Source organism: Argopecten irradians, unplaced genomic scaffold, assembly GCF_041381155.1.
Source record: "Argopecten irradians isolate NY unplaced genomic scaffold, Ai_NY scaffold_0028, whole genome shotgun sequence".
NCBI classification, from domain to species: domain Eukaryota; kingdom Metazoa; phylum Mollusca; class Bivalvia; order Pectinida; family Pectinidae; genus Argopecten; species Argopecten irradians.
The window spans coordinates 47,398-116,814 of NW_027187495.1; the positions used below are offsets into that span (position 1 = coordinate 47,398).

General features: G+C 37.2%; 3 protein-coding genes and 1 pseudogene across 3 annotated transcripts; 1 reads left to right on the forward strand and 3 right to left on the reverse strand.

Annotated features, from left to right (window-relative positions):
- Window positions 1–8,869: 8,869 nt before the first annotated feature.
- On the reverse strand, window positions 8,870–17,839 carry LOC138311470 (uncharacterized). Its single transcript, XM_069252809.1, has 10 exons — window positions 17,226–17,839; window positions 16,071–16,245; window positions 15,276–15,355; window positions 14,320–14,415; window positions 13,151–13,659; window positions 12,610–12,786; window positions 12,199–12,275; window positions 11,729–11,862; window positions 10,735–10,854; window positions 8,870–10,405 (listed from the first exon to the last, which is right to left on the reverse strand). Exons 1-10 carry the CDS (start codon window positions 17,719–17,721, stop codon window positions 9,633–9,635), a joined length of 2,637 nt encoding a protein of 878 aa, XP_069108910.1. The 5' UTR covers window positions 17,722–17,839; the 3' UTR covers window positions 8,870–9,632.
- A 3,660-nt stretch (window positions 17,840–21,499) lies between these two features.
- LOC138311472 (uncharacterized) lies at window positions 21,500–34,623 on the reverse strand (annotated as a pseudogene).
- Window positions 34,624–35,302: 679 nt separating this feature from the next.
- LOC138311473 (uncharacterized) lies at window positions 35,303–43,730 on the forward strand. The gene is given in 12 exon segments (XM_069252810.1): window positions 35,303–35,409; window positions 35,772–35,868; window positions 39,084–39,224; window positions 39,559–39,667; window positions 40,238–40,469; window positions 40,827–41,353; window positions 41,751–41,942; window positions 42,437–42,577; window positions 42,580–42,693; window positions 42,907–43,078; window positions 43,288–43,436; window positions 43,630–43,730. Coding segments are annotated over 12 exon segments (2,082 nt in total).
- Window positions 43,671–45,595, reverse strand: LOC138311475 (uncharacterized). Its single transcript, XM_069252811.1, has 2 exons — window positions 45,324–45,595; window positions 43,671–43,927 (listed from the first exon to the last, which is right to left on the reverse strand). The coding sequence occupies exons 1-2, from the start codon at window positions 45,563–45,565 to the stop codon at window positions 43,768–43,770; spliced, it is 402 nt and encodes a 133-aa protein (XP_069108912.1). The 5' UTR covers window positions 45,566–45,595; the 3' UTR covers window positions 43,671–43,767.
- Window positions 45,596–69,417: the final 23,822 nt, after the last annotated feature.

The following is a 69,417-nucleotide window of genomic DNA, read 5'->3' on the forward strand; positions in this document are numbered from 1 at the left end:
GTGCTATATCACTGAAGCATGCCGCCGAAGACACCAAGCAACACACCCCACCCGGTCACATTATACTGACAACGGGCAAACCAGTCGTCCCACTCCCTGTTTGCTAAGCGCTAAGCAGGAGCAGAAACTACCACTTTTATAGACTTTGGTGTGTCTCGGCCAGGGGACAGAACCCAGAGCCTTCCTCACATGGGCGAACGCTTAACTCAAGGCCAAAAGTGAGGCGGTGCCAAGGGAGGCATTAGGAAACAAAGTCAATTAGGAAGAAAGATAAGATCCTAAATTTAGTTGCCTTTTACGATCATGCAATAGGGGCAGCAGGTACAATTCTAACGCCCTACCTGCAGAGCCAAGAAAATAGAAGTTAATCCTATAAATCGCTACCTGTCCTAGAGGTCTGCATGGATTGTGTCAAATGGTTTTTGTTTGTTTACTCCAGATGACTACCAAGATTTCTGAACTCATAGCGTCTGCTACAGAGAAAAGTGCGCCGTACATTGATAACCTTGGTCACACTGCAACCTTTTCAGACAGTACTTCAGCTTGGCTGATGACACTGGTGCCATTTTGGCATCACTTAACTGTGATACATTTGCAATATTCATTGTGCAGGGCAAGTCTCGGATGATAAGAAATTTCATTCTGAAAAGCAGGAAGATTATCCTCACTAAAAACAGCAGGAACACCTATAGAGGTGTCTCCAGAGATTGACAGGAAGGCTGTGGAGTTGACATGTCCTCCGTTACCAACAAAGTCCTTGAGGGAGGTCAAGGACATGCCAACATCAAAACTAGTTACTGTCACAGGACAGGTAACTAAGGTAAATAATGTTTCTGATGCTTAGGTTGGAAAGTAATCTTTTCCCTTTATACCCAGCTGGAGGTTTTGTTTTAACAGTATAAGTGGTTTGGCTGTTTCATTGCTATGAAGTATAAATTATAAATGTTCAATTATAATTAAATGAAAACAAATTATATTTATAAAGGGGTAAATTAATAATACAATATATATTTGTTTGTTTGTTTGTTTGTTTGAGTTTTACGGCCCATCGACAACTAAGGTCATTTAGGGCCAAACTACAAGTCATGCATTAATATCAGGATAAAAGTTCAGGGTAAGAAAAATCAAGTAAGGACTAAAACACAGATTGTAAACGTTAATTTGATAAAAAAAGGTTTGCATGGGATAAAATAAATTTGGCTAAAACACATGAGAAAACTCATGCACAATGTTGATGAAACGATGAAATGTTGAGTTGATACGATGTATGATGAGAAAACGTTCATATTTTGCTTAAAATACCGATCTCTTTGAGATAATTAAAAATACGATTATGTCTCACGGCATGAAACAAAGTGTACATGTCGGAGACATCGTAGTATTTATCTCGTATGTGTTTAAAATCAATACAATGCAATAAAATATGCTCCACTGTGAGCGGAGAATCACATGCATAGCATGTAGGAGGATCCTCCCCTCTCAATAGATAGGAATGTGTAAAATATGTGTGTCCAGTTCGGAGCCGAGAGAGTACAACTTCCTCTCTGCGGTCTCTCCGACTGGACAGTTTAGGATTAAGTGTAGGTTGAATTTTAAACAGTTTATTGTTTGTTTCGGTAGACCACCTTTGTTGCCAATGGTGTTTGATGGCTGACTGAATTGAAGGTTTGATGTCGGTGTATGGTAGTTTCAAATGTGTTTGTGCTAGGCGAAGAGCAGTCTTAGCTGCTTTATCAGCCTGTTCATTCCCTTTTATACCCACATGACTGGGAATCCAGAGATATAAGAAATTTTGAGTTTTTAGAAGATAATCGAAATGTTCGGATTAGAAGATTTTGGACAATCCCTTGCTAGAGTTCACGCTATACTAGTGAGCTCATATCCCGTATTACAGCATCTCTACCAAGGGAGATAATTGATTAATTTAGGTATGCTAAATTCTAGCAACATATCACTTATTTATCATAAATTATTATAGTAAAATTGTATTATCAGTAGTAAATGTAGTAGAAACGTATAGTAATAGGCCTAGTTCTAAATAGCTTATTTAGAACTTTATAATATTTGAAGGTTAGAGTTTTAATATAAAGTAATTTATATATTTTTCTCAACTACACTATTTGTATATTATTATTTATAATAATAGCGGCACATTATTGTCTCCCACCACCCTGACTTCTGACAGTATGAGAGTGAAACGATAGTTGATGAGTGGCAGTACCTTTTGTAAAATACAAATGATGACGAATGTTAATAAAAACTCCATTTGAACTTGTGTTTACGATGTTTGTCAACTATCTATATGAAGACCATATTGATGACCAACGAGGATTGCAGGCCCTGCTACAGTACATATTACAATATTTATTTTTTCAGCACTGCAGTCCCGCTATATAACCTTATCAGGCGCAGTTTGCATGCATATAGTATATAAATTGTGGCGTCATTATCATTGTGAAGTCACAATTGTCGTACCAGCGATCACGTAAAATGGCTGTTCTATCCTTGACGATAACGAAAGATTTATTAATTATAGATACAAAATCCTTTGGGATTTCATCATAAAATTGAAATCAAATGTTAATATAAGCATTGAAAGTCTTTCAGTTGACATTTATAGCCCATATGAATGCCAACTGAACAGATGCAAATTCAACATTGAGTTTTATTACCAAACATTTTTTTTAAAATAATCGTTCATTGTAATTCTAACTTGAAATTCTAAATGGAATTATTTACATGATTATAAGACGGACTCAATTGTATCTAGATGATCTGGCTCCGATTTCTCGAAACGAAAGTGCAGCTTTTATAAAAGTCTTTTCACTAAAGTTTTTCTCCTTATTTAACGTATATGAAAATGTATGACTTAGCCAAGTTTTTCGAGAAATCGGGGGACAGATTCTATATGCATGACTGAAAAGATTTTTTTACAATGAATGAAAGATTATCTTCGCTAACTATAAATATAGATTACCGCATTTATAATTCAATATTTAATCTATGACAGTGTTGTTCTATTAATTGGCCTTTTCATCACCATAAAATAGACTGATTCTCCCGGAAATATTTATATAGATAATATCACAGTTTTAATGTCAAGCTTGTATTGATATTGTTAAATGAAAATGATACCACTAACCGAGGACAGTTATGTTAATGTACATTTTTATGGTCACCTAAACTCCTAAAATCCCCTACTAGTTAACGATACGACTATGGTAAACGTTTTCACATGCATCTTCACATATTAAGCAGGATTCATAAATCAAATTCTTACAAGGTAAAATAAATACTTCTTCCTGTTTTCAAACTAAACCACAACATGTCAACATGAAAAAGAGACATGCTCCGCTTTAACGAGAAAGTTATATCAGTATAAATGTCTGTTTCAGGAAGTTTTAGACATCAGCAATAGATCGCCCAAGTTGACCAATAAAATCGTTACCGTATTTGAGTTAATACGTGCCCAATGCACCTTAAAAAGAAAAAAAAATGTGGGAACACTTAATGATATAAAACTTAGAATTACCTCTAACATTTTAATTCCAAAGCAATAAAATAAACTTTTGATATTCATTTTAGTCTATTCTTAAGTGAGTTCAAGTTCATTCATGCCCGTGAATTGGGCGAGGGAGATAGGGTTATATATATAGGGACGTGGATATTTTTGGTCGAATACGGTACCATAAAGTCGCTGCTACTTTTTTTGCTACTTTTTTCTCTCTAGATTTTACATATTTTTAACAGTTTATTCGATAAGAAGTTGCCAAAGATACCATTATTATAAGGCAACCAAAACAAGAAAAGATTAATCATATTAATAGAATACTTTGATATTGTACTCACAATGTCAATCATCCAATGACGGCACCGTATACTTTACACCTCGGTTAAAAAACATTAAATCCGGTAATTGTAATACCGTGCCACAGCCCTGATTGCTCTGAGATATAGCTTATTTGAAGAAGTAGAACAATTGTGAAACTGATACGAAAACGACTAGACAATGGCACCATGTATAATTTCAATCATCAATTTCTTTTCGTTTTGGCCTAGATTTCCATTGATGCTATTGTTCGCACGCGCCAATACCTATCACATGTCTTACGTGGCGCCAAAGACGAGGGAGTATATACAGTTAAATATATATTGAAGTCTTACCTGAGTTGGAAGGAAATTTGCACTCTTGACGTATCAGATGTAGTATGCTTCTCCTGTGAACTCAATAACCCGATGCACTTCTCATTCCAATCATACATATCTATGTAAGATAGCCTTGATAACTATCATAATAGCAATTTCAGAAATAGCAAAACATAAAAATAATTCGTTACAATAATCAACAGATGTGTTACAATGATTAAATTTACACACTGATAATAACGAATTATGATATTGTTTTGTATCTTAATTCGATGATAGTTCATTGCAACTTTATTGTCAAAGGAATGATTCATCAATTGTTTTAAATACTTAATTTCATTTAATCTTAGACATATACGTCGTTTGTATTTTAAGATTTGTAAGTTTGTCATTCTAATCATATTATAATCATGTTTCTAACTCTTGTGTTACGGTGATACATTAAGGACATGCACATTTTTATTTTCTATATTTGAATTATCTAGAGCGCTCCAAATAACATCTCGAGAACTCGACATAACGTGGTACACGTATTATCTCGACTTTTTATGTTAAGCACCTCGACATAATCGACACGAGTGCTCGAAATAATCCAAATAGAAAATAATAGTTTGCATGTCATAGATTTATCATCGTAATGTTCAGATAATATGACAAGATATAATATGTTTTTTTATTAATTATAGTAACAACTTGAATATAAACACCTGTCCAATTAGCAAATGAAGATGACGTCACGTCAATTAAAATATGGATGGTGTTCTTTGAGTCTTCGTGATGAACCTGTCAATCTTGGTTTGACGAGTAGAAAACCATCAAAAAACTGAAATAGATTGTCTGTTATGGACAAGTTCATACTCTCACAGACAAATTAACAACATATGATTTATTTCTCAGTGATATTGGCGTAATTTACGGACCGCCTCCTACATAAATCACGATAATTGGCATGTGTAGGAGCTTTATCACCAGGCTTGCGTCCATTTATATAACACACTACCTTGAAATCTTCAGATATGTAGATTTACTGTTTAGATAGTGTAGTTCAATATTCATGTATCATATTCATTTAGGATTTATCATAAAGATTTATGTAAGTCTTTATAAAATCACAAGGAAGTTGATATATATTATCAGTTTGATAACGTAATATATTGAAATACCTATATCGAGAACATTCAACTCGTTCATACCATAAAAATAAGATGATATTATTTGGAGCCTGTATTTTTGTTTTGCATACGTTTTATCAGCTTTGTTACATATAATTATCAGAAAATTATTATTCCATTATAAAATGAACGAAGGAAGTGTTCAAAAATATTTCATGTACAATATCCTAAAATCTGAAGTGATAACGAATTCTGAATTATTAAAAAAAGAAAAGTATGCAGATAAATTAAATGGATATTTATACAGTGCACCTGCATCTATAAATAGAGGAATTGATCTCAACGCACCAGATCAAACTTATCTACGGAGATACAAATACACCTAGACCACATAGAATACTAATGTTTTCTTTACAATTCATATCACGATCAATTCTAAAAAAACCTGATTGATATCTGTTTGTTTAAGGTGGACGAATAAATTAAGCCAAAAAAGCAATGACGTAATTGAATTCTTACCTCTATGATGTTCTATTGGCTTGTACGATTCGCCCAAACAGGGTGTTTGTGGACATGAACTCCGTCTTTGCATAATATCCTGCATAGTAATCTGCTCTTGCGGACATGTAGTGGTTGTTATATCGTCAGAAATGTATGTTGGAAACATACGTCATATCTCTGAAATATATGTGACGTTACGCTCACAAAAAGATATCGTCATAATAATTTCTCTGAAAAAGATAATGAGGTTACCCTCACAACAATATAACGTCACACAACCATATCTGTGGAATATATGACGTTACAATCACAACAATATAACGTCACAATCATATCTGTGGAATATATGACGTTACGCTCACAACAATATAACGTCACAATCATATCTGTGGCCATATGAAAAGGTATCATTAACATATTCAACACCATTAAATGAAAATTTTAACCACTCATGGGATTTTCCTCAAATTTGGCACACAGATTATGTGAGTTAGTTTAAGCAAAATTATCAAATAAAATTCAGTTCAGCGGTACTATTTTTCCCGCCATTTGCTTAAATATGGTTTCCATAGAAACACAACAGAAAATAGGTGTATGTGGACATTTATTGACATGCAAGGAATAGTTTTTCACAAAGAATTTACTTGAACAGTAACGTAATCATCAATATTGTTCTAATTTTTAAATCTATTGAAAAATTTCATTAGTAACCATTCATAATTGGCCTTGACAACAGGAAATATCCCTAGCAACCACAAAAATACACATAAAACTGATAATTATTAGTAAATAAAAACAAACTAATAATTGTTTTTTTGTTAAAAAGTAATTAAAATGTTGATATCAGCTAGACAGATAAAGCAAACATTGAAAAATGTGGGTTATCTTTCACATTTATCCTTAGCAACAAACTTTATCCTTAGCAACCCCCCTAAAATACACACCAAATGCTACATCTTGCTTTATAACATCCTTTCTATGCTCACACATTGGATAAAAAGTCAGTTTTATTGACAACATCAACATATTTTTTAGGAAAATAGCAAAAAAGGGTAATTTGCCTTATACATGTATCTTAGCAACACGTACATGTTATCCTTACCGACAAAAAAATATCCATCATTATTACCACATGAAACTTCTATTTTGTTTATAATTTTGATCAAAAGTTATTCATACTGATTGCATTTGAAAGTCGATACCGAAAATGGAGAGAAAAAAGGTAATTACCGTGTATATGTACCTTGGCAACACATTTTATCCTTAGCAACCACATAAAAACAGTCATTAAAGTATCATTGTCACCAAATTAAACATTAGCTAAGCTTACAATATTTTTATCAAAAGGCATTTAGATTGTTAAAATTTAAAATTAGAAGTTAGCTTTCATATACATGTGAAGTTAGTAGCATACATTTTCCTTAGCAACCAGAAAAAATAAACAACAAAAAGTTGTATTTATTGCCATACAAAAGCACAATCATGCTCATATTTTGATCCAAAATCAATGACACAGACAACCCAAAGAAAATGATAATGGAAATAGTAAAATATGTTTTAACCATAAACATGTGTTTTAGCAACAAAAATTATCCTTAGCAACCACAAAAAAGTTCTTTTTTTGCCATATAATATAAGTCTTAGCTGTGCTAAGCTAACAATTATGATTAAATTTTAACCATTGACAGAGTAAGGAAATCAGAGTTAGAATAAAACGTTAGTAACACATTTGATCCTTATTAAACTAAAAATATACAATTGACATAATTTCCATAGTAAATTTCTTATATATATTGTTCATATTCCTCATTACACTACATGTACATTACTCATATTCCTCATTACACTACATGTACATTACTCATATTCCTCATTACACTATGTGTACATTACCCATATTCCTCATTACACTACATGTACATTACTCATATTCCTCATTACACTATGTGTACATTACCCATATTCCTCATTACACTACATGTACATTACTCATATTCCTAATTACACTATGTGTACATTACTCATATTCCTAATTACACTATGTGTACATTACCCATATTCTTCATTACACTATGTGTACAATACTCATATTCCTCATTACACTATGTGTACAATACCCATATTCCTCATTACACTATGTGTACATTACCCATATTCCTCATTACACTATGTGTACAATACCCATATTCCTCGTTACACTATGTGTACAATACTCATATTCCTCATTACACTATGTGTACAATACTCATATTCCTCATTACACTACATGTACATTACTCATATTCCTAATTACACTATGTGTACAATACTCATATTCCTCATTACACTATGTGTACAATACTCATATTCCTCATTACACTACATGTACATTACTCATATTCCTAATTACACTATGTGTACATTACCCATATTCCTCATTACACTATGTGTACAATACTCATATTCCTCATTACACTATGTGTACATTACTCATATTCCTCATTACACTATGTGTACATACTCATATTCCTCTATTACACTATGTGTACAATACTCATATTCCTCATTACACTATGTGTACAATACTCATATTCCTCATTACACTATGTGTACATTACCATATCCTATTACACTATGTGTACATACTCATATTCCTTTACACTATGTGTACATTACCATATTCTCTTACACTATGTTACAATACCATATTCCTCATTACACTATGTACAATACTCATATTCCTCATTACACTATGTGTACATACATATTCCTCATTACACTATGTGTACAATACCCATATTCCTCATTACACTATGTGTACATTACTCCATATTCCTCATTACACTATGTGTACATTACTCATATTCCTCATTACACTATGTGTACATTACCCATATTCCTCATTACACTATGTGTACATTACTCATATTCCTCATTACACTATGTGTACATTACTCATATTCCATACACTATTTACTATTCCATTACACTATGTGTACAATACCCATATTCCTATTACACTGTGTACAATACTCATATTCCTAATTACACTATGTGTACATTACCCATATTCCTCATTACACTATGTGTACAATACTCATATTCCTCATTACACTATGTGTACATACTCATATTCCTCATTACACTATGTGTACATTACCCATATTCCTCATTACACTACATGTACATTACTCATATTCCTCATTACACTATGTGTACATTACCCATATTCCTCATTACACTACATGTACATTACTCATATTCCTAATTACACTATGTGTACATTACCCATATTCCTCATTACACTATGTGTACAATACCCATATTCCTTATTACACTACGTGTACAATACTCATATTCCTCATTACACTATGTGTACAATTCTCATATTCCTCATTACACTATGTGTACATTACCCATATATTCCTCATTACACTATGTGTACATTACCCATATTCCTTATTACACTACGTGTACATTACTCATATTCCTCATTACACTATGTGTACAATACTCATATTCCTTATTACACTATGTGTACATTACCCATATTCCTCATTACACTATGTGTACATTACCCATATTCCTTATTAGATTACGTGTACACATACTCCTATTACTCATTATGTTACAAATACTATGTTGTCTAATCCTGAATCCTTTGATGCCAGATTGGTATACTGCTATTTGAAAAATTCTTGACCATTCTGTAACATCTTGGCTATTTACCACTACTTATAAGATACTTTAACTTTGAAAAGAATTTGATTTAAGCTTGACCTTTGCCTTAAATAGGCGTTATCGTTGGTAATTGCAGCTTTAGCCTGCGGTTTGGAAAATCCTTTCAAGGAGAACGACAGACACAGCACTTTACATGTGGGGATACCAATAAGTTCATTCTGTAAAATAAGCATTGACCTTGTCAACCACACTTTTTGATTTGGTAACCCGTACCTTTCCGCTTTCAGAAACCTCTGAGAATAAATCCGAAATGCCAGAGAAAGAATCCCGCTTAAAAGCCAGTTTTAAGTGGGACAATGATAGTCCACTAGCAGCTATCTTGTCCAGCATACCTGCAGAAAGTACACCAACCAGTGGTGCCAGTGTCTGCAAATTACCTGCCTTTTGATCTACAAAAGTTATCGTATCATATACATAAGATAAATAAAAACAATGTTTCTGTTTCAGCTCTGCTGATGCAGTTACTTGAGCACAAATTGCCATAAGGCTCCTGGCATCTGACAACGCATTGTGTGCATTGTAGCTACCACCAACTACTTTCTGGTAGACAAACTCCTGTTTGTAACATTCTAAACCTGGAACCATTTCCTTAAACAATGGTAGCGTGTCCATGAACACTAAAGCATCCAGGTTTACAATCTTACAAGCAGTCAATGCTCTAGCCAGAAAGCGGCCATCAAACCTTTTGCAGTTATGTGCAACAAGTAATGCATTAGCATTTACAAATTTGATAAAACTTTCTAAAGCCTGCTTTATAGGCACAGCCTCCACATACGCTCCCTTATATGACATCCTTCCATTGGCAGAAGATATTCCTGTGACTTCTGTTATCTTTTTAGTAATTCTTTGCTTTGTTGTTACGAAGGTGTCGAAGGATGATCCATCAGCTTTCACAGCTGCAATTTGTGTGATGTGTGCATTTGTTCCTGAAAAGTAATGAACAGAGTAAATTAAAGAGTCAAAAATTTTATTACCTTTAGCTATACTGGCCTTTTATATCAGTTAATCAAACAATCAGACAAATAGTTCAAATGAAAGTAATTAATTATCTAGGGCTGAGGCCCACATGATTGATCTTAGATTTTTGATATTGATAAAATAAGATAGAACTTTATCCCTAAGACATAAATGACACTGCATCCATATAAGACAACAGGAAAGGATGGGACAGAGTACATGACAAGCATGAGTAACACTGTATGACTCCCATTTCATGATGGGCAATGAAAATAGATACACGTATACATGTTCTCACCAAATCCAGTTGTTTCAAGATCAAAGAATACTTCTGTCAAGCCAGGCATTGTCTCTAGTGGGGGAGCAGTTGGTACAGGAGCTTCCGTAATAGGTGGGATCTCTGTATTATCAAGAGGTCCTGGGTAATTCAAACAAAAAAAAGAAAAAAATATATATAAAATTTAATGTCACTAATATGTACGTTCGTAGACTTAACTTTAGAATCACACAAAACATCCAAGCATTCATCCTCGATACTCCAGGGGTTACTATCACTGTCATAACATCAACCCCTTGCCTTATTATATATAAAAATCTCATTGTAAAACTGGAGGTAGTTCAGGACAAAAAACTAACCTATAGCAGGCCTGCAGAGACTTCCTTTGAGTGTTTCAGACAGAGCAATACCCAACTTCAAAGCCACACAGTCAACTAGAGTGTACTGTATGTACATCAAAGGACGAATTACTTGTATCTTCTGTTGCCTCCAGTTTCACTTTGATAGAGTCCCAGGTGTGGTGGATATAATGTCAGTGACAGTAACCCTTGGAGTATCGAGGGTGCCTAACATTGAACTTGAAACTTTTCAAATCAAATCTTATCGATCTACACATTTTGTAATTAGGAGTCTGAGATGGACATCTTTTGAGAATGTGAAGAATGTGTTTTCCTGAACATTTTTCGAGTGCTTTCTTATTCCTTTCTCTTATAACACTACAAAGAAACATTCTGGTCATGAAATAAGTTGAACACTATATCAAGCACTATCTATATAAAGAATTTTATTTTATTATTATTGCATGCTAAGTTCCTCTCTTCAAAACTAGAAGACTTAAAGCACTCCAGTTCCCTGCTTTGCAAGTGTGAGGTTTTCCTCTCATAAAACAGGATATTTACACCTGCCAAACTACAAACTTTGAACTACACCTTACACACTTCACATCAATCTACTTATTCAGCCATAAGACTAGAATAACTGTATCTATTAGATTTCACGTAAAGCAAATACATACCACTTGTTAAATCAATGCTTGTCGAGTATGTAGGTCCTTCTCGAAGCTCACATGAGGCTTCCTTTGAGGAGAAGTCTGCCTTTCGGTGAAGTCGCTTCAGTTTGGCTTCCTTAGTCAACATCTTATCATGGTTCCTTGAAAAAAAAATGTGCTTTGTTGTACAGTTTAATACACATGACAAAATCAAAAATCTAATGTCTTATAGTTTACAGATTAGATGCCAGCACAGACCACAGACATGGATAAGCCTTGTCACATAAAAACATATAAAAGTCATATCTTGACAGAATACTATTTTGTAAAACTTGAACCTAGCTGTATATGATTGCCAACATCAAAGCTGATACTTGGGTCTAGCAATAGCTCCCTCCGAGTGGACTGAAAATCTAGGTTTCATACTGAGGAAAAGTGTTCAGTCTTGTATAGTGTCCATATACCTTTAATAATATGGTTAGGATGGGTATACTTACTTTTTGGTTCTTTCATCTCTAAGTAATCCTAAAGTGATTGTGTGCTCTCCTGGGGAAATTCCAACTTTACTATGTGCCTGGAACAAAACCAACAACAGTAAAAAAAGTTGGGAAAATATCAATTTACTAAAATAAGTTTACATTGAAGCTTCATTTAATATTCAATTGTATTTAGTTCATATAATTTGTCCCTAATGTTTATGATGGAGTGGAGTGAGGGAGGGACTGTAAATCCTATCCGATGAGAAAAAATGGGACAAAAGATTTTTAGTTGTTATCGGATAAGTATTTTATCATTAATGAAACTTTCCATTACCTCCCCAGCAATAAAACATTCACCATGGTATAATTAGTTTTTACAATTTTTAGAAATATTTTTCATGCATACATGTACATTCATCAAAAACTTACATCAGCAACATATGTGTGTCCAACATTCTTCTGCGCGACTGCAGATCCCACACGAAAATTCAAACTGTCCGATCCAGCATAGAATCTTGATTTTGGTGCTTTTGCCGCAACAGAATGGTTCAGGCTCTCATTAGCTTGAGTACTTCCTAGTCTAGCTAGTTTCTGTGTGGCTTGACCCTGTGTGAGAGTAAATTAGATTCACTGAAAAGACTATTTTATAAATCTATATTTCAGCTGGCCAGTCCGATTTAGGGGGTATCAGAAGATTTTTCCATACCTAAAAAGTTAACACAAACTTCTATGTAGCTTTTCCAGAAATATGAATACTGCCTACAAATTGTTAATATGTGAAACAGCAGGACTGGGTAAATGCCATAAAAACATCTTCATGTTACCTCATATTGTTACATATACAGTATTTAAAACAAGCAACTGGGTTATGGAAAATATGTATATAAATAAATCAAAATGCCAAAATAGACCATTTTGATGTAACAAATTGTGTTTCTTTTTATAGGAAAAATTCAGTTTTAGAAATTACCTGAAATTTAAGGAAAATCTCATGTAATGTCTTCTGCAGGGCTGGATCACTCAGTGGTTTGCCATAGGGGAGGGAGTTATAACGGAGTGTAGTATTATCCTTGTGGCGACACCATGAACTGCACTCACTGTGGTCTCCAAATGGATGTTTTGAAAGGGCATTCAATCCCTGCTGTAAACCACTGATATTTTCTTTATTTTGTTGACACATATAATTAAAACAACGAAGAATATATTTAATAGTTTTGACCGAAAGCTGCTTATGTTTTTTTTGGGCCGAATATAAATTGTTACTGATAATTTTTTTAATGTGGTTGCTGTCCGAAAGTTTGGTAATAGCGGAATTAACTTCTGAATGTAATCGTGAAATAGTTGAGGTGTCTTCATCTCCAACAATAGCTTCAATTTCCACACTAGAGCTTTTCACCATCTCCACCACCATATCAGGCTCCATAGCCTTCGCGCTCCCATTCCAATTTCTGCGGCACAGATGTTTCCTTGTGACAGTTCCTATAAATATTTTTTTAAAAGAATTATTGCTATCTTCATGCATTTTTTTCAAATTTGGGTATAATATTGTTTTAGTATAAAACCTTTTTAACCCCTGCAATTTAGAATGAATGTCAGGAAATGAACAATCAGCATCTTTCTTTCTTTTAAACAAACGTGTTAGCCCTTCATCTTAAGATACAAACTCTATATGAAATATCACATGACATCTTACTATATAGTTAGCCTATTTGACCTCATTGAATTTGAATTAAGGTCAAAGTCATTAGTTTGAACAAACTTGGCAGCCCTTTATCATAGATTTAGAGTCCTTTGTCTTTTAGTTGATGAGAAGAAGTTGTTTTAATGAAAAATTTGACACAATTTATACACAATGATGAGTTTAGAATCCCTTAAGTACAATTTACCGTTGATTATAGTCCCATCTTCCGGTGATTATGATGTCACCTTTTGACATGATTTTTGTGACATCATAATCAATGGAATGTGGGACTATAAACAACAGTAAATCATACTTGATACATTGGGATATCAAAACTGCCGTATGATCAAATACTATCTCCATTTCAATGATTTTCTTACTTCTGACTTTTCTCCGCCTCCTAAATATGCATAAAAGACCATTAAACCAAACAAACCAAATCATTTACTTTTACCCACCTTTAGTTTTACTTCGGTCACATATTCTGCAACTTTTGGACCTGACAGCGTAAGAAACCACTTTTCCTGTTTTACAGCCTACCATTGTACAATGACCTGTGAATTATAGAAATGTCGCGGTGTTTAAATTCACCATATATATACTATGTATTATATATGGTGTTTTAACTACATGCGCTCTGTATTGTCTGAATTTACATGTCCCTGTGTCTGTCTGAATTTACATGTCCCTGTGTCATGTAATGTCCTGTACATGTAAATCTGTGTGTGTAAGTTGTTATGATGACGTATGAGAGGCGAGTAAATGGATTGGTTGAGTGTGTCACATTGACCCTGCATGACCCTGTCCTTGCACGTGCACGCCCACCCTTGAGGAAGCGTGTCCGCACATTACGTGGAAAATAGGCACTGGACATACACGACTTATAGCTAGAAGCCTGTACATGTGTGCTTTACGGCCACAGTACTGAAAGGGTTATCTGTCTCGGTTTGTGTGTAATAAATATTGTCAACTGTTAATAGCTGTTGGATTCTATTTATGTACTCGTGAACCAATACCCATATTATAATCACTCTCGTGACAGAAACATACATGTATATGTTATGTATAAAGTACTAATTAGGCAGATTTTAATGGATTTATGTATAATCATGCACTGAATAGAATTCAGACCAAAGGCCCATTATATTTAGATATAGATCAAATTGCAGCAAAAAAGTATCCATTGGACATAAAATTTTACGATTGTTAATTTACAATTTTCTAATAATTAGAAACTAACTTACTGGGCTACTTAACATTAATGTTACTTAATCATAAAATGAACCGCAAATTAATTATAAACACATTTGATTCTTTTTTTATTATCTCAGTATTTCTGATATGATAAAGCTTATGCTGATTTGCTTTTCAAAAACAAATATTTAAGCACAAACCAATGAAATTTGATACTAACCTGATAAACTGTTGTATCCTTTACCACTCCCTCTTGTTTGCCAGGCGCCATCAACACTTGCAGTGATTTTATTGGTTCCACTGTTAAAAAAGAAATTAATAATTAGTAATTTAAGAAATGGTTTGAATATCATATTTTTACATGTATTAATTTTGTCATTAGTGTGTAAAATACACATTTGATAGTATGTGGTTTGGTTTTAGTTTAGTTTTATTAGTTTAACGTCCTATTCACAGCCAGGGTCATGTAAGAACATGCCAGGTTTGTTGGGGGAGGAAAGCCAAAGTACCCGGAGAAAAACCACCAACCAGCAGTCAATACCTAACAACGGTCCCACTTGGGATTTGAACACGCATCCCAGAGGTGGAGGACTTGTGGTAATAAGTCGGGACATCCTAACCACTCGGCCAACGCGGCCCCTACATGTGCATGTTGATTTGACATATTCTTATAAATCTAAACATTTATTAAAATGTCAGAATAAATTCAGAAAACAACAGAAAATCTAAGTTGTTTCCTGTGATACAGTTATGCGAAAAGCATAACATATTGATTCCCATACAGAAATATGCATATGGTATACAATATGGCCAGTATAATTTTAAGACACTTTTACTGTTGAAATATAAGTACATACTTTTACTTGAAAAGTATCCCTGTGGACCATGAATACTTATAGAATAAATTCATTTATCTCGAGGATATAAAAATGATAATATATGACACTACTTTTTGTTATTGATTACTTTGGTACTGAATTTGCATTTTTGGAGACTTTGATTTCCATACATGTACCTGAATTCCTTCTCTCTTAACATTGCATCTTCTGTTGAACTTTTGGCAACTTTTTCAATCTGCTCCCCAACCTCTCTTTCTCTTTTCTTAAGGGTTGTCGCACTGACCGGGGGGATGTTTAAACAGCCAAGAAAACTGTTGACGTGTTCTGCTCCAAGTCCAGAATGAATCATGGCTGTTAAAAACAAAGAAAATTTATTATACTTGTTTTGAAAACTTACCATTATTTATAAAAGACACAATGTAGAAAAATACTTAATGTTACAATTTATATATAAGCGCTAGAGAATGCAGATTTTTTTTTTATATTTTTTTTTCATAATTATTTTGTTCCGTCACAAGGACATACATGTACATCATTTATTTATTCTATATAGCTGGATTTGACTGCAGGGTCAGTTATCAATGACCAGGTACAATGTACATATGTGCAATTGTACATTGTAGCTGAATTAAAGGTCTCGGCTGCTACATTTTCTCCTCTTTTGTTAAATATAGACTTATACATATACAGTATACATGTAGTTGATATGGGATCAATCAGGAACATTGTACTGTAACAGGAGAGGAGAAAATGTAGCGACCAGACCGGGATTCAAACCTGGGACCTCTAAACACTAGCCAAATTCTCTACCGTTGAGCTACCTGCTTACCGATGATTGACCCATTTCAATCGTGCTATAGTACATTACCGGGTATTAGGAGATCTACACGACGTGGGCTATGTACAATTTTCCCTTGGTTATGATGATGTTATAATCACCAGAATGGGCGCGAGACTGATCAACGGTAAATTATTTTTAACTCATATTGATTTAGTACTTATCTCAAAATCCCCGTATTGCAACAATTATTACTAGTAAATGAGCAAATATTATAAAACAAGTATGTAATTTATATGCTCCGGTATATATTTATACAACTGATCAACATAGGTTTGATACCCTTTTTCATTACAACTGTTACCAACTAACCCACTGCAGACTGTATTTTAACAAGGTTAAAGTGATAATAACAATGCATATGTGTGTGCATCAATTAAACATTGGTTGGAAGAAGAACTTTTCATATAAGGAGTGGGCGAATATTGGCAGTAGGCCTACAGTAGGCCTACAGCTAGTACATACTAGGCCTAATGCTGAATCATACACGTACCTGTTCCCAACTTCGTGTTGACGTCCCATGTCTTGTTGTTAAAGCCATGTCTTTTCCCAGTCGGAATCTGTGTAATATGTCTGCACAATATGTTGTCACATCGGATATAAAGGATGGAACCTAACCCCTGCCGGGTCTCATTTACACAAGAAGATAGACGAAGTGGTTGTTTACAGTGTTGACACTGATCTAACATTGTCGCCAACACTTGTAACTCAACCACTCGCCTGCCCTGTTTCCACGAGTCATTTACCTCAGAACCGGTATCGTCCTCGCAAGTTTCAGTTCGCACGACATTGTTTAAATTAGGCCGGTCTCGTGGTAAACAGTAATCATGATCTAGGCCTATTGGCTGAGCCATTACGGACACCATTACCGTGTTGTCGTCTGGTCGTCGATGTAAACATACCCGAAACCGTAGTGTCGTAAAAAAAATCAAATGAAAAAAAAACACGCACAAAAACACACATTTGAACATGCTTTGGAAGTATTTCATTTTTTATTTTCCAACCAACTTCGAATAATGCGAAAAAATAGCACAATATATGATTTTATAGATGTCGTGATATGAATACCCCCTGAATACGAAACGATGGCATGAGGCTGTCTTTACTTGACTGAACAAACCAACTCAAAAACAGTAACATGGTTAAAGGAAAACACATATCATGTTATTCAATGTTTGCTATACTATGTAAACTTGGAAAAAAACCACTCGGAGTTTGCATTATAACATTCTTAAAGGCTTTGGGGTTGTGATATAAATGTATATTTTGAAAGAAAGGTGCAATGATATATATAGATTTGGTTCCATGATTTGTTTGTTTGTTTTGTTTGATTAATTAACGTCCTATTAACAGCTATGGTCATGTAAGGACGGCCTCCCATGCATGCGGTGTGTTGCGTGTATGTTGTGGAGGTGCGTGTTTTTGGGAGACTGCGGTATATTTATGTTGTCTTCTTGTATAGTGGAACTGTTGCCCTTTTTATAGTGCTATATCACTGAAGCATGCCGCCGAAGACACCAAGCAACACACTCCACCCGGTCACATTATACTGACAACGGGCGAACCAGTCGTCCCACTCCCTGTGTGCTGAGCGCAAATCAGGAGCAGAAACTACCACTTTTATAGACTTTGGTGTGTCTCGGTCAGGGGACAGAACCCAGAGCTTTCCTCACAGGGGCGAACGCTCAACTCAAGGCCAAAGGTGAGCGGTGCCAAGAGAGGCATTAGGAAAGATAAAGTCAGTAAGAAAGAAAAGATAAGATCCTAAATTTAGTTGTCTTTTACGATCATGCAATAGGGGCAGCAGGTACAATTCTAACGCCCTACCTGCAGGGTTCCATGACACTAGTCTCTGGAAATATATTTTGATAAACTTGTCATTGTTAGACTGTTTTAAAGACTTCTTTTGAAAAGATATTATGAAGAAAGAACAGTTGTAACTTTAATTTTTGTGCATATGTTAGCATAAAAATTTCTCATTCTGGTGTTAATTTGAAGTGGCTGAAATTTAGAATTTAAAAGTGTATAGTCCGTCTATGAAAAACGTCTACATGCATTCATTAGCCGTCCAAATGTCATTATATATTAAAACGACAGTCAAGTTCTGCTTACGTTGTCCAGTTTGGACCAATGAAATTATGGGAAAGCCCCGCGTTAATTTTGCACAGTTTTAAAATTGATATGAAAGTGAGACTGCATGGGAATGTCAACACGGACATAGCCAGATGGGAGGACATTTCAGGATTCCTGCAATATAAATTAATGTCTTCAGATCCAGATTCATTTTTTTTTTCTATTTCCTAAGAAATTTATTTTTTAATATCTATTTACAGCATTTAAGCTTTACTCTTAACTTTAAACTTTTAAACTTGATGACAAATACAAATATAAAAAGATACCAATTGTCTTTTCAGGGTTCTTTTGGTAATTGTAACTTATAAGTCACATATAATGCACGAATTGTACTTTGCCATTGGTAAAATTGATTTTCCTCAATAAAAATTTAAAAAAGAGGACTTTTATAAAATTTTCAAAAAATTTCACAGACTAAACAAACAGTCATATCTGATAGATTTACATTGATGATTGCATATGAAATGATGACAATCAATATATTGACATTATAAACTAAGTTTAAACTGGACAACATAATAATTTAAGACACATCTTATGTAATATGCTGTGATTTCAAGATGAGAACTCTTAAATTAAAGGGACATGAACCTAATTAAACCATGTAAATTTGAAGCATTTGACATAATTACCCTTGAAATTTAGTTTTAAATATCAAATACGTTTACCACAAGATTTATTGACATATAAAGATGGGAATCAATGAAACATTACCAAACATCTATGCAGAAAAATACCGTTTTCCCAGCGTAGAAGTTGTCAAGTGTGACCCCTTTTCAAAGAGACATGGTGAAAGTTTCCTCGCCCGCCGCTATTTGAACTATATTTAGTACAAAAGTATCTCAACCAATCATCTATTACGATAACCAAAATAACCAGAAAACTCCCTTCTATCAGCCAATCACAAGAGGAGTTACAGAGGATTAAAAAGAGATCCGTAAAATGATGTAAAATCATCACTTGCATAGTAACCGATGTCGTAGGAAATAATGCCCCTCTCCCATATTCACTACTATTTGAGGCGTTAGGCATATTCTTTTTTATCCTGATAATTATCATGCTTTAAATAATAAGTTGAATATGATGTAGTTTAAAATGTTTCCAATCCAATCGTCATTTAGTGTTTGAAACGGGAATATGAAATTGATGCAAGCTCTCCAAATATTAGGGAAATAACGTTATTTTCCTTTACATCATGTTCCTTATTCGCCATGAAAATTTTTGTAAAACAATTTCCATACCAGCATAGGAGACTTCATATCTATTTAGGCCTACATTTAATATTCATTATTTTTGACATGCCAATCTGTCTGTTGTAGTTTATGTCCTAATTTTAAACTGCCCCTTGAAGTTCGTCCCCCGAAATCGCTTTCATGTTTATAACTGTTGGTGTGTTTAACACCGTGTATTCTATAACAAGACATGTTTGTGTGTGTGGTTCATGGGTAGGCCACATGGGTTTTATTACAAACGATATACAGGAAAGAGATATGGGAACAGCACATGTGTATGTTCCATGTGCTACCCATAACTCATCTATAAATCGTATCATTTGTAACGAACCCCTGTGGGTACTGGTAGGCCTATAGCTAGTTGGTGGGGGTGGAGGGGGAGTAGCGGGGGTTGTTATCACTGACATGCTGGTACCAATGGTCATTTACTAGTACCTGTTCATTTTCTAGAAGATTCGAGCCATTCTCTAATTAAGATTTATAAAGGCATTCTTATCATTAAAAGACTTGTCATTCAAATGACTTCATTTTCATTTCAATTTAAATAAAGATTGTGTGAAACATGTAGGCCCTAGGCCTAATAACTAACTATAGAAATGAGGGTACTAATCTGTATGAACACCGGCAGTCAAATCGACTCTGAGAAGATAATACTTACATATTAGTATGGATGAAGATACAAGGTAACAAGTAAAATAAAATTCACATGTATGGATGTTCTTACCATCGTAGGAAGTCAACACATAGAAGTCACACAACCACCGCCAATTTTGCCTATAATTGCCCGAGGACGTCGCTTGGGTTCCGCTCCTGTCTGGCTGCAGCATGGAGTCACCGCCATTTTTGTATAAAATACCGCGCGCGCGCCAGAAGACAGTATCAATATTCTGTGATATGATATGACGGTCTATTTTTATCACATTTGAGGTAGGTATTCCCCCCGTTTTCCTGTCGTTTTAGATAACCAATCATTGTAATAAAATATCCAATAAACATCTGAAAACCATGTCTAAGCATACCGAACAACTTATTTAAGGTTCATGTCCCTTTAAAGAACCAACTGTTGCAGTCTTGACACACACCAAGTGTACTTTTTCTCAAGAGACTGCAGTTCATGAAGATGCAGTTGCAGTTCCATCATGGTTGCTTCTGGAATGACTACCCCAATTCCGCAACACAACACATTCGCTATCATCTACCAACTTAACATCCCTCCCAGATAAAGTTTGTAGTTTGACCTCTACATCATCCATGGTGTAAAAAGGGCAACAGTTCCACTATACAAGAAGACACAACACGAACATACCGCAGTCTCCCAGTACACTCATCTCGCACAGCATACACGCAACACACCGCATACATGAGAGGCCGTCCTTACATGACCATAGCTGTTAATAGGACGTTAATAAATCAAACAAACATCCATGGTGAAAGGATCCCCCAGTTCTTTGACAGCAGTGTGTCCGTCTGTGTCGCTAATCATGCCATCCATCCATATCTGTTCTGGTGACCGATTTCCTTCTGTCCTCAACTGATGCCGATTCCAGGCCTGACGGAATTCATTTAACTGCTGATTAATGTCTGACACAAACACTAGTTGAATGGCACAAATGTGGTAGTCTTGGGATGGGTCCAGAATACCTCTATCCTCCATTCTGTAAAACCTGTGGTAGAACTGCTCAGCCACATTAGTCTGCACATCCCTCCACAGCCTCTCAATCCGTCCGGTAATGTGACTGTTGCGTCCAGCATCACGCACCAAGTTCATGAACAATGTCACCTGAATGTTTTCACCGCCATAAGATCTAACACGAGATGGCAAACCATACTCAAGGACTGCACCTAAAAACAAGTCCAATACAGTTGCAGATCTGTTGTTTGGCCCACATTTCAGGTATGTGATCAGGCGTGAGAATCCATCGATGCAACCATGGGTCACAATACCCCACCTGAAACACAAATAAAAAGGGATAAAACAAACATTATGACAAGAAAGTTAAAGCTGCATTTGATATGATGCTAGCAGTATGCCAACGATAACGACAAAAGACAACTACTTTAAAGTAATCATACAAGTCAATGGCAAACTAATAGCTTCTTCCCCAAATTTGTTATACACTAATTAAGAAAAGATATGCTCACAATGATTCATACAAATTTTGTTCATGTTCAGTATAACCTAATGCCATGGATAGTTTTGAAAACGTGATATATATTAATATATATGAATGCCTATTATAAGGGTCAAAGAAGTAATATCAACCGGATTTTCCAGATGACACAGGATCCAATCAAACGGAAGTCTGTAGGAATAACTTCAAACGGTAAATATGGGACACATAAGTAATTCCAACAGTGTGGACAAAAATAATTGTCAATTTTTTTAGGTGATCTGCTCCTTTGTCAAGACGCAAACAAATACAATTACATAATATGATACAATCAGTAATATTAATACGGGAAAATGAAAGTAGACAGAGAAAATTGTGCTTCCAGTTTTCATTTTGGGTCAGCAAAAATAATCGTGTGGTCGCTTAAAATATGTTTTTGCCAAGCACTGATAACTAGTATTTACCTGATCAGTCGCATATGTCCATCCATATGCCATATTAGCTGTTGGGAACTGGCACCCTGTATGTCCTACGGGAGATAGTGCTGCTCAATCGTTGGGCTGTCCAATGTGGATCCACAAGCATCAAAGAAGATCTTACTCTACTCCTCTCCACTTTAATCCCTCTACTTCTTAAATAGCCATTCATCATCTAAAAATAATAATTGAAAATGGAAATAGCTGCTTTAAAACTATAATTATTAAACCTATATAAATTTTATAAGACTGCTTGTGTTTGATTGAGCAGTAAAGCAATTCTGTTTTCCCCTCTGGCTTTAACATGTACTGCCTTCTAGAAATGTACACTCATCATGGAATTATTTTCACTAAAAAGTAACGATAAAGCCACAGGAAGATAACATAAAAAGACAATTTTTTATCAGTATTAATTATAATAAACATACATGTTGTTAAAGGGACAATTCAGTGAGGCTAATTCGTTACATAACCATGAAGCAAAATATAACATAAATGTATTGTTCTACATTCCTTATGAAAAATATGTCAAGAAATAGTGACAAATTCCACAACATTGTTAGTATTTTGATTAATACCATTGAAATTCCAAATTGTTGATCAATACGATTAAGCAGGTACAACATGTATGTTGTACCCTCACCTGAGTCAAAGTCACGCACGTTAAACAAATGCAATACATATAACCACTGATGAATTGGTGAAATTATTTTTAGACAAGAACATGCATCTAATAATATTAACACAACTGTAAGAGCGTTTTGAGTAGTTCTAGACAAAAAATTCTTTACTACACAGGCAAGGGTCAGGGTTCGGCATACAAGGCTATGTGTAATCTGGCGATTGAACATTTCACATACATTTGCCTAATGTGGGCTTTTCTGACATATCACAGTTAAACCAACTATCCTAATTTCCATTAGAACTGGTTTGTTTCCGAAATAAGTGCAAGTTTCAATGTACTCTTAGATCGAATTGTCCCATTAATGCCTTAACTATAACAGAGTTGTGAATGAATGAGTTAAAATGAGCTGAATTCTTACCACATAGCCAGCATTAGGGTGATCAGTGTGGATTTGCTGGACTGTCCTGTCTAACTCTTCATCATCAATGATTGAAAACTTAGCACTTCCAACATTGAGTCCTCCATCTCTAAGTGTCTTGTAGATAAGACTTAAGGAGCAATTCAGCTGTTCAGCAATCTTTTTGGCTGTGTATCCACGGTTCTCTTGATCAAAATTTTGATTGATCATTCGCAATTGGAAATTACTGGTCTTAAATTATGACGATTCATGATTGGCAACAAAGGTCTAATTTCATTGATGAAGATGCCTGTATTTCAATCCTATTCTACCCTTATATAATTATTCTTTTTAATATATAATATATAAGTTGTTATTGCAAAAAAAAAATACTAGGCTTTACATTGAATTTATATTCAGCAGTTTAACATTTCTCACAATTATATATAATGAATTAATGTACTTAATTTTCATTTCAACTTAAGTACTAATTTTGTAAAATATCTGTTACAGTATTAATCAAAATGTAACTAATCTGAGAGAAAAAAAACATTAAATTAAAATTTGATTGATTTATATTTACAGTTTATTTGCTATTATTCATTTTATCATCATTTAGTCTAAAATCTACTTCAAAATTCCCCCCTTCTCATGTACATGGCCTTAGACACGCTGAGTATATAATATTAACAAATATTTCATGGGTTACTTTGCTGAATATGCTCTAGTTCATAAAATTAAACCCAGGGTTCCCACCCTTTTTTTCAATCAAAATTCAAGGCTTTTTCAAAGGTTTTCCATGTCAACAAAGTCAAATTCAAGGTCCTTTGCTATTGTGAGTTTCAGCAAGAATTTTTTTTTCTAAAACATATTTACACAGATGTAATCCTTGTAGGATGTAAAGACTTATCCATAACTTATCTGCTTATGTATTATACATAATAATAATGAGAAAAACAGGATCAATAGTGAACATTTTTTTTTATTTATAAAGATGAAAAACTCTTGAACAGTCCAACAAAGGTAATTAAAATTTCAAGAAAATAGAAATATCAGTCTCTTCTTTGACTAGAGAGTATTGGAATGTAATTTTGACTACAGAGTATTGGAATGTAATTTGTAGAATATACATCAAATTAAAAAAATACTTCAATTGACACTTTAACAAATAAACTAATAATATTAAAGTGATCAAACAATATTTACATATGTAGTAACATACATTTATCAATGAAATAATGAAAAATGCGAAACTCATCGGTAGAATCTAAAATAATTCCATCAATGATCATTAGAATCAAAGAAAATCAGTGTGAATAATTATCTTTCTTTAAAAAAATAGAAGTATATTTGAACATTTTATATATTGTATTATTAATTTACCCCTTTATAAATAAAATTTGTTTTCATTTAATTATAATTGAACATTTATAATTTATACTTCATAGCAATGAAACAGCCAAACCACTTATACTGTTAAAACAAAACCTCCAGCTGGGTATAAAGGGAAAAGATTACTTTCCAACCTAAGCATCAGAAACATTATTTACCTTAGTTACCTGTCCTGTGACAGTAATTAGTTTTGATGTTGGCATGTCCTTGACCTCCCTCAAGGACTTTGTTGGTAACGGAGGACATGTCAACTCCACAGCCTTCCTGTCAATCTCTGGAGACACCTCTATAGGTGTTCCTGCTGTTTTTAGTGAGGATAATCTTCCTGCTTTTCAGAATGAAATTTCTTATCATCCGAGACTTGCCCTGCACATTGAATATTGCAAATGTATCACAGTTAAGTGATGCCAAAATGGCACCAGTGTCATCAGCCAAGCTGAAGTACTGTCTGAAAAGGTTGCAGTGTGACCAAGGTTATCAATGTACGGCGCACTTTTCTCTGTAGCAGACGCTATGAGTTCAGAAATCTTGGTAGTCATCTGGAGTAAACAAACAAAAACCATTTGACATAATCCATGCAGACCTCTAGGACAGGTAGCGATTTATAGGATTAACTTCTATTTTCTTGGCCCTGCAGGTAGGGCGTTAGAATTGTACCTGCTGCCCCTATTGCATGATCGTAAAAGGCAACTAAATTTAGGATCTTATCTTTTCTCTTCTTCCTAATTGACTTTGTTTCCTAATGCCTCCCTTGGCACCGCCTCACTTTTGGCCTTGAGTTAAGCGTTCGCCCATGTGAGGAAGGCTCTGGGTTCTGTCCCCTGGCCGAGACACACCAAAGTCTATAAAAGTGGTAGTTTCTGCTCCTGCTTAGCGCTTAGCAAACAGGGAGTGGGACGACTGGTTTGCCCGTTGTCAGTATAATGTGACCGGGTGGGGTGTGTTGCTTGGTGTCTTCGGCGGCATGCTTCAGTGATATAGCACTATAAAAAGGACAATAGTTCCACTATACAAGAAGACAACAAGAATATGCCGCAGTCTCCCAAAACATGCACCTGGCACAACATACACGCAACACACCGCATACATGGGAGGCCGTCCTTACATGACCATAGCTGTTAATAGGACGTAAATTAATCAAACAAACGAAATGTTATAGGGTTAAAGCCGAAACCTCTAAATTTTCTTGCATAAAACTTAATTAATTTATTGCCTATCAAACATATTTTCACGTGTAGTTCATAATATGAAACAGAATGAAATACAATCTGATTAAAATACAGATCCTTATAACCACTCCGTTCAACGTAGGATCTGACAATACCCAATATGGGGTCACGTTCGGATGACCTTTTACCACGTGTATTCCAGATCAAATATATTCTCTACACATTTCTACGTGAATTGTTAACGCCATTTCGTCCCAGTAAGCATATACATTTAGAATTGTTGTGCATTTTGGGCGAGATGACTACGTACACGAAAATTAGTCGGACAGTTTTTTCAAACTTTCGTTTCAAACTAGTGGCCATTTCGTCCCACGTGACCCCAAGATGTTCTCAGATCCTCATATCAAACGTAGTGATAATAAGGATCTGTATTTTAATCAGATTGAATGAAATAAGTAATCAAAGGAATTGGCTGATTAATTTATACAGTAATTTTATGTAAATGTAGAGTTGTCAATGATTATCTTGTTACTCAGCCACAAGTCTGCTAACTGGTTACAAAATTCCATAACTAGAATTTGGATTGCATATCTAACATTTTATAGATATACATTTTATGTGTCTGTTGGTGTAAGTATAGTCTAACGGAATTCTCCATGTTAACATATAGAACTTGTCTCGGACAAGTAGCGATTTATAAGATTTACCTCATTTCCCCTGTTGGGCCCCGCCCCTCCGGCCCCCAGGGGTCAGAGCCAAAATTTATACAAGTTTTGTTCCCCTTCCCCCAAGGATGTTTCTGTCCAAATTTGGTTACAATCCATGCAGAACTTTATAGGATTTACCTCTATTTCCCCTATTGGGCCTGACCCTTCCTGCCCCTGGGAGCCACAATTTATACAAGTTCTGTTTCCCTTCCCCCAAGGATGTAAGTGGCCAAATTTGGTTACAATCCATGCAGAACTCTATGATGAGTAGCGATTTACAGGAAATGTTGACGGACGGACGAAGGACTCCGCGCCATGACATAAGCTCACTGGCCCTTCGGGCAAGGTGAGCTAATAAAACTGGCATTACAAGTGACTAAAATATTTTCAGTTTAAAATCAACAGGAAGAGATACATTCATTAGTTTCTTAAAAATAGCAAACACAGAATTAATTGTTTGTTCACTATTAATGTTAAAAAATATACCTAGATATGTAGACCCTTCTTATCAAAATAATTCTATATCCCATAACGTAAACTGGTGTTGTTGGGCCAATTTACATTTTGAGAATATTACAACTTTTATCTTTCTGATATCAGGTTATAATTTCCATGTAATGCAATATTGTTCAAATCCATTTAACATTTGTTGTAGACAGTGTCATCGGCATATAAAATGATAAAAAGTTTGGGGTACATTTCAATATTATCTATAAATAATTTGTCAATAGTTGTCACACAATTAACATTCTTTTTCCGCCAGATAAGATTCCAAGTCATCAAGGTAGATTGAAAATAGGAAAGGAGATATAAACAAGGTACCATACTGTGCATGTATATGTTCAAGGTAAATTAACAATGTAAGCTGATTTTATCTTTCCTAATGCCTCCCTTGGCACCGCCTCACTTTTGGCCTTGAGTTGAGCGTTCGCCCCTGTGAGGAAGGCTCTGGGTTCTGTCCCCTGGCCGAGACACACCAAAGTCTATAAAAGTGGTAGTTTCTGCTCCTGCTTAGCGCTCAGCATACAGGGAGTGGGACGACTGGTTGGCCCGTTGTCAGTATAATGTGACCGGGTGGGGTGTGTTGCTTGGTGTCTTCGGCGGCATGCTTCAGTGATATAGCACTATAAAAAAGGGCAACAGTTCCACTATATACAAGAAGACACAACACGAATATACCGCAGTCTCCCAAAACGCGCACCTCGCACAACATACACGCAACACTACGCATACATGGGAGGCCGTCCTTACATGACCATAGCTGTTAATAGGACGTTAATAAATCAAACAAACAAACAAAATGTAAGCTGATCTTGCAGAATTGCCTTACAGCGTTATAATAAATGCAGTCTCATTGCATTGGATGTAATTGATTTAAGGTCAGTTCATGTGGTGACCGAAAAAAGGTAAAATCACCACGTCAGTGATCAGAGAAGATTGATAGTCAAGGAGGGAAAACATAAGACGACCTGTGTTATGCAAATTAATATTTAATTTATTTTGAATATACTGTTCCGAAGATAATGATTAGTGTATTATTAACGATAATCTAAATTGGGCCTCTTGTTTTTTAGAAAGCATATTTAGATTTCATAGGGGTATAACAAGAGGCCCAGAAGGCCTGTATCGCTCACCTGGTTTGTAATGCCAAGTAATATTCTGGATACAGGTTCATTGTTTATTTTCTGAAGAAATTTAAAGTCAAAATTTATACAAGCTCTGTTCCCCTTCCCCCAAGGATGTTTGTGGCCAAATTTGGTTATAATCCATGCAGAACTCTAGGACAAGTAGCGATTTATAGGATTTACCTTTATTTCCCCTATTGAGCCCCGCCCCTCCTGCCCCCGGGGGGTCAGAGCCAAAATTTATACAAGTTCTGTTCCCCTTCCCCCAAGGATGTTTGTGGCCAAATTTGGTCACAATCCATGCAGAACTCTAGGACAAGTAGCGATTTATAGGATTTACCTTTATTTCCCCTATTGGGCCCCGCCCCTCCTGCCCCCGGGGGGTCAGAGCCAAAATTTATACAAGTTCTGTTCCCCTTCCCCAAAGAATGTTTGGGGCCAAATTTGGTTACAATCCATGCAGAACTCTATGACTAGTAGCGATTTATAGGATTTACCTTTATTTCCCCTATTGGGCCCCGCCCCTCCTGCCCCCGGGGGTCAGAGCCAAAAGGACTAGATACGGTAATGGCTCTTTTTGGCCCCTAAATCTACCAAAATTCAATTTAAGTATTTAGAAATTAAGTTGCTGCGTTTGAAATATTGAATACGCCCCTGATAAAAACTTAATGATATTTTTATTGACAGGAAGTACGTTTTTGCTCTATAACCATGGTAACTTTGCATAAATTATGCAAATTTGAAAATTTGTTCAATTTTGGCATATTTTTTTATAGTTTTTCTTTTAAAAGCAATAGAGCGCAACCTAGAACAAACTTTATATTTTACAGGAATTAGCAGACACGAAGAATACATCATTTTGAGAAATATAAAGTTTGTTCTAGAATGCGCTCTATGTTTACTAGATGAAAAACTGCATTAAAAAGGTCAATTTTGATGAAATTTTCACATTTTGCATAATTTATGTGTAATAAAAATGGTTGCCATGGCAACTAGAACTGCTATAATACCTAATAACACTATCAAATATGTCGTGTATGTAGTTAAGATTTGAAATGCAATATTTACATCTTAAAATAACAGACTTTAAAAAATAGCGGATTTGGGGGCCACAAAAGACCCTTACCATACCTAGTCCTTTATATAAGTTCTGTTCCCCTTCTCCAAAGGATGTTTGTGGCCAAATTTGGTCACAATCCATGCAGAACTCTAGGACAAGTAGCGATTTATAGGATTTACCTTTATTTCCCATATTGGGCCCGCCCCTCCTGCCCCCGGGGGGTCAGAGTCAAAATTTATACAGGTTCTGTTCCCCTTCCCCAAAGAATGTTTGTGGTCAAATTTGGTTACTATCCATTCAGAACTCTATGACTAGTAGCGATTTATAGGATTTACCTTTATTTCCCCTATTGGGCCCCGCCCCTCCTGCCCCCGGGGGGTCAGAGCCAAAATTTATACAAGTTCTGTTCACCTTCTCCTAAGGATGTTTGTGGCCAAATTTGGTCACACAATCCATGCAGAACTCTAGGACAAGTAGTGATTTATAGGATTTACCTTTATTTCCCCTATTGGGCCCCGCCCCTCCTGCCCCCGGGGGCTCAGAGCCAAAATTTATACAAGTTCTGTTCCCCTTCCCCCAGGGATGCTTGTGGCCAAATTTGGTTACAATCCATGCAGAACTCTATGACTAGTAGCGATTTATAGGATTTACCTTTATTTCCCCTATTGGGCCCCGCCCCTCCTGCCCCCAGGGGCTCAGAGCCAAAATTTATACAACTTCTGTTCCCCTTCCCCCAAGGATGTTTGTGGCCAAATTTGGTCACAATCCATGCAGAACTCTATGACTAGTAGCGATTTAAAGGAAATGTTGACGGACAGACGGACGGACGACGGACGCCGCCGCGCCATGGCATAAGCTCACCGGCCCTTCGGGCCAGGTGAGCTAAAAATCAAATTAAAAAGGAAAAGGTTAAAGACATCAAAAGAAATATTAGAATGGGTTCCCAAGAGTTTAGTATGCGTTTCTTATTTCACACCTTGGTGTCCAAGGAATCTTCAAAAGTAAAAACTGGAAGGAACACTGACAATTTATTTCTTATTGTCCAAAAGTAGTGTTGACCTTAGAAATATATTCCTCCAATCATCGAGACCGAGCCATTTAGTACTTTCAGTACTTTGATTTTGCGAAGGAAAATTATACGGCAAGTCTACAAATTATGAATTTGAAGTCTTATTGGTGGTAAAGTAGATATTAAGAATGGTCTTTATGTTTCTTTTTGACAAAAATATTATATAAATGCATGCATATGCTTAAAATAATTGGAAACCTACAACAAAGTATAGAAAATTGTGCCCGAGTGATTTTCTGAGGCAGTGCTCCAATACGACATATAGGGACTATTTCGTACCCGGCCCAAAGGTGTAGTAGGCCGGGTACGTATATTCGTTCTAGGGGGGGGGATAGCTAGAATTGGGTCGACTGAGTAATCTAGTGAAGGACCCAGAGTAAAATCCGGGGGATAACTTGATTAGTAGTTGGAAAGGGTCTTTGTTTTGGCATTCCAAAATCAACATTATCAACATGAATGAAAAAATAACGAACAAATTAAACTGAAATTTCTCTCTGGAGAAGTTGGGCCGCAAAGGAAAGAGAGTAGAAATGCTAAATTTTCTGAGGTTGAACAAGCTCTACTTGCTTGGTTTAGTAATGCTCGCGCACAGAATGTTACCATTTCTGGCGAGATTTTACGAGAGAAAGAACGATTCATTGCTGAAAGATTCAGACGAGTTTGATTGCTCTACAAGCTGGTTACAACACTTTAAAAGTAGACATAGCATAACTTTTAAACGTGTCTGTGGAGAGTCCATTGATATCCAGTCATCGTCAAAGGACATTAGTGAATGGAAAATAAAATTGGCTTCCATTCTCAAAGATTATAATGCTGACGGTATTTATAATGCTGATGAAACGGACATATTTTTTTTAGATTTTTCTACTATGACAGGTTTGGGGAGATACACTAATAATGATAATAGTTCATAATGTAATGTTAAATGTTTTAATATTTTGTTGATAATTGTACTATACCGGATTTGTTTGGAGATGGTTAATATAGGCTTTGCATATTATTTGCAATAGGATTTGTTGGAATGAAAATGAAACGGACATATTCTACAGACTCTGGCAGCCATGGTCTGCTCCAACATTTTAGTGATAGGAAAGTCTCAAAATCCTTGCTTTTTTAAGAACGGAAAAACTTTGCCGACATTGTACAGTGTAGGGCAAATAAGAAAGCGTGGATGACATCAGAACTCTTCATGGAATGGATGAGAAGGAAGAAGAAGTCAGTTGTCATGATAATCGATAACTGCCCGGCCCACCCCACTGTTCAGAACTTGAAGTCTGTGAAACTGTTTTTTCTCCCTCCGAACACTAAAAGTGTTACATAACCAATGGACCATGGGGTTAATTTACAATCTCAAGGTGCATTATAGGAAACTGTTCATTCAGCGTAAGATCAACAAGTCTGGTGAAGTGTTCATCACTGTCCTTGATGCTATACGCATGTTGCACCAAGCCTTATAGAATATCTAACCCCCTTTGGGGTGAGACAGGAGAATCTCAACCCGAGGGGCAACATTAAGTTGTCAAACACAGGGCTGTACCGAGTGTTTGGCAGCTTAAGAATCTTATCCCGATGGTGGAGATCTCCTGTTACCTATGCAAGCGAGGATGTGTTCCAAAACCTGAACCAACCCTGGAAAGTGCCCTATCTGCGTGCGATATTCTACGTGCTCAGTGACATCAGAAACAGTTCTGTTATCGCTAGCCAGTCTGACCACTTTCATTGTGAATATTCATCTGTCAAAGGTACGCAACTGTCAGACCAGCATCACAAACTTTTTTACTAGATCTGAATGCAACATTTCGGACAGGAACGGATTACTCTGAACTTGTAAAGTGTTTTGCTTGGACATTAATAATATCGAACTGAAACTAGTGCTTAGTATATGTTCATGGATTTAATGCATCTGTAAAACGTATTATATATGTTTTAGTGCTTGAATAATGGACAGTGCCCGATTGTTATGTATGTATGTGTGTATTTTCGTATTTATAAAGTACTAGAAGATCCTGTTGATAGTGCAAAATAATTTAACTACCCACAATGTTAGATGTTTAACTAGTCGTTGCATATGTACATTGTACCAGTATCTTAGTCAAACAGTTTTGGTATAGAAATATACTTTCGTTTCATTTACCGCAAACTACGTTCCGTAAATTATATTAACCAGTACTATTGTTTATTTTGCTATGTTATTATTTTGATATACACCATTAAAATCTGAAATAAGAAAGATGCTTGTTTTTGTTTGTTCAACTACTACATTCCGTATAAGTTTGTTGTATGAACCACAGAGGTCAGTATACCACAAACGGGAAATCAGGGTGCATGACTTTATCGTGACGATTGTATTATTGTAATTCAAGTTTTTTATGTATTTATTAAAAATATACAAAAACATCTGAAAACATAACCGAAATGATTTAATACAAACCTTATTAGTTGGAAAATCACGACAATACGCTGATCACGGTAATAAACATGTACCCGGCTGTAATAGTCATAAGATACGGACCGTTAAAAACCACGTTCTTATCAAAGATATTGACAATACGTTTGAGTCGAATTATGTTCGTTAGTCTTTTGAATTTCGACTGTATTCTTCAAATACAAAGATCAAGCATTAACAGTTAAGAAAAATACAAAAATGAATTATCCACCTTGAGTTATGTTGTCCTTCTAAATGTAATATAATAATACACCTCCTTACAAATCAGTAAAGTCAAAATATGATCACGTTTAGGGTTGAATCCATATATATTCTGTCCGTCTCCTTCGTTTAGTCACTTTTTATGTGGATTTCCATAGAAAGGTGGGGTTGCAAAATCCGCCCACGTGCCGATTTATTTTCAAATTTTACAGTGTAGATACACAACTACTTTTTATGTACTGTTTATTTATTTTGTATGTTTTAAAAAGGCATAATGGGCCTGAAATGATGTTTTCTAAAATTACTCTGGGTATGTGGCAAGGGGACCGACCCCTTGTGTCCATATTTTGAACATTATTTTTTTTAATAAAAAATACTTCATTCTTTCTTTCATATCCATTTATAATGATATTTACGAATTATTTTTGAAGCAAAAAACCTCAGGATAAACATTGAGGATATTGGGTTTGCTCGAAATATTTGGTATGTTATCATTTTTGTCCACACTTTTAAACCATTTTAAAAACATGCTATATGTATAATCTTACAAGAGCAACGGGCAAACCAGTCGTCCCACTCCCGTTATGCTGAGCGCTAAGCAGGAGCAGAAACTACCACTTTTATCGACTTTGTGTGTCTCGGCCAGGGGACAGAAACCCAGAGCCTTCCTCACAGGGGCGAGCGCTCAACCATAGGCCAAAAGTGAGGTGGTGTCAAGGGAGACTCTAGGAAGAACAAAGTAATTTAGGGAGAAAGAAAAGGTACAATTCTTATTTATATTCATGCATCTTCCCTAACAGTACAAAAAGCATAACAATTAGATAATTATGCTCTTGGGTGATTTCATATCAGTAGGGCGTTAGAATTGTACCTGCTGCCCCTATTGCATGATCGTAAAAGGCGACTAAATTTAGGATCTTATCTTTTCTCTTCTTTCTAACTGCCTTTGTTTTTAATAAATAGTTTGTTTCCTAATGCCTCCCTTGGCACCGCCTCACTTGCCCCAGAGACGTTGTTAAGCACTTCCAGAGTGAGTAATTTTCCCTCAGCTGTGATAAGAAGAGTTTGGCCATACTTGTCAGGTATTTTGCAACAGAGGCTCACACCAGATTTCTCGCCATAACCATCTGTAATATAAGGACATGAGAAAACATTTTCAACCACCTCAACCAGGTCTTCATCGATAATGACATACCATGGAAGAAACAACTCTGTTATTAGCCGGATCAGAGTGGTACAGCCCGACATTTTCGACCTGAGCTGCATATGCCACCTTGCCAACTTGTATACTGTTGCTGCAGTGAAGACCCTTCTACTTCCTATTGAGGATCTACTGATAGATGTCTATTATCACTTTCATCACAGTGCCAAGAAGGAGGAACATTATAAAGAATTCATGGACTTCCTGGACATTGATCTTTCGAAGATTCTCAAGCATTGTGCTACAAGATGGCCAAGTCTGCATAGAACAGTTGATCGACCTTTGAATCACTGGCCTGCATTGAAGTCTTACTTCCTGTCCCATGAAGATGTTTAGAAGCCTGGTAGAGTGAATAGATCTGCCAAACCTTTTGTCAAATCCGGAGATGGAGATTACTTTCATTCTCTGCGTTTTGTTATGCAATCCCTGATGGAGTTCAACACCATGATCCAAGCTGATCAATCTGTTGCCCTACCTCGGAAAGGAAATTCGACGATTACTGAGAAAACATTTTGGAAAGTTTGTCAAGTCCAAAGTCATCAAAGACACCAATGATATCACCAGAATGCCTTTCAGAGACGAAGACGTCCACCTGGATGACACATACCTGGCCATTTGACTCTCCACTCGGGCATACATCAGTCAGCACGAGGATTATATTGACCCAGGTACAGCTTCTCGTGTCGAAACAGTGTCAGGAAGTTTTACATCGCTGCAGTCGACAAGATGGTGAAGAAATTCCCCTTCAACGACCCTGTTGTGAATGGACTTGACTTTACGATTCCAACAAGGAGAGATGACATCGCCCCCTCATCATTAGTCATGATGGGCCAGTGATTCCCTGGGATCATTCATCTCATCCGACCAGAAGGAGAATTCAGGGAGTTTCAACTGAATAGTGATGATGAACTGCTAAAGTTGGAAAATGTAAAGACCAGCATTGACACCTTCTGGGGAAGCGTCAGAAAACTCCACAAAGCTGTGACCCAAAGTGCCAGATTACCAAAACTTTGCAAGCTGGCATCAACACTGTGCAGCTTACCAAACAGCAACGCAGACTGCGAGTGTTTGTGTTACTACGAAAGATACAGACAGATCTGCGATCACTCCTGGACCAGTCCACAACTATTAACAGAAGTGATGAAAACGGCCAAATCTTCCTGTATGTCATAAAATAGAGAACTTTCCTTGACAGTCCTCTCATCACCATCAGCCAACAGGGATTGAACATTGATGTGACTAAATATCAGTACAAAATGATATTCAATCTTACTCTGAAGGAGCAAAATAGTGTCAGACTTTACTAGTCTTTGCAGTTGTGTTACAATGCAGTGTATTTATAGTTTACTTCAAGTTACTTAGTTTGTTTGAATATTTTTAACATCCTATTAACAGCCAGGGTCGTGTAGAGACGGCTTCCCATGTATGCAGTGTGTAGCGTGTGTGAAGTGCGAGGTGGGTGTTTTGGACGACTACGGTATGTTCGTGTTGTGTCTTCTTGTATAGTGGAACTGTTGCCTATTTATAGTGCTATATCACTGAAGCATGCCGCCGAAGACACCAAGCAACACACAACCCGTTCACATTATACTGGCAACGGGCAAACCACTCGTCTCACTCCCTGTTTGCTGAGCGCTAAGCAGGATTTGTTTGTTTGTTTGATTAAATAACGTCCTATTAACAGCAAAGGTCATGTAAGGGCGGCCTCTCATGCATGCAACGTGTAGCGTGTGTGAAGTGTGAGGTGCGTGTTTTGGGAGACTGGTATGTTCGTGTTGTCTTCTTGTATAGTTGAACTGTTGCCCTTTTTATAGTGCTATATCACTGAAGCATGCCGCCGAAGACACCAAACAACACCCCACCGGGCACATTATACTGACAACAGGCGAACCAGTCGTCCCACTCCCTGTATGCTGAGCACCAAGCAGGGGCAAAACTACAAATATTATAGACTTTGTTGTGTCTCGGCCTGGGGAACATAACCCAGAGCCTTCCCCACAGATTCTTATGTGATGAGTATATGTGAAAGAGTTTAATCATTGTGATTTAACAGAGTACATGTATATGTGATAGAGTTTAGTTGAGTCTGGTGAAGGTTGATAGAGTTTATTTCTTTTATAAGAGAATATATTTAAAGGAAATAGTTTATTATGTGATTCTAGATTATATTCATATATGATAGAGTTTATCTAAGTTTGACAAGAGTTTATTTAGTTGATAACTGGGTATATTTATGTAAAAGAGTTTGTCAGTGAAATTGTGGAGTTTTGTATTCTGCCCTTCTGACGAATAGTCAACGACTGTATTTTGGTCCCAAGCATTTATTTTCTATGCTACAACATACAAAGTATTACAAAATGTTACACTCAAGCTTATAGTATAACTGCTTTAACTTTAAAATTGGACATTGAAATTAATTTAATATTATTCTATATTTCTCCATCATTATGTGAATCTACCAATTCAGTGCCAATTCGGTACAAAGCTCATTAATATTTTCTGATAGTCTACCAATCGGAAAGTTCAACTAACCTACTCTCGGCATATTAAATTATGATATAAACTTAAGTGTTACAACGCATTCAATATTTCGAACGATATTGAAATAAACATACACATTGCTGGCTGGCAGACTACAAGCAGAACGCAAGGGCATAGAAGCTACTTAAGTCGACTGCATAGACCTGGGAAATAACATAACATTGTTAACTTCCATAATTAACAAGAGCTACCAGAGGGATCTTGGCGCCCACTAAAGAATGATCTGTATCTGACAAAGGAAAGAGGGATCTTTTCTCTAATTTTTAAACTTTTTCAAACCTACTACATATAAAATTTGAGACAGATCGCCTCAGTACCTTTTGAGAAATAGCGGTAACAAACTTCAAATATCAAAATCCAAGATGACTCATGAGTCAATGAGTGACGTCACAAGTTTAACGGGATTAGATCAGCCATATTGGATTACATGGAAAAAGTGATTGAAAACATGCTGTGATGTAGGGCCTAGGTGTCGTTTATCGCTGGGACGTAAGTGTTGCGTCGTTGTTTTTAACCACATTTTTATATTTGCAAAGGACATATTCTACAAATAAGTAAACAGACTTTTATCGTACACTGAAGTGCTGCAAAATGAGTCGAGGAGGTAAACAATGTGTTCTGTATGGCTGTTCGAACACGCATGCAGATGGGGTCTCGCTGCATGCGTTTCCAATGAACCGGCCGGATATCTGTAAAAAGTGGACTCAATTTGTTCAGAAGAAAAGAGACAAATGGAAATGGCCAACTAAGTTTTCCTATCTGTGTTCGAAACACTTCGATGAAAACGCATATCCAGCCAAATACAGCATCATGATAAAACTAGGTCAGGACTCCTCCGAAGAAGAGGAAACTTAATGATGATGCTGTTCCGACAATCCAGTGCAATACCTACGGTGAACTGCATTTAGGTCCCGATTCTTTTGCGCCCCTACACCAGTCGACACCCAAGGTCAAGAAACTCAGAAAAGCATTCATTAAACGAGAACGAATTAGAGTAAGTACATTTATCCACAGGTACATATCTGTGTGTAATTCGGCCCATTATATAATATTATTGCATAATAATTAATTCCTAACCCCAGGCACCTGTGTATGAACTATTGGATTCTATTATCTCACTTTGTTATAAAGTGACAATTTAGGTGCTCTAGACTAACTACAGTGTATAGCTAGAAACACATATGTATATGTTTCTGGTACTGTATAGCTATCAGGGAAATTTAGTGCAAATGTCATGGTTGATTGAATTTTACCTGTGTTCTATTTTTAGCCCCATAGTAAGCTATTGAGATGAATTTGTTTGTAACTTTTACAAACATTTAGATAATAAAATGTGTTTCCATTTGAGTAATAATGTGGAAAGTTGTATTAGTGATGATGCCATGTAAAAATTATGACTCCCTTTTTTGATAACAATGTTTAAAACAACTTTATCAATTTTCATTACACAGAATCCTGCATTTGTGTAACAAAATTATCCCTCATAAACGCTTTTAAAAGTCATGTACAGACTACTGGGTATAACAGTACTGTTGCTAGTTAGATATATCGTATAAACAAGGCCCAAGTAAAGCATAGAAACTCGTGAACGTTTCTGGAATTGAGTTAATCAAGAAGACATATCGATGCCCTAGATATATATTTTTAAAACAATACCAATTAGTTTACTATGAGTACCACCATGCTGATACCAGCGATTTATATGAAAATTATAAAATGTTATTCATTTATTCATAACAGTTTTGAGTTTAACAAACTGGCAAAAAATACATTTATCTAAATGTATATAATTTATATCAAACATTTTCAGAGTTAGGGTATCTTTTTTTAATTTTTTAATTTTGGTCCATATAGTATTGTCGGACCAAGGATTTAGAAATAAATTAACATGTTGTGTGGCCCGATACATGTATCAGCTTTCACATTGCACATTTGATCTTTATAACATGGATTTTAATTTCAACAGGTTGCTCTGAAGTACCAAAACAGCGGTATGTTTAACGAAACTGCCACAGATCCAATGCAAGAGTCAACACTGACTGAGGCCGAGGGAATACATATGGACATTGACGAAGATGAAGCACTCACAATTAGTACTTTTGCACAGGTAAATTTCAAAAGTATATTATTCTCAATTTGGAGGAAAAAAACTCCAGTTGGCAGTATCTATACACAGAAACCATACCTTTCAGTAGTTATAAATTTAGTTATCTTTATTTCTGCATCAAATGAAAAAAATTCAAAAGTAATCCAACTAATTGCCTTTGTAGCTCACTTCACAAATAGTAGTTCTAAAACAATATTAATTATTCTAACAATTGTTTTGAATATAATTTTATGTGTCGAGTCTCTTGACACCCTGTACTAATATGTTCCATATGTGTCTTTTCCTCTGTCATATGATACTTTACTTTAATAAAAAAAAAATTGAATTTATTTAGACTACACCAGAGACGCCAACATCAAGGACATGTTTGACACAGATGTCATTTAAACGGCCAAAGTCAAGGACTGTCCGCATTCAAGTGAAACCCCATGTGATGGAAAAAGGTATTGAGATAACTTCTCCATATTTGACTTACCGGTACAAACGTGTAGACAAATTATACAGTTGATAATTATAGAACTGTTATTTTATTTTAAAATTGTTAAAAATTGAATATAAAAATTATACATGTTAGTCATGCATTAAATTATTTAGCAAGGTGGAAATATTTCAAAAGAAATTTAAGAAACAGTTGTTTGTCATAAGGATCTGCATTAGATTTAATAGAAATGACATATTACTGCACCTATACTTGCATTTATAACCTAATGCTAGTGCCATTTTGTAACGAGTTCTGTATTCAAATACATTGAATCAGGCTTTATACAGTTACCTTACTAGTAGCATTAACTTCAGTGAAACCTGTCTAATCTGACACAAAAGGGAAACGACTCTTTTGGTAAGATTATACATGGTGTCAAAAAAGTCAGGTATTGTAACTACACTTGGAATATGGGAATATGACACAGTGTCAGATTTGACAGGGTGTCGGAAAAGTAAGGTGTCGGATTAGGACAGGTTTCACACTAATTGTTTTTGTGTGGTTGTTTATTATTTGAATGTTGTTTTGTTAGGATGTCAGACTATGCCAGAAAAACCAAAAATGAAAAGTGTAGAAGTCCAGTGCAACATCCTGAGACCGAGTGCTCCTCAGTCAACTGATGTGCAGTCAACCCCACCCGAGGACCTTGACCTGTCATGGACATCATCACACATACAGCAGCATGAGGATCCAAATGATCAGTCGTACATCCCTTCAGAGTCGGATCACAATGCAGAACACTGTGATATCGATGACGAGGATGTGTAAGTTTATAACATAACACCAAATGATACAAAATATTTCTTGTGGCTTTTATGATTAGCATTTCATTATATTGTGTAATATACAAATATTTTCGTTTGTCCATAATTTTCATGTAACAGTAGCTGTGTAACAGTTACCTTAGATATTGTTCATTGAATTGTAACGGAACATTTTGCAAAATTTTGTTCAATATTGGAAAATTCTTTTATTAAACTGTTTCTATAGTCTAATAAATATGATAGAAAAAAAAATATATAATGTTTTATTAAACATCATAGAAGTAATCAAAGATATGTTCACTAAAGTTTTGTGAACATCTAGTGTCTAATTTTTAGTTTTCATTTGATGTTTTACAGATCATCGCCAAACAACAGACTTTTATTAGTGTCTGAATGTCGTCTCATGCAGTTGTTCAACAAATGCTTCCATTGTTCCTCTCCTGCTTTGGGTGATGTGACACAAGTGTGTGGTACTATGGTCAAAGTGGAACAGAATTGTGGAGTATGTGGTTACACCTGGCAGTGGAACAGCCAACCGCTGATTGGGTCCATCCCCTCAGGAAATCTAATGATGTCTTGCGGAATCCTCTTTTCAGGATCTCTCCCATCTAAAGCATTGAGGATCTTTCAGATAATGTATGTTGCTTGCATTGCTGCCGACATATTCCTGAACCACCAGAGGCATTACCTTCAGCCAGCCATTCTTGATGTTTGGAAAAGGAATCAAATGGAACATCTCCAAGAAATTAAGCTGGAAGGAAGGAGAATATGTGTTGGCGGAGATGGACGCTGTGACACTCCAGGTCATTCAGCCAAATACGGTAGCTATTCCATCATGGACTTGGAGGACGGACGGATTCTAGACCTGCAACTAGTTCAGGTAAGTTGAAAATGATCAGGCTATGCGTCAAATATAATTTCAAACAAATTACATCTTTTTCTGTGTAGTTGTGGGACCTTCATAGCCAAGCTGTTTACAGCATTGGTCTTGAAGTTTCAGAAAAATCCTAGGAGTATGAAGTCTTGATTGCATGAAACTTATGTGTTAGTGAGATAGCCACCAGCTACTACTTATAAAGATATTGTCTCTAAATGAACTTAGTTTTCAAGCAGTGATAAACCTGAAAAACAACAGGTGTAGTCTATAGCTCCTGTATAATGTGCCAGTAAAGTAAGTAGTGTGACAAATGGTGAAATATCATTTTGTTAAGATTGATTTTTGAAAGGGAGATATATCTTGTAATGACCTTGTTGTAATATTCACAATCTTATCTGTTGCAGTGAGTAATGAAGTAAAATCCAGTTGTCATATGGAGAAAGAGGGACTTGCCAGGAGTATTGCCTTTCTGCAGGATCATCACCACTTAGAGATTGACACTATTGTGACTGACCGACACGTCCAGATAAGGAAGTGGGTAAGGGAAAACATGGTCAACACTAAACACTGTGTGGATGTTTGGCATGTTGCGAAAGGTTTGTTTTAGTTTCCGGTATTTTTTTGTGATACATCACATCAAGAATATTAATTACGTTTTAAGTAAATAACAGCCGTGACATCATAAAAAGAAACCTGGCCCAGATTTCTCGAAACAAAAGTGTAGACTTAAGTTAAAACTTAAGTTTTTCTCCTTATGTAACCTTTATTGCAGTTAATGACTGAAGTCAGTTTTTGACTTAAGTTTGTTTCGAGAAATCGGGGCCAGGAAAGATAAAATGTACATTCAACACAACTTATTTTTCATGAGTAAGACGTCATTAATATTGTTGACATCATGTATCCCAGCAACAAATAAATAATGGAAGAAAATGTATTCATCCTGTATAACATACTTGAAGCCTTTTTAGGTGACATTTTTTCCATACCCTGGTAGATTAGAAAATTTTATTTGATATAAGTTAGTCCATATATCTTCAACATGAAAAGTATGTTGTTCACATTATAAATATGGAATGGTTTGATTTTGCAGGTCTAAAAAAGAAACTGCTAGCCCTGTCAAAAGAGAAAGATTGCAAAGAACTTAATGATTGGATCAAAAACATTTCCAACCACCTTTACTGGGTAGCTGCTTCCACTCCCGATGCAGATGCAGAAGTAATGTGGCAGAAATGGCCTCTTTGGAGAACCATGTTCAAGACATCCATGAAGGACATGGCAGCCGTTTTCCTCGATGCCTACATCCAGACCTTGGTGGACAAGAAAGACGAAGGAAATGGCTAAAATCAGGTAAATTTGCTTGAGAATTCTGTAATAGTTTGCTTATTTCTTAGTTTCTCAGAAAGAAAAGATAGGTTTTAGGATATAGCCTAATGCATATGTTATTGTTCTGAACGTAAACTCAATCAAAAATATTCATCTTGTTGCTGTTTTTAATAAATATCTAATCATATTAATATTATATTATTACTTAAGCTTAACAATGTAATTATCTTTTATCAGGAAGCAAAAGCATGGTTAAGTTGGAGGCACTTATTGGCTCGAGACAGATGAAACTGGACATCCCGATGTTGTCCACAGGCCACCAGACTTCCGAACTGGAGGGATACCACTCTGTGGTCAACCACTTCGCCCCAAAGATGCATGGGTTCTCATTTAATGGGATGCTTTGCAGGTAACTCGGCTTACTGCTAAATATGGCACCAGTCAAACGAAAATGGCAACAGGCTTGAAATTTAAAACAAAAATAACAAACATCTCCTTGTTTGAAAAATATATTCTTATATGCTCATTGGTAATGTCTTGTATTTATAATAACAGCTGCTGGAGAAAAATGATAAAAAGAATAAGTATATAATTTTTATTTTATCATTTTGTTTTCAGGCTTGTTCTAGCCGCTTTGCATTTTAATGAAAATGTTGGGAGGAATCAGGCAGTGACCAGTCAAGGAGATCTTTCCTTCAAGATCACCTTTCCCAAACACAAAAAAGGTGGCTATACTTTAAGAGAGGTAAAGACACAGCCAACGTTCAGTAAGTAAATATGAACTCGTTACAGGCATCCCATTAAAATTCAAACTTTTTCTTATTTAAGCGAGATGTATATTAGAAAAAAAATGAACACAATTGGTATTGAAGTTTCTTTATTGTATTTCCATCATATCATAAAGACAAATTTCATAATTTTTATTTATGCAAGTCAAAATGGATACTGTTTATTTTACAGATTATGTCCAGGAACAGAGGATTCCACAATGGCAAAGGCAAAGCAGCACATTCTTCCAAATGCCCCTCAACCTCTCTGCAGTTCTTTTGAGAGACCTGTGAAGGAACATGCAGTGTCAATATTTCAGTCCAGATTCTGTCACGGCGAGTAGTTGAAGCCTGTATAGACATCATCATCTGCTGGAAATGTTGACCGTATCAAATTCACAGCACATGACGGAAGTGGAACTCTAACATTTTTCCCTAAAAATCCCCAACACCAACGAACCAGTTGACGATATGCTGTGTATCTGTATCGCCTGAAAAAGAAAATACAAAGAGTGATATTTTATGTTGCGACATTCTCATAATCATGACTTTCCTCAAGGCAGGAAAAGTAGCTTGTGTGTGTGTTATTGGTTTAATTAAAAGGGTGGTTTTTTTTAGCCCACCATCATCAGATGGTGGGCTATTCAAATCGCTTTTTGTCCGTGGTCCGTCCGTCCTTCCGTCCGTCCTTCCGTCCGTCCGTCCGTTAACAATTCTTGTTATCGCTATTTCTCAGAAAGTACTGAAGGGATCTGTCTCGTATTTCATATGTAGGTTCCCCTAGGGCCCTAGTTGTGCATATTGAATTTTGGGACCAATCGGTCAACAAGATGGCCGCCAGGCAGCCATCTTGGATTTTGATACTTAAAGTTTGTTATCGCTATTTCTCAGAAAGTACTGAAGGGATCTGTCTCAAATTTCATATGTAGGTTCCCCTAGGGCCCTAGTTGTGCATATTGCATTTTGGGACCAATCGGTCAACAAGATGGCCGCCAGGCAGCCATCTTGGATTTTGATAGTTAAAGTTTGTTATCGCTATTTCTCAGAAAGTACTGACGGGATCTGTCTCAAATTTCATATATAGGTTCCCCTAGGGTCCTAGTTGTGCATGTTGTGTTTTGGGACCGATCGGTCAACAAGATGGCCGCCAGGCAGCCATCTTGGATTTTGATAGTTAAAATTTGTTGTCGCTATTTCTCAGAAAGTACTGAAGGGATCTGTCTCAAATTTTATATATAGGTTCCCCTAGGGTCCTAGTTGTGCATGTTGCGTTTTGGGACCGATCGGTCAACAGGATGGCCGCCAGGCAGCCATCTTGGATTTTGATAGTTAAAGATTGTTATCGCTATATCTCACAAAGTACTGAAGGGATCTTTCTCAAATTTCATATGTAGGTGCCCCTAGGGCTCTATTTGTACATAATGCCTTTTTTGGATCGATCGGTCAACAAAATGGCCGCCAGGCTGCCATCTTGGATTTTGATAGTTAAGATTGTTATCGCTATTTCTCAGAAAGTATTGAATGAATCTGTCTCAAATTTCATATATAGGTTCCCCTAGGGCCCTAGTTGTGCATATTTCGATTTGGGACCGATCAATCATCAAGATGGCCGCCAAGGAGCCATCTTGGATTTTGATAGTTGAAGTTTGTTACTGCTGTTTCTCAGGAAGTACTGAAGCGATCTGTGACCTGTCTCAAATTTTATATATAGTATGTTTGCAAAAGTTTGAAAAGCAGAGGAAAAGATCCCTCTTTCCATTGTCAGACATAGATCATTCTTTGGTGGGCGCCAAGATCCCTCTGGGATCTCTTGTTTACATTTTCGGATTCATGATTCAGTTATTGCAGTTTAATTGAAACTATTTTACAGCTTGAAAATACAATTACTTTGGACTATCTGGTATATTTCCATTGTGGTACTGCTTGTAACCCTCGTACGCGGTCCGTAGTACAAACACGTCCAGACATACTGTACGGAATCCTGGGTGTTCAGTTATACAAGCGATTCCATCTATCTCGTCCCTTGTTTCTTGTACTCTCATTAACTCGTCACAACACACACATTCAGGCAGAGTGGTCATAATGTGGCATCTTCGGCATTGACACCTAAAAAAAACAGAACTTGACATTAAACTTTCAAATAATATTCAGTTTGAATGCTGTAGCGATTACTCAGTTGAATTCTGTAATGATTGAGTAACTAAAATGTTATGCATCAGCTAATTGGATGTTTACCATCATCAATAGTCCATGGTAGTCCAGCATCAGAAACAGATGTTCCTTGCTTCTGGTGACACAACATATTTAGTCTACTTTACTGTTGATTACGGGTTGTAGAGGATATCTAAACAACTACTTTTTATCATGATGTCTATAGTCAAGAGAGGGTTTTACATGTAATATAAAGCAACGTGGGGGTTTTAGGAGACATTATTCTGACAAGTCTGGCAATAGAGAATGACCCAAACATGAGCTTAGATCGGGGTCATAAGTTATAATTGCCAATTGATCTTCGACGGATATTTTGCTGGCATTTAGGGGAATGCGTTATGTAATCCACGGCTTCTAGCAGACCTTGAGAGTGGGTTTATATCCAAGAAATTTTATTAAAAGTATGTGTCCATGAAAATTTCTATTTAAAGATAAGATTAGCGCCCATCATTCTACTAGTCAACTGGATGCTTTTTAATTAAAATTGAATCAAATTGCGTGTCATGACAATTAGAAAAGTACATGTAAATAATATAACCATAATAGAACAATATCACTGAATCATAGTGAATCATATGCACGGACTAGTCAGATATGTTTTGTTGTTGTTGTTTTTTTTGAAAATTTACCTGATAATAAAATTACATGTAACAATTTGTCGATAGTCTGTCGTTTATATTTCATAGTAACGTTAGAAAGGTTTCAAAAGCATATTTATTGGTATTGGTAATTTGTCTATTCATATGGTCTCGCTTACCAGTCCGTATTGCCCAAGCGGTCTTCGTCAGGATCATTTTCAGCGTCACTCTCGCTATCGCTCGCGTTTGACTCAATAATTGGCTCAAACTGATACGGCTGGATTCCATCTTCCTGAGTATAATCTGTGTCACAGTCAGACTCATTGAAACTCATGCTTAAATCGCACTCTGACCCGGTACTATCATTACTATCTACTGTGTTAGCCGCCATTTCGTTAAACTTGTGACGTCACAAACAGATATGGACCAAGGGGACCCTCCATGTGAAGTGTGAGCATCTATATATAGCCTAACTAGTACTGTTGGCTAGATGATCATGATCTACATGTTAAAAACTGTCCGTACATGGGAGATGCTGAAACGGAGTTAGGCTTTACTTATGGGATATTTCAATTTGTGCAACTGTATGCGCTTAAGTAAAGTACAGTTTTAACCGAAATGTTAATGCTTGTTTCTATACGTATATATTTACTCTTTCTAGGCTTGTTAACTATACGCAAGTACTAGCCGATTTTGTTTACCATAACTGCATGGTAACATTGAACTTTGAACTTGCGTAAGGAAATCATGACCATAGCTGTTAATAGGACGTTAATAAATCAAACAAACAAACAAACAAGCGTAAGGAAATGTTCTGTGCAACGTAAAAGGACTACTTTTTTTTTAAAGAAACACATGGCTTTGTTTACATTTTGACGCAACATTACGTGTATATTGTTGTTTTTCATAGAAATTTGGAAAAATATGAACAATACATACATGTTTTATATTTATACATGATACAAACATTTTTGAAATTAACAATTGTATAAAGAAACGGGAAAAATATCCCGACCGGGGGCGACGTGCAGTGCTTTCACTTTTGTTAAAAATGATGGATGTCAAATGTAAACATTACCTCTGTGTCTGTGTTCGTCCTACGATCAAGTCTTTGGGGTGGACGGGCGTGAGATCCTCTGACAGAGGTCAGTTATAAACACATCCTCTTGTCTGTGTTCTTTGAGAATTTAATCGTGTGTATTATAAAACATGCACCGCTAGTAATCCACATGTTGACAGTTACGCGTCAACACAGCTACATTGTATCCATCGAACACAAGTGAAGTTATTCAATCTATCGATGGCGATGGATCTAAGCGTAGATTATATAATCACATGGCTCCCAAGGATGTAATATCGTCAAGTCAGACGACAATCTCAAACACATTGAGCTACTTGAAAACAGGTTTTTGACAACTTCGGCAAACTCCAGTGTGTAAGCGTGCGTCAGCTTCGCCTCGCTGCACAACGGTCACCGAGTTCACACATGTGGCCGAGTAAAAATACTTTGTTATTACGCTATATATTAACTTTTAGCAAAATTGAATATATATTTTAAAAATCTGATCTCATTAAATAAATTAATCTCATAAATTTACTTTGTTTGTCATGTTTATTTAACACTAAAATATTGAACTTTTGTCATCGCGGATGAATAATTCTATCTTACGTGAAGCGTCATAATTCGCTGTTCAATTGAGTAAGCTCCTCCCACTTTTGACCGACTTTTATTGAATAATTACGTCACTTTCAAATGACAATTTTATTGCATAAAGTGTAAATAAAAAGTCGTGTGAGTGTAAATATAGGGATTGGATTGCGCTTTTATGTCAACCATGCTTGTATGGAGCAATTCATCTAAGAATATATTCAATATGGGGCGCTAACGTGGTTAACATAAAAGCGCAATCCAATCCCTAGATATATTACACCAACTTGTCCAAGGACATGTACATATCAGTACTGCTTTAACATTAGGAAAAGGCCCACTGCACCTTCTGAAAAACTTTATTAACGTTCATTTTCATAACGCAGGTCGTATGCTGGTTCCCGACATCGTCATAATCCCAACATGTTAGTTGACTATTTCTGAGCCAGACGACAAAACTTGTTTCGTGTTGAAACCTCATCTTTGAACATATTATGTTATAATTATTTTATATAAACTTTTTTTTTTGTTCCGGAAAGGTAGCCTAGTTGTCCTTTCATGAATATCATGAAGTTGATTATTAGCTCACCTGGCCCGAAGGGCCGGTGAGCTTATGTCAAGGCGCGGCGTCCGTCCGTCAACATTTCCTTTAAATCGCTACTAGTCATAGAGTTCTGCATGGATTGTAACCAAATTTGGCCACAGACATCCTTGGGGGAGGGGAAGCAGAACTTGTATAAATTTTGGCTCTGAACCCCCCAGGGGCAGGAGGGGCGGGGCCCAATAGGGGAAATAGAGGTAAATCCTATAAAACGCTACTTGTCCTAGAGTTCTGCATGGATTGTAACCAAATTTGGCCACAAACATCCTTAGTGGAATGGGAACAGAACTTGTATAAATTTTGGCTCTGACCCCCTGGGGGCAGGAGGGGCGGGGCCCAATAAGGGAAATAGAGGTAAATCCTATAAAACGCTACTTGTCCTAGAGTTCTGCATGGATTGTAACCAAATTTTGCCACCAACATCCTTGGGGGAAGGGGAACAGAACTTGTAAAAATTTTGGCTCTGACCCCATCGGGGCAAGAGGGGTGGGGCCCAATAGGGGAAATAGAGGTAAATCCTATAAATCGCTACTTGTCCTAGAGTTCTGCATGGATTGTAACCAAATTTGACCAGAAACATCCTTGGCGAAAGGGGAACAGAACTTGTTTAAATTGGGGGCAGGAGTGGGGGGAGGCGCCCAATAGGGGAAATAGAGGTAATCTTATAAATTGCTACTTGTCCTAGAGTTCTGCATGGATTGTAACCAAATTTGACCAGAAACATCCTTGGGGAAGGGGAACAGTACTTTTATGAATTTTTGCTCTGATCCCCCGGGGGCAAGAGGGGTGGGGCCCAATAGGGGAAATAGAGGTAAATTCTTTAAATCGCTACTTGTCCTAGAGTTTCTGCATGGATTGTAACCAAATTTGGCCACAAACATCCTTGGGAGAAGGGGAACAGATCTTGTATAAATTTTGGCTCTGACCCCCCGGGGGCAGGAGGGGCAGGGCCCAATAGGGAAAATAAAGGTAAATCCTATAAAATGCTACTTGTCCTAGAGTTCTGCATGGATTGTAACCAAATTTGGCCACAAACATCCTTAGTGGAAGGGGAACAGAACTTGTATAAATTTTGGCTCTGACCCCCTGGGGTTTGTTTGTTTGTTTGAGTTTTACGGCCATCGACAACTAAGGTCATTTAGGGCCAAACTACAAGTCAAGCATTATTATCAGGATAAAAGATCAGGGTAAAAAAAACAAGTAAGGATTAAAACACAGATTGTTAACGTGTATTTGATAAAAAAGGTTTGCATGGGATAAAATAGTTTCGGCTAAAACACACGAGAAAAACTCGTGCAAAATGTTGATGAAACGATGAAATGTTGAGTTGATTACGATGATATGATGAGAAAAAACGTTCATATTTTATCTAAAATACCGATTTCTTTGAGATAATTAAAAAATACGATTAAGTCTCACGGCATGAAACAAAGAGTACATGTCGGAGACATCGTAGTGCTTATCTCGTATGTGCTTAAAATCAATACAGTGCACTAAAATATGCTCCACTGAGAGAGGAGAAATCACATGGCATGTGGGAGGATCCTCCCTCTCTCAATAGATAGGAATGGGTAAAAATATGTGTGTCCAGTTCGGAGCCGAGAGAGAACAACTTCCTCTCTGCGGTCTCTCCGACTGGACAGTTTAGGATTAAGTGTAGGTTGAATTTTAAACAGTTTATTGTTTGTTTCGGTAGACCACCTTTGTTGCCAATGGTGTTTGATGGCTGAGTGAATTGAAGGTTTGATGTCGGTGTATGGTAGTTTCAAATCTGTTTGTGCTAGGCGAAGAGCAGTCTTGGCTGCTTTATCAGCCTGTTCATTCCCCTTTATACCCACATGACTGGGAATCCAGAGATAAGTAATTTGAGTTTTAGAAGATAATTGAAATGTTCGGATTAAAAGATTTTGGATTAGAGTATTTCTAGGACATCTTGATTTCAAAGCCTGAAGAACCGAAAGAGAGTCTGAACAGATGATTGCCTTTTCGATGCGGTGTTCTTCGATGTGGTCAAGAGCCAGACCGATAGCACAAGATTCCGCAGAGAAAATGGAGGCAACACCTGGAAGTCGGATAGAGGAACAGTGATTAGATGTACAGCATGCTGCCGCAACTTTATCACCATCTTTTGAGCCGTCAGTGTAAATCTTAACATGATCAGGGAAAGCCCTAATGCACTCCCGAAAGGAGGATTTTGTGTTCTTCGGGTAATGCACTGGATTTTGCCCTCTCATGTAGAGATAAATTGATATCAGGTGTTTGAATGAGCCATGGTGGTACATCCGATATGGTGTACTCGTCAATGGTGTCGAAATTTATATTTAGTTCCTGCAAAAACTCTGAAATTCTGATGCCAAATGTTGGTATGAGCTTTTGATTTTGTCTGAATATGTCCTGGTGTTGTGGATTAAATACAAGATCGAATGCGGGGTTTTTGGGATTGGATTTCAGTTGAGCAGCATATTATTTCATCGATCGTCTAGAGATGGCTCATTAGCTTCCACATGGAGACTCTTAACAGGTGTTGTTCGAAAAGCTCCAAGTGCGAGACGCAGTCCCTGATTCTGTATAGGGTCAAGCATCTGTAGATAGGAGCTGCGAGCCGATCCATAGACAATAGAGCCGTAGTCAAGTTTTGATCTAATAAGTGCCCGATAGATGCGTAGAAGCATTTCACGGTCTGCACCCCAATCAGAATGGGAAAGAACTCGTAGAATGTTCAGCGCCTTCGAGCACTTATCCTTCAGATGTTTGATATGTGGAACAAAATTTGGTTACAATCCATGCAGAACTCTAGGACAAGTAGTGATTTATAGGATTTACCTCTATTTCCCCTATTGGGCCCGGCCCATCCTGCCCCCTTGGGGTCAGAGCCAAAATTTATACAAGTTCTGTTCCCCTTCCCCCAAGGATGTTTGTGGCAAAATTTGGTTACAATCTATGCAGAACTCTAGGACTAGTAGCGATTTATAGAATTTATCTCTATTTTTCCTATTCTTTAGTGTTTGACAATGTCAACCAGAGAGTAAATGTTCGCCACCAGACATGTGACCGTAAGAACAAGATGTTCAATATGGTACAGGAATATGCTGCACAAGATAGAGTGTCCAGTTTAAATCTATCGGATCGTCAATTATCTCCAGTGGACACCATTAACATACCGCTCGAGAGGAACCTTCCATCAGAAATGGATGAAGTTGACCTTCGATCAGAGCTTACAACCGTATCTTGTGTGAGCATGTCCCAGATTTCATGGATTTGGCAGGCGAACTTAATAATCATATACAGCATCCATATTCTTTGGAATCCTCTCAAAAGAGCATCATGGTAAATAGCAATGAGTTATTAATTTTGTTTGTCTGTTTGATTAATTATTTGTTTGTTTGATTAATTAACGTCCTATTAACAGCTATGGTCATGTAAGAACGGCCTCCCATGTATGCGTTTATGTTGTGCGAGGTGCGTCTTTTGGGAGACTGCGGATATATTCGTGTTGTGTCTTCTTGTATAGTGGAACTGTTGCCCTTTTTATAGTGCTATATCACTGAAGCATGCCGCCGAAGACACCAGGCAACACACCCCACCCGGTCACATTATACTGACAACGGGCAAACCAGTTGTCCCACTCCCGTTATACTGAGCGCTAAGCAGGAGCAAAAACTACCACTTTTATAGACTTGGTGTGTCTCGGCCAGGGGACAGAACCCAGAGCCTTCCTCACAGGGGCGAGCGCTCAACCATAGGCCAAAAGTGAGGTGGTGTCAAGTGAGACTCTAGGAAGAACAAAGTAATTTAGGGAGAAAGAAAAGATAAGATTCTAAATTTAGTCGCCTTTTACGATCATGCAATAGGGGCAGCAGGTACAATTCTTACGCCCTACCTACAGGGCCATTGATTAATTAACGTCATATTAACAGCTATGGTCATGTTAGGACGGCCTCCAATGTATGCGATGTGTTGCGTATGTTGTGCGAGGTGCTTGTATTTGGAGACTTTGGTATATTCATGTTGTGTCTTCTTGTATAGTGGAACTGTTGCCCTTTTTATAGTGCTCTATCACTTTGTTTGATTTATTAACGTCCTATTAACAGCTATGGTCATGTAAGGACGGCCTCCCATGTATGCGTGTGTGTTGCGCGAGGTGAGTGTTTTGGGAGACTGACTGCGGTATGTTCATGTTGTCTTCTTGTATAGTGGAACTGTTGCCCTTTTTATAGTGCTATATCACTGAAGCATGCCGCCGAAGATACCAAGCAACACACCCCACCCGGTCACATTATACTGACAACGGGCGAACCAGTCGTCCCTCTCCCTGTATGCTGAACGCTAAGCAGGAGCAGAAACTACCACTTTTATAGACTTTGGTGTGTCTCGGCCAGGGGACAGAACCCAGAGCCTTCCTCATAGGGGCGAACGCTCAGCTCAAGGCCAAAAGTGAGGCGGTGCCAAGGGAGGCATTAGGAAAGATAAAGTCAGTTAGGAAGAAGAGAAAAGATAAGATCCTAAATTTAGTCGCCTTTTACGATCATGCAATAGGGGCAGCAGGTACAATTCCTGTTATGGCAATTGCCCTCTCGACCTCTGGCAAAGTGAAAACCGGATGCTACGTTTACTCTCAAAGATAGCGGTTTATTTGAAGCGATGGTTCTGTGTATTATGTCTCGTTTGGATTTCATAGCTATAACGTTGCATGGGTGGATTTATTCGCAAGTATGTAATTCGGGAAATGTTAGAAATAACCTAATGTAGACATTTAAGTGCATTTTCTATTCAAAATGTGTCGTTTTGTACATCTAAACACCCAGGTGTAGTTCACACCGGGGTTCCGGTCTGGTTCACACCGGGGCTTGCTACAGTATCTGCAATTGGGTGGGATTCCAATCTGATTAAAATACAGATCCTTTTTATCACTACGTTAGATAAGAGAGTTCTAAGAAAATTTCCATTAGGGGGTCATGTCCAGATGACCTTTGTAAATGGACAATCAAATTGCTGCTGGCAAAATTTTTGACAGTGAATTTCAGGGGACGATATAGTTTGACAAGAGGCCCATGGGCCTTAACGGTCACCTGAGTTAGAATATATACCGGTAATGAAACAAATTAAAGACATATAAACACTATATGCTGGGCCTTGAAGTTGGTCAGTGATTTATAAATTTAATTTTTTAGACGATGAAGAGTATTTGCTTCCATCAAACCTGTGAACTTAGAGGTATTTTTTTTAAATTTTAATGATTTTGACCCTGTTTGGTCCTGCCCCTCTGGTCCCCCAGGGGGTCATCGAGGACGGATATGGATGTTAAAATGCTATATCTTAGGCTAATAATTCTAATCAATTTATTGACTAATTTCTGGCAAATAATGTTCACAAATATGTTTTCCTATATAACTAAAGTAAACTTGATTTACGTGAAAAGTATAATTCACAATTCTACCAAAAACACCAGACCTTTCCATATAATTATTTGATTCTACTATTTTGAATTTTAGAAGATTTTTGAAATTTTAGACTATTTGACCATTTTTAACGGCCCCGCCCCTCTGCCCCCAGGGGGTCGGCCAGGACCAATATGGATATGATGTTAAAATGCTATCTCAGGCTAATAAATCTAACCAAGTTTGACTCGTTTCCAATGAAAATTGAGCAAAAAAATGCTCAAAATGTGTGTTTTCCCTATATAAACTATAGTAAACTTGACCCCCTTCCCAAGGGGAAACGTGTGAGACCCCAGGGTCATATAACTCACAATTTTTTGTAAAGGACCTCAAGACCTTTCTATTTATGAAAAGTATTTGATTCTACCATTTCCAGAATTTCAGAAGAATATTTTGAAGTTTTAGCCTATTTGACCTTTTTTAACCCCATCCCTCTGCTCCCTGGGGGTCAGTCATGGACCAATATGGATAATAGGATGTTAAAATGCCATCTCAGACTAATAATTCTAACCAAATTTGACTCGTTTCCTATGAAAAGTGACCAAAATAATGCTCAAAAATGTGTTTTCCCTATATAAACTATATAGTAAACTTAACCACCCCTCCCCTCAGGGGAAACGTGTCACCTCAGGGTCATATAATTCACAGTTTTTGTAAAGGACCTCAAGACCTTTCTATCTATGAAGAGTATTTGATTCTACCACATCTGTGAGTAGAGAAGAAGATTTTTGAAATTTAACTCGATTTTACCCCTTTTGGCCCCTCCCACAGCCCCCTGGGGGGTGGGGACCATATAATTCACAGTTTTGATTGGCCTTATGCCTTAGAAGGTTTGTGCAAAATTTCTTTGAAATTGCTTCAGCAGCATAAAAAGGGCAAAAGTTCCACTATACAAGAAGACACAGCATGAATATACCCAGTCTCCCGAAACACGCACCTCGCACAACATACACGCAACACACCGCATACATGGGAGACCGTCCTTACATGACCATAGCTGTTAATTGGACGTTAATTAATCAAACAAACAAACAAACAAATTTGGAGAAGAAGTCGAAAATGTAAATTGTTTACGGACATACGACGCACGACGGACGACGACGGACAAAAGGTGATTAGAATAGGTCACTTGAGACTTCGTCTCAGGTGACCTAAAAATCTGTCAGAATTATTTCCGTCATCTCGCCCAAAGAGCACAATAAGGCTAATCGTATTTGTATGTTCGGCGAAATGGCGTTGCAGAAAATGTTTTCTCAGATCCTCTGTTGAACGAAGGTTTTAAGGATCTGTATTCAATCAGATTTGGGATTCATACCCTGTCTCCACAGATTGCCATGACCCTTAATGGGATTTTCTCAGATCCTCTTATGTTCCTTGTCTATATTTTAATCAGATTGCCAATCATGTTCCTTGTCTCATTTGCTTTGTCATCTGTCTGCGAACACTGGAGATACTATCGGATGTATTGTGTGATCTAGCATATACTCTAAATTAATAGCTAAGACGTTTGAGGTATTGTTTTTCCTGTGGCGATTCTGTACTTTGGTCAGCTGTAGCTTTGGAAATTGTAGCTGCATATGGAATGCCTAGAATCTCTGAAAGTTCAGCCTCTGAATCTGGTGTTGACTGCCTCTGTGAATCTTCATTATATTCTCGTCTGAAATTCCATCTGCATTTTGTTCCTAATCCCTGCCCTGTGCTTAATTGTGTAGTTGTATCCCTGTAGTTACAAAGCCCATCATCTTATTCTGCTATTTAGGTTTTTAAATTCCTATAGCCACTTGACGCTAATATTGTCTGTGTAAAATGTAAACATAGCAGACTCTAGATATGGCCTAAACATGTTAACAGCTTCTACTAAGGCTAATGCCGCCTTCTCGTTGATGTGCCATTTCCCCTCTCCTGCATTAAGAGATCGTACTGCATAAGTAATGACGTGTTCCTCTTCCCAGTTTCATCTAACTGTCCAAAGATGTATTTTATCGCCGAGTCCGAAGCATCTGTTGATACGATGAAGGGTCGACGATATCCGGAAACGCAAGAATAGGTGCAGATACCAAACTTTGTTTAAGAGGGTTGAAAGTGACATGACATTGTTATGTCCTTATAAACTTTGAATCTTTGGGTGAAAGTGCATTTAGTTATACTGCTATTGTTGCAAATTTTCACGAACTTCTTATAGTAATTACGAATGTCTAAAAATGAACTAACTTATTTTGCTATTTTGGGACTCTGGGATGATTTCTGAGATTGCCTTTGTTTTGTTTAATCTACACTGATTCCATGTTTTAACAAAATAGAAATAGTTTACAGTTATGGCAGCAAAATTACATAAGTTTGCTGGAGTGTTAAATTTGCCATAGAAAAAGTAGAAAATAGTTACATGCTAATATTGCATAATCTAAAATAAGGAATTCAAATAAGAAACTCGGATAGAAAAATGATTGGACATCACAATAAAAATACAATACTGGTCTATGATAGTGATATACAGTACAAGATTTCGTTTATTAAGGTTTAGATAGCTTTGAATTTTCTCTTCATGCCATTTGGTAAATATTCCAATCAGTGATGCTGTTTACAAGAAATTGCTTTGAATAAAATACAGTTCTGTTGTTTAGGCACTTTAAAATATTTTGACATGAGACTCTTGTATTTCTATATGAGTCTCACCTACAAAGAGGCACATTTTTCTGATAAGTATTCAGGTACATTCTGGTTAAAACATTTATGTAACATACAATGTCATCTGATATTTTGTCTAAGGACATCCTTTTAAGACAGAAAAACAGTAGCTGCCTGCTTCTGGGCCTTGAGAAGCTTGCCCATTAGATTGAAGTTGCATCCTGTTGAAAATAAATTGTGCTTTAGAATCATGCAATTGTATCAAAATTGTCATCTAGATGTGGATAGTTTAAAGTCATCTGTCAAAGGATTTAGTTTCCTAAAATCTACAGCAAATCTACTTTAAAGGCTGGTCTGGTGAGTGACATTTTCTTAACTAGACTACAGGATAATGTGGTCGGACTCCTCTACAATCCCCCTAACACTTTTTGTTTTGTAATCTCCTCAATTATTTTCATTTTGTTCTGGTGTGCGTAATATGGAGATGGCACAGGTCTAGATTTTTTTTTTTTTTGTTTGTTTGATTTATTAACGTCCTATTAACAGCTATGGTCATGTAAGGACGGCCTCCCATGTATGCGGTGTGTGTTGCGTGTATGTTGTGCGAGGTGATTTGTACTGGGAGACTGCGGTATGTTCGTGTTGTGTCTTCTTGTATAGTGGAACTGTTGCCCTTTTATAGTGCTATATCACTGAAGCATGCCGCCGAAGACACCCAGCAACACACCCACACCCGGTCACATTTATACTGACAACGGAGGGGTGAACCAGGTCGTCGTCCCACTCACCTGTATGCTGAACGCTAAGCAGGAGTAGAAACTACCACTTTTATAGACTATTGTGTGTCCTCGGCCAGGGGACAGAACCCAGAGCCTTCCTCACAGAGGCGAACGCTCAACTCAAGGCCAAAAGTGAGGCGGTGCCAAAGGAGGCATATAGGAAAGATAAAGTCAGTTAGGAAGAAGAGAAAAGATAAGATCCTAAATTTAGTCGCCTTTTACGATCATGCAATAGGGGCAGCAGATACAACTCTAACGCCCTACCGTGCAGGCCATCACACACAGGTCTAGAATTGTGAGTGTGTATGGTGTTGTTGTGATAAAAATTTGTTTTTCCAATTTCGGGAAAAGTCTATTAGCAATCGGAATTTCTATGCTTTCTTATCCGAATGGATAATTGTTCTTTTTGTGATTCATCTAAGTTATTATATTTTCCAAAGAAATCCTTTAAACGTTTTGCTATTTCCTATAAAGGTCCTTACTTGCAAAGTGGTGAATTTCGGTATGTCTATGAACCTTGCATTTGACGGCTTATCTTATCATCTAATGTGGTGATGTTGTGAAATGCTAGCTGTGAATATATGTGCTACAGTGGTGTGTCTTGCCTAGGGAAAATATAGGTGTATTAGTTGGGTAATAAACTTATATAGTACCCTGGTTGCTGTTTACATTTGAAATACATTTACTCCGTATCAGTTTTGCATCCAATCTGATTAAAATACAGATCCTTATTATCACTACGTTTGATAAGAGGAAGATCTGTATTTTAATCAGATTGTTTTGCCTCATACAGATGTTCTGCTGGTTATTGATACACACTGTTGTGCCATTGGATAGCTAAGGAATGATGACTTTAACCGTGGCTTGGGTATGAAGAGTTATTGTAAATATCTTCCTCAACTTAAGCTATAGCACAATGTGATGTAGGAGCTAGGGGCACTGAAGCAAAATCATCATTTAGAGTCAAGAAATTTTTCAGTAAAACCTAATCTCTGTATTATCAGTTTTAAGGAAATCAATGCCTTATATGATGTTGTTGTGTAGCCTTTGAAAATGCGTGCTCTAAAATAAGCCCATTCAACTGATTGAATGTTCAACTTGTCTTAAAACTGGAATGGAGACAGACACTTATTTGTATTGAAAATTACCGTACTATATTTAATCTGAAGTTTTGGATTTGCTCTTTTTTAACAATCAGAAATATAAATACAGCTCCTTAATACCACTACATTATGATAAAGGAAACCTGACGAATATCCCATAGGTGGTTATCACGTCCATATGACCTTTATACCTACGTGGTGTCTTCAAAAATTCTACAATTACTACACCTTAACACATCCATTGGAAAACAATATTTTCGGTCCCAATGTATACAAATACAAAAAGCAATATTGTTGATCTTTGGGCAGTGATATAATTCTTAGATTGCGAACAGATTGAGTAATGTACGTCCACGATTACTTGGAGTAGTAATGGCTGCCGAATAAACATGCTAATATTGATAAGGCTCTCTCGGTAGTATAGTAGCACTTTTCAGTGACTTGAAACATGGTGTCAGAAGTGTTCGCACCTACTGATTAACGACGTCGAGGAGACCGCATTATATGAACTTTCAACAATGTCACGATTTAAGCCGCCAGAGCCGTTGAATTTCAACAACCTGTCATGAATGGGAGGATTGGAAGAAGCGTTTCGATGAAGTTGAGATAAGTGCCCTCATTTACTCGATGGCAAAGGAAGCGGAGCACATATTCAAGTCTTTGCAGTTTGACGTAGAGGGTGATAGAGCGAAATATGACAAGGTACATGAAAAATTTAATGAAAATTTCGTGCCCAAGAAAAACATTATCCGTGAACGTGCAAAGTTTCACCAGAGAATACAGAACCCGGGTGAGTCAGTTGAAACTTTCGTCAGAGGGTTATATGAAATAGCAGAACATTGTAATTTTACTGATAAAAATGAACACACATCAGAGATCGTGTTGTTATTGGCATTACAGACAAAGAACTGTCAGAGAAACTTCAGTTAATATCAGATTTAACGCTTGAACAAGCTATTGAGAGAGCTAAACAGTCAGAACAAGTCAAACAGCAAATGAAAGATCAGAGTGCATCTGTAAAACAATGTCGAGAGTGTTCGTCACAGTCAGAATAATGCTGGTCAATGTTATGGTCGCGGCAGGGGCAATCGTGGTGACAGTAATTAATAAAACACTCGCAGCCAGGTAGATATGACAATTCGTATAATTGCAATAAATGTAATCAACGACACCAGAGAGACCGCTGTTACGCGAAAGGTAAACAATGTCACCGTTGCCATGGATACAAACCATTTCGCAGTCTGCTGTACCAGTACTCCATAGCATTTCAGTACAGGAAGTCTATGATGCTACTTCCGATAGCTCATTATTCCTTGGATCAGTTTACATGTAATGATATTGAAGCTACAGGAGTGAGGTCCATGCAGAACTCTTACTTGGAAGGAAAATCTGTACGTGTGTTTCCAATATTACCAAAATCTCTAACGCCAGAATGGCCCGACAGCGATGAAAATAAGTCGTAAAGATTTCAACCTACAAGGAATACGGCACGAATGTATTACGACAAAGGTCATGGAGCTTCACCATTAACAGAACTTCAACCTGGAGATTCTGTGAGAATCAAAACTGACAAAGACAAAGTTTGGTCGATTACAGGAACTGTTCAGTGTAATCTAGGAGATAGATCTTACCATAGTGAACACCCCTCAAGGGAACACATTCAGGAGAAGTCGCCGATTTCTACAACGGAGTTGACAAAAACACTACTTTGAGCATCACAATGTTTGCGTTCCAATGAGCTCCCCGATGATTTCCAGTCGTGATGAACCGTCACAACCTATGAATGAACAACAGGACAGCCTGTTGACCAAAAATGACAATACCGACAAACCTGATGTCGTAACCACCCGAAGTGGTAGAGTCTGTCATAAGCCCAGGAGGTTTGATGATTATGTAACTGTATAAATGATTTTGTTAAAAAAAACTGTGCTATTGGGTTTATTTAGTATTTAAAGGAAAGTACCTTTATATAAAGAACTGTGCTAAAAGAACTGTGCTAACTGTACCACATACCTTGAAATTTTGATTACGTTGAGTTTGCAAAAAATTAAGTGAATTTGGTATTAGTAAAATTTTAAAATGTTTATATTTGAGTGAATTCAGAAATTTGTTAAGAGGGGGGGGGAGATGTTACGTAATAGTGATTAGTCATAAGGTTGTTGGAGCTAGCTCCCCTTGTATTAGCGGTAGTATAATTCTAGATTGCGTACTGATGTGTATAGTCCTTTCCCATAACTAGGGTTATCGACCCCTGTATTGCGGCTGAATTTCACTTCGGGGCTATGTTATGGCTTCACTGACAATGGCAACGATTGGCTACTAAGACAAAGAAGTACCGAGTGTATTTGCAGTAATTTCAGAGGGAAATATGTCGATTCAAAAGTGATTACATTGCACAGATTTCCAGCGAAACGACAGAGTACGGAAAGCATGGTTTGCAACGCTGTAAACTCGTCATGAAAACATTCAAATGTATCGAAGAACAGTTTGTTGTGTTCTGACCCACTTCGCCGACAGAGCAGGTACCATCACCAGTTTCATCCAATTCCGTCAGTTTTTGTCAACAAAAACTTTAAATCTTCAGTAAGATTTCTAAATTTCCATTGTGTGTTTTATATTTTTCTTCGATAAGGTTATTGCATTGTAGATAAACACCATTGGCAACAAAGGTGGTCTACCGAAACAAACAACAAACTGTTTAAAATTCAACCTAACAAACTTAATCCTAAACTGTCCAGTCGGAGAGACCGCAGAGAGGAAGTTGTTCTCTCTCGGCTCCGAACTGGACACACACATTTTTACACATTGCTATCTATTGAGAGGGGAGGATCCACCCACAAAAAAAATGCCATGCATGTGACTCTCCTCTCACAGTGGAGCATATCTTAGTGCACTGTATTGATTTTGAAGCACATACGAGATAAGCAGCAAACGATGTCTCCGACATGTACACTTTGTTTCATTCCGTGAGACCATCAATCGTATTATTTAATTATCGTCTGAGAAATCCAGTTATTTTATGATAAAATATGAACGTTTTTCTCATCATATCAACGTAATCAACTAAGCAGTTTCATTAGTTTTCAACAACATCTTGTCACGAGTTTTTCCTCGTGTGTTTTTAGAGCCAAAACTTTTTTATCCCGATGCAAACCTCCTTTTTTTAGCTCACCTGGGGTCCGAAGGTACCAAGGTGAGCTTATGCCATACCGGCGTCCCCGTCGTCCGTCGTCCGTCCGTCCGTCCGTCCGTCAACAATCGACTTCTTCTCCATAACCGCTGGTCGGATTTCAACAAAAATTTGGCTGGTAGCATCCTTATGGGGCTACTAACTGAAAATTGTACAAATGATGGGGCTGACCCCCCAGGGGCCTGAGGGGCGGGGCCAAAAGGGGTCAATTTGGCTATTTCCATATAAACGACTTCTTCTCTGAAACCAAGCATGGGATAGCACCCATAATGCAATAGTAGCATCCTTATAGGGTAGGGATTCAAAATTGTACAAATGATGGGGCTGACCCCCCGAGGGCCTGAGGGGCGGGGTCAAATGGGGTCCATTTGGCTATTTCCATATAAACGACTTCTTCTCTGAAACCAAGCATGGGATAGCACCCATAATGCAATGGTAGCATCCTTATAGGGTGGGGATTCAAAATTGTACAAATGATGGGGCTGACCCCCCCGGGGGCCTGAGGGGCGGGGTCAAAAGGGGTCAATTTGGCTATTTCCATATAAACGACTTCTTCTCTGAAACCAAGCATGGGATAGCACCCATAATGCAATAGTAGCATCCTTATAGGGTGGGGATTCAAAATTGTACAAATGATGGGGCTGACCCCCCGAGGGCCTGAGGGGCGGGGTCAAATGGGGTCCATTTGGCTATTTCCATATAAACAACTTCTTCTCTGAAACCAAGCATGGGATAGCACCCATAATGCAATGGTAGCATCCTTATAGGGTGGGGATTCAAAATTGTACAAAATGATGGGGCTGACCCCCCGGGGGCCTGAGGGGCGGGGTCAAAAGGGGTCAATTTGGCCATTTCCATATAAACGACTTCTTCTCTGAAACCAAGCATGGGATAGCACCCATAATGCAATGGTAGCATCCTTATAGGGTGGGGATTCAAAATTGTACAAATGATGGGGCTGACCCCCGGGGGCCTGAGGGGCGGTGTCAAATGGGGTCAATTTGGGCTATTTCCATATAAACGACTTCTTCTCTGAAACTAAGCACGGTATAGCACCCATAATACAATGGTAGTATCCTTATAGTGTGGGAATTCAAAATTGTGCAAATGATAGGGCTGACCCCCCGGGGGCCTGAGGGGGCGGGTCAAAAGTGGTCAATTTCCATATAAATGACTTTTTCTCTGCAACTTAACATGGGATTACGCTCATAATGCAATGGTTACATCCTTATAGGGTTTGGATTCAAAATTTTGCAAATGATGGGGCTGACCCCCCGGGGGTCCTGAAGGGTGGGGTCAAAAGGGGTCAATTTAGCTATTTCCCATATAAACGACTTCTTCTCTGCAACTAAGAATGGAAGAGCACTTATAATGCAATGGTAGCATCCTTATAGGGTTGGGATTTGAAATTGTACAAATGATAGGGCTGACCCCCTGTGGGCCTTAGACGGCAATAGATGCTAGGTCAAAAGGTCAATTAGGCTACTATTTTCATATAAATTACTTTGTCTCTGAACCTATGTATTGGATAGCATATTTGTATGGTATCAATAGCATCATTGTATGGTTGTGATTCAAAATTAAACTTTGGGAGTCAATTTTGCTTATTTTTCTAATTGTCTGAGTCTTGTGATAATTACTAACAAAAAACCAGGTGAGCGATACAGGCCCTCTGGGCCTCTTGTTATTAAATAAACGTTTACAATCTGTGTTTTAATCCTTTACTTCCCTTTTCTTACCCTGATCTTTTATCCTGATAATAATGCATGACTTGTAGTTTGGCCCTAAATGACCTTAGTTGTCGATGGGGGCCGTAAAACTCGAACAAACAAACAAACAAAACCCTATAAGGATGCAACCATTGCATCATGAGTGCTCTTCCATGCTTAGTTGCAGAGAAGAGTCGTTTATATAGAAATAGCTAAATTGACCCCTTTTGACCCCACCCTTCAGGTCCCCGGGGGTCAGCCTCATCGTTTGCAAACTTTTGAATCAAACCCTATAAGGATGTAACCATTGCATTTATGAGCATAATCCCATGTTAAGTTGCAGAGAAAAAATTCATTTATATGGAAATTGACCATTTATACCCCGCCCCTCAGGCCCCCCGGGGGGTCAGATCTATCATTAGCACAAATTTGGAATCCCCACCATATAAGATTGCTACTATTGCGTTATGGTGCTATACCATTGCTTAGTTGCACAGAAAAAAGTCCATTTAAATGGAAATAGCCAAATTGACCCCGCCCCTCAGGCCCCCTCGGGGGTCAGCCCTATCATTTGTACAATTTTGAATCCCCACCCTATAAGGATGCTACCATAGCATTATGGATGCTATCCCATGCTTTGTTTTCAGAGAAGAAGTCGTTTTATATCGAAATTGCCAAATGGTCCCCCTTTGGCCCCGCCCCTCAGGCCCCTGGGGGGTCAGCCCCATCATTTGTACAATTTATAGTTAGTAGCTTCAAAGACAAAAAAATAATAAGTTAATGTAATCCGCAATCTGATTAAAATACAGATCCTTATTATCACTACGTTTGATAAGAGGATCTGAGAAAATCCCATGGGTCATGTCCAGGTGACCTTTGGAAAAGGCCAATCAAATTGCTACTTGCAAAATTTTGACAGAGAATTTCAGGGACGAAATAGTTTGAAAAAACTGTCAGAATTATTTTTGTTTACGTAGTCATCTCGCCCAAAGTGCACAATAAAGCTAGTTGTATATGTATACTGGGACGAAATATCTATCTCAATGGATTTGACAAGGTGTAGAAAATGTATCTTATATGAAGACCACGTGGTATAAAGTCATCTGGACTTGACCCCCTATGGGGTATTGTCAGAATCATATATATAACACGGAGTGGTTATAAGGATCTGTAGTTTTAAATGAGATTGATGTCTCCCTGTCAACTAAATTAGCCACGTTAAAACATTTATAATAATATTTTTCTGGAAAAATATAGGCTTTTAGAAAATATTAACCATTTTACCGGATAAATATGTTTTGGTTTTCCTATTCATAAACAATAGATCCCAGAGGGATCTTGGCGCCCACCAAAGAATGGATTTTTATGTCCTGAACAATGGAAGAGAGGGATCTTTTCTCTGCTTTATCAAACATTTACTACTAGACAATCTGGCACTACTAGACCATATGAACACATGTGTGCTATACGAAGTTTTCCTGTAAATATCACTGCTGGTTTTAAGAAGCGTTGTGCTCCCGGAACGATTCATTCTTACAAAAACCAAAATTCTGCCATTTCAGCAATGTTTCCATGTTACAGAAAAAAGTACAAAAAATGAAAACCTTAAAATAGCAAAAGGCACTACTAGACCATAAGACTAATGTGCCTAAGGAGTTCCGTGCATATATCTCAACCGGTTTTCCAGTTATGCTGCGGAAACGAACCTGGTACAAAAATATGATATTTTCAGCAATGTTTCCATGGTTACGGAAAAAAGTGCATAAAATGAAAACCTAAAAATAGCAAAAGGCACTACTAGACCATAAGAACAATGTGTCTATGAAGTTTCATGGAAATATCTCTGCTGGTTTTAAAGTTGTGCTCCGGAAACGATTCTTACACAAAAATCTGCAATTTTCAGCAATGTTTCCATGGTTACAGAAAAAAATTACAAAAAGTGAAAACCTTAAAATAGCAAAAGGCACTACTACACAATAAGACCAATGTGTCTATGAAGTTTCATGGAAATATCTCTGCTGGTTTTAGAGTTTGATGCTCCGGAAACGATTCTTGCACAAAAATCTGCAATTTTCAGCAATGTTTCCATGGTTACAGAAGAAAGTACAAAGAAAAAAAAAAAAGTGAAAACCTTAAAACAGTTAGAAGGCACTACTAGACCCATAAGAACCAATGTGTCTATGAAGTTTCGTGGAAAAATCTCTTCTGGTTTTAGAGTTATGCTCCGGAAACGAACCTGGTACAAAAATATTTGATAATTTCAGCAATGTTTCCATGGTTACGGAAAATATGCAAAAAAATGAAAACCTAAAAATAGCAAAAGGCACTACTAGACCATAAGACCAATTGTGTGTATGACGTTTCGTGGAAATATCTCTACTGGTTTTAGAGTTATGCTCCGGAAACCAATCGTACGGACGGACGGACGTACCCATTTGTATATCCCCCCGCCAACTTCGTTGGGCGGGGATAAAAAGTGTGCACGTGGTGAAGACAAGATAAGATTCTTAAGCTGTCAAACACTCGTCAAAGTCTCATGTTTGACAACTAAGAATCTAGCCCATCAGGTTGAGATTCTCCTATGTCACCCGAAAGGGGGTGAAAGATTCTTTAAATTTCTCCCGTGGGACCCAAATATTGCTAAAAGGGAATTACGTAGGAGTTGAAACTTGGGAAACTGATAATGAAGTTACGATTTGCATTGATGGTTATTTAATTGTTTGGTTTTTTGTCCCTTGTTTTTTTATATGGCACCATACCATGTTTAAAATATAGGCCTATTCTAGTTAAGGCAATGAGTACCAATACTGAAATATAGCTTGGCCTCAATAAAGTAAACCATTGACACGTATACCTGCATTTTCTTTCTTCACGGCTCTGAGATATATTATACATGTTTATGCCATAATTCAGGCCACTGATGTATTGAATTGATCCATGTACCTCTATGGGAATATTATGTAAACTTTCCATCAAAAGATATGGCAAGTAAAATCATTACGACACATAATACTATTAATGAACATGTATTAGCACCACTGCTATGCTCACTAAACCTCGTTTTGGTTCAAAGATGAATATTCATGAGCTAATATTAAGAAAGGTTCTATTATTGAGAAAGAAGAGGCAACATGAAAGAGTTGTCTACCTGTCTCAAGTGTACACGGAACCGATCAAAACGACAAAAAAAATGGTGTGGGTGTAAACACCATATCTGTAAATGAAAGCATGGATCAGATATGTAACATAGATTTGTCGGGAAACAATTCCAAAATTCGGCCAAACTAACCACGAAGTACAATAGGTCACGTTATATTAAATGTCAGTAGCGATGAATTGGAATGTTTCACCATGAATGTTCATACACGTACCGTTCATCAGTCCACGCTTTACACCAATGCGGATTTGGGCCAAGCGCTAAATAATAGGATATACTCTATCCCATGTCCGCCGGATTTAAGACATCACAGCTATAGTGAATCCAACCAGAACACCGATCGTGTACGTTCCTTTGACATGGATAGCGTATAAAAAGGGCAACAGTTCCACTATACAAGAAGACACAACATGTATATACCGCAGTCTCCCAAAAACACACACCCCGCACAACATACATGCAACACACCGCATACATGGGAGGCCGTCCTTACATGACCATAGCTGTTAATAGGACGTAAATTAATCAAACAAACAAACAAACAAACAAAATTTTGATCTTCCATAGCGTCACAATCAAGGTACGGGAACTGGGAGATCCATGGATGACAGGCGTGTCAGGGGAGGTAGTCAATACAATCATCCTCACCTGTCGAGCTATAATCGTTACGACAGAGATCATGATAGGAGTAATGCCCCGAAAGATGATAAACATATTACGTCCATGAAGCGCCGGGAAAACGAACGGCGACAAACGGATACAGGGAACACGAACAAAAAGAGAGTAAAGTAAGCCAGAAACACAATTATCAAACAGACGAAACGGTACTATCCTAGGTTGTCATTTATTTACTTTTTGCATACGGAACACAAAGAGTGTAGATTCTGCGGAACAAATCATCCTTCTGAAAGGCATCATACCCATAAAAATGTCTGAAATGCATAAGAACCATCACATTTGAATCAAAATGTCGGAATGAAAAACCTTACAAGCGGTACTACCAAGAGAGAATTCACCCTGTCGGTAGGATGATCCACCTTACTAATCACATTGAGTTTCTGCACGTCTTCTATGGTGTCTTCAAGTTTACTGAACAATGATGCGTGAAAAGAACGTGGCGGCTTAACTGAGGGTGTAACTGACTCGTCTGGCTGATGTTGTACGGTTAACAAAGTTGTCCTTAACCTTGAAACACTTTCGGATAGTTTTCCATGGGATCTTTCAATAGGAAATGTGTACTAAGCACCACCTTGATTATTTCCAAGTCTGTTGCTTTTCTGCATCCTAACAGCGGAACTTGGTTTGAGTCGTTCACATGAAATTCAGTAAGTTCACCGTTGAGTTCTAACAAAGCTTTTCCTATTACTGGTATTCTGTCATATGTGTAGCTGGAAAGAATTTCGCGAGATTTGTATAGAGTCGGTTTCGGATCCATTTTGTTAAAAATGTACTTTGGAATCACATTTGCTTGTGAGCCAGTATTTACTTTAAACCTGACATTGACGTTCTGATCCGACTTTAGAATGACATGTATCGAGTCTTTACCAGCATCGGTATTTCTCTTGGTAGAATGGTCTTTTTTGTCGACTGAACTAATTAATAGACCTTGCGTTTTTACTGTCAAGAGTTTAATATTCATCTCCATATTCATCATAGTTTTCCTTAACATCCACATTGTGTACACGCTTCTTATAAGTTTGCCCATTTGACTGTGGTGCTGTGCTGGTTCAGCAATTTATGGAGTGATAATATCGATGACACTTCATACAATTTTTGCCATAAGCGGGGCATTTGAATATGCCATGAGTAAGGGCACTTTTTTAACATGGAATATATTTCTTTGGAGTTCCAAACATAGGTTGTTGTTTTGGAGAACCTCTTTGATTACCAGATGATGCAGATCTATTATTACCCGTGTGTCTTCGGGTGACACTTACTATAGCTGCTTCACCGTGCAAGTTTTTCATCACTTGCACGACATGTCAAAATAGCTTTAGCAAGAGTTAAGTCTTGATCTTACAAGAGTCTTTCTTTGATCTTCTCGTTATTTACGCCACATACTATGCAATATCTGATAAGTTCATAATTTAGTGCATCGAACTTGCACTTTGATGCTATTGTACTCAGTTCTGTCACAAACTGATCTATGATCTCAGTTTTTCCCCGAGTTCTTGTGTAACGGGAATGGATAGTTTATATATACTTAAATGTTTCACCTTGTGTTCCCAGTTAGCGTCGTTAGTAATATTCCGGAAGTCTATCTACTTCCGCTCTTGAATCAATTCCGTAAGCGTTCTGTAACCTTATCGTTCATTGGTTGACACAGGGTCTCAACTTTCTCAACTTTTCTAATGTAGGATTTAGGTATATACGCACGTGTAGGGGTATTATTATAGGTTAGGTAAATTGTCCTGTGGAACCGGGTCGAGGGTGGCTTATAACGCACGCACACTGTCCCCAGTATGTGAAGTTATAGTAACTACTGTGTAGGGCAGCTTGACTACATGTAGGTTATAGGGAATATTTTGTAGCCTTTCATATTGTATTTACTTGTCTAATATCCACGGGGTATAATAAATATATGCTAGTTAATGTTCATTTGTCTTATTGTCATAACTGGTACGGAACCCAGAGTACCGAACCTGGGTAACTATATTTGTTCACATGTAGACAGGTGAAAACCTCGCATGTTACAAACTGGTGCTGCGATATATATTCTGGTAATCCGTTACTAGTAGTCATTTTTGGTTATTTACATTACAATTTTACCTTATAGTTTAACTATGCAGAGTAATTGGGATAATAGGTTTAGCTGGTCGGTACCCAATAGTTCTGATTATACAACACATGTTACTAGTCACGTTGACACATACCTGCCTCATATGAGGTATACGACTTACACAGATAGGTATAACCAGCCTGCTTATAATTCAGGTAATAGG

Excerpts from the sequence above, each read along its gene's own strand:
- LOC138311470 (XM_069252809.1), bottom strand. The coding sequence starts at position 17,721 with ATGAAATACTTCCAAAGCATGTTCAAATGTGTGTTTTTGTGCGTGTTT. Across the intron at positions 12,787-13,150 it reads AGATTTTCCTTAAATTTCAG|GGTCAAGCCACACAGAAACT; the intron begins GTAATTTCTAAA and ends ACTCTCACACAG. Across the intron at positions 10,406-10,734 it reads TCTTGAAACAACTGGATTTG|GAACAAATGCACACATCACA; the intron begins GTGAGAACATGT and ends ATTACTTTTCAG.
- LOC138311475 (XM_069252811.1), bottom strand. The coding sequence starts at position 45,565 with ATGTCAAGTTCTGTTTTTTTTAGGTGTCAATGCCGAAGATGCCACATT. Across the intron at positions 43,928-45,323 it reads AATATACCAGATAGTCCAAA|GCGATACAGATACACAGCAT; the intron begins GTAATTGTATTT and ends TTTCTTTTTCAG.